Genomic DNA, 71,008 nt, shown 5'->3' with positions numbered 1-71,008 from the left:
ACATGGGAGGATGTTTTGGACGGCAAGGGTTGCTACACATGGGAGGAGATCCTGGCTGGAAAGGATCGCCTCCCATGGGAACAACTGGAGGTAGCTCGGAGAGCAGAGGCAACCGGAGAGAGGAACCGGCGTTATGAGGGGACGCGACTAGCACGGAAGCCTGTGAGTCAAGCCCAAAAATTTCTTGGCGGGGGGCTAAAGGGGAGTGTGGCGAAGTCAGGTAGGAGACCTGCGCCAACTTCCCGGGCTTACCGTGGAGAGCGAGAGTACGGGCAGACACCGTGTTACGCAGTAGAGCGCATGGTGTCTCCTGTACGTGTTCATAGCCCGGTGCGGGTTATTCCACCTCCCCGCACTAGCCGGGCTAGATTGAGCATTGAGCCAAGTGCCATGAAGCCGGCTCTACATATCTGGCCTCCAGTACGTCTCCTCGGGCCGATGTACATGGCACCAGCCTTACGCATGGTGTCCCCGGTTCGCCAACACAGCCCAGTGCGGGTTATTCCACCTCCCCGCACTGGACGGGCTACGGGGAGCATGCAACCAGGTAAGGTTGGGCAGGCTCAGTGCTCAAGGGAGCCAGTACGCCTGCACGGTCCGGTATATCCGGCGCCACCTTCCCGCCCCAGCCCAGTACCACCAGTGCCTACACCACGCACCAGGCTTCCTGTGCGTCTCCAGAGCCCTGTTCCTCCTCCACGCACTCTCCCTATGGTGCGTGTCTCCAGCCCGGTACCACCAGTTCCGGCATCACGCATCAAGCCTCCTGTGCGTCTCCAGAGCCCTGTACGCACTGTTCCTTCTCCCCGCACTCGCCCTAAGGTGCGTGCCCTCAGCCCGGTACCACCAGTGCCGGTACCACGCACTAGGCCTATAGTGCGCATCGAGAGTCCAGTGTGCCCTGTTCCTGCTCCCCGCACTAGCCTTGAGGTGCGTGTCTCCAGTCTGGTACCACCTGTTCCGGCACCACGCACCAGGCCTACTGTGCGCCTCAGCAGGTCAGAGCCATCCGTCTGCCCAGCACCGTCTGAGCCATCTGTCTGCCCAGCGCCGTCTGAGTCATCCGTCTGTCCAGCGCCGTCTGAGCCATCCGTCTGTCCAGCGCCGTCTGAGCCATCCGTCTGCCCAGCGCCGTCTGAGCCATCCGTCTGCCCAGCGCCTTCTGAGCCATCCGTCTGCCACGAGCCATTAGAGCCGTCCGTCTGTCCCGAGCCATTAGAGCCGTCCGTCAGTCAGGAGCCGCTAGAGCCGTCCGTCAGTCAGGAGCTGCCAGAGCCGCCAGCCAGTCAGGAGCTGCCAGAGCCGCCAGCCAGTCAGGAGCTGCCAGAGCCGCCAGCCAGTCAGGAGCTGCCAGAGCCGCCAGCCAGTCAGGAGCTGCCAGAGCCGCCAGCCAGTCAGGAGCTGCCCTCCAGTCATGAGCTGCCCTCCAGTCATGAGCTGCCTTCCAGTCATGAGCTGCCTTCCAGTCATGAGCTGCCTTCCAGTCATGAGCTGCCCTACAGTCATGAGCTGCCCTACAGTCATGAGCTGCCCTACAGTCATGAGCTGCCCGCCCTACAGTCATGAGCTGCCCGCCCTACAGTCATGAGCTGCCCTACAGTCATGAGCTGCCACTCAGTCCGGAGCTGCCACTCAGTCCGGAGCTGCCACTCAGTCCGGAGCTGCCACTCAGTCCGGAGCTGCCAGTAGTCCAGAGTTGTCCCTCTGTCCTAAGCTACCTCTCTGTCCGGAGCGATCTCTCTGTCCTGAGCTACCTCTGTGTCCTGAGCTACCTCTGTGTCCTGAGCTACCTCTCTGTCCTGAGTTGTCTCCTCTATTTAGGAGGGGCGTTGGTGAAGGTTCCTGGACCATGGTCGGGGGCGAGGGTCGCCACTCAAGGGACGCTAAGGAGGGGGACAAAGACAGTGGTGGAGTGGTGTCCTCGTCCACCGCCGGAGCCGCCACCGCGGACAGATGCCCACCCAGACCCTCCCCTTGAGTTTTAGGGGTGCGCCCGGAGTTCGCACCTTGAGGGGGGGGTTCTGTCACGTTCCTGACCTGTTTTCTGTTGTTTTGTATGTGTTTAGTTGGTCAGGGCGTGAGTTGGGGTGGGTAGTCTATGTTATGTGTTTTCTATGTTGGGTTAATGTGTGGCCTGGTATGGTTCTCAATTAGAGGCAGGTGTTTGACGTTTCCTCTGATTGAGAACCATATTAAGGTAGGTTGTTCTCACTGTTTGTTTGTGGGTGATTGTTCCTGTGTCTGTGTATACCACACGGGACTGTTTCGTTTGTTCGTTCGTTTTAGGTAGTCTGTTCCTGTTCGTGCGTTCTTTGTGTCTATTGTAAGTTCGTAAGTTCAGGTCTGTCTACGTCGTTTTGTTGTTTTGTATTTTCCTAGTGTTTTGTCAGTGTTTCGTCTGTTAAATAAATTCAGTATGTATTCATCACCCGCTGCGCCTTGGTCCGTTCATTCACCACAAGACGAACGTTACAGGTATTGGCGGAGAGTCACGTCATTGGCGGAGAGTCAGACGGTATTGTCGGAGAGTCACGCATTGAAGAGGGCGAGGAACAAGAGAGTCACAATCCATGCACACCTGTGAGCTCTGGAACTCCACCTCCTGTTTGTGGACTCTGCAAACAACGTCCTTGATGAAAATACCTGTCTATTTGTGGAAAAATCACCCTGATTAACTCTTTAGACATATCACAGTTTATCTATTTGCTTATGGTTTTGCCTACACCCAGCAACCTGTTTAAATTACATTAGCAAAAAATATTCAATTATATTTGGAATGGCAAGCCAGACAATATTAAAAGGGCCTGTTGTCTCACCCCATGTTCAAGAATGGTCTTTTCCCTTTATTCAGATGACAACCGCTCACTTTTGGTTATTTGAAAACAAAATCTCCAAAATATCGCTGATCTATCGATAGTCTAACCTGTGGCACAAATTGAGTATCTGTTCATAAATTAATGGAGCTGTTTCAGTCTGATAGTCTTTAATAAATAAATGTTTTGACCAAGTTAATCTGCTCATGTTGTGTGTGTTCAATTATTTGTGACCTGGTTACAATGAAGAATGTAAACAAAATAAATCCTATTCATTTTGAACGCGTGTTGCAAGTTTATTTTTCCTTATTTATTTTTTTACTCATTTATTTTGTCTCCTGTGCCCAAACTGCACCATTTGGTTTCTCGCCATCGCCCACACGCACTTTAAACATTTGGATAATAAAGCATTTAAAGGCTGACATTGGTTGATTTTAATACTTCGGACAGCCAAAACTGTCAAAAGACTTAAAACATTCCCAGAAGGCATGGATTATTATAACCTACTACAGGCCTAAAACCTATGGGTGCAACCAACGTTTCCATGATGGGCTATTAGCAGGACAATAGGATCTTCAATCTTTACAAAAGGATAGCTCGGGTAGGTGTGAAAAAAAATGTATTAAGTACTCTAAAGTTTTACATTTCTAACTCCAAACTTCATGCAATAGCAAAATGTTGGATAAAGCATACAGTAAACTGTAGAGTATTTCTTCATCAACATCTTTATGCTTTCGTTAATAAAATAATGATACAAATACTCTTTCAAAATGCAGATGTTTATTTCAACTATCAGCAGGACAATAGCCTCTTGCCGAGTTTAGGGACTTTAAATATATTAAATGATCCATAACGAATTACTATGGGAAAAAATATCACTGAATGACATAGCATGGGGACTGGTCTTGATAAATCAATCAGATTTTTATTTGTAAATGTTAAGATTAGTTTTGCTCTTCACTATCACAATATTAAAAACGTTCAAAGGATTCATGAATTAAATCGCTTTTGCCTACATGTTGCGGTTCACTTGATGAAGGTGCACATGGGCCCACATTTCTTCAACTGTCTTCTGACTGTCAACTGTGATTAGAGCGATGTTGATTGCCTCTGCTGATCGCTCATCATTTTCACCCATCAGTGAGTCGATGGCTTGAATCTTCTCGCTGGAAATGGAATACAATGTAAAAATGTGCAGCATACAGTAAAGACCAGCAGTCGATTTATTTAAGCATTATTTTTTAGCATTATTAGGCCTGGAGTTCTTTTAAGAATACAAAAGAAGCCATGCACCCTTGATGGGCTATCAGCAGGACAATAGACTCTTACCAAGTCCACCAAATGCATTGTTTTCTAACCACATCTGGATGGATCCATAACGAATTACTATGGGAATAAATATCACTGAATGACAGAAATATTGGAATAATGTAGGCTAATGAAGGCAACGAATTGTTGCTTACTGGAACACCCAAAGTCATCCAATTGTTATAGGATTTGAAGCAATAGCCTACCCGCATGTGGTCAACTATTTCAGCACCGTTTCGCGCAGCTCCATTTGGGTATTGTTTAGCCTACAATTAGGGTGTGGAAATGTTAGGATTATTTTGCTCTTCACTCGCAGTCACTTAGTAGCCTACTATCTACCAGTCACGTTGTACAGGGCAATATTTTCCTAACGGAAACCATGAGTTGTTCTTTTTTTCTTGGAATAAAAACACCATAATATTAATCAAATGAATCAATCCCATATACTATGTTCTTACAAAAAAGGTTTTAAATTCTCTAGTACAGCCAATATTAAAAACAGTCAAACGCTTCTCAAAGATGCCCTCTGGTGGTCAAACTAGCACTAACTAGCATTAATGGCAACAACAGCTGACACTTACATTTTTTATTTCGTTTTTTTATTTCACCTATATTTAACCAGGTAGGCTAGTTGAGAACAAGTTCTCATTTGCAACTGCGACCTGGCCAAGATAAAGCAAAGCAGTGTGACACAGACAACAACAGAGTTACACATGGAGTAAAACAATAAACAAGCCAATAACACAATAAACAAGTCAATGACACAGTAGAGAAAAGAAAGTCTATATACAGTGTGTGCAAAAGGCATGAGGAGGTAGGCAATAAATAGGCCATAGGAGCGAATAATTACAATTTAGCAGATTAACACTTGAGTGATAAATGAGCAGATGATGATGTGCAAGTAGAGATACTGGTGTGCAAAAGAGCAGAAAAGTAAATAAAATAAAAACAGTATGGGGATGAGGTAGGTAGATTGGGTGGTCTATTTACAGATGGACTATGTACAGATGCAGCGAGCGGTTAGCTGCTCAGATAGTTGATGTTTAAAGTTGGTGAGGGAAATAAAAGTCTCCAACTTCAGCAATTTTTGCAATTTGTTCCAGTCACTGGCAGCAGAGAACTGGAAGGAAAGGCGGCCAAATGAGGTGTTGGCTTTGGGGATGATCAGTGAGATATACCTGTTGGAACGTGTGCTACGGGTGGGTGTTGTTATCGTGACCAGTGAGCTGAGATAAGGTGGAGCTTTACCTAGCATAGACTTATAGATGACCTGGAGCCAGTGGGTCTGGCGACGAATATGTAGCGAGGGCCAGCCGACTAGAGCATACAGGTCGCAGTGGTGGGTGGTATAAGGTGATTTGGTAACAAAAGAACATGCCATAGAATTCTGCGGCAGCCCGCAAGCTGTGCTACAGTACGACGTAACTTTTAAAGGAAGAACCACTGTACATAAGACCATTCAAGATCCTGAGACGCATCAACCCGGTCATCTATCGTTTCCAGCTTCCCAGGTGTATGAGGGTCTGTCCATCCTTCAATGTCTCCCGTCTCAAGCTGGTAAGGACCAGTCCCTTCTCTCCCCTATACCTGCCCCTCCGCCCCCTCGACTTGTTGATGGTCGCCCAGCCTACACTGTCCGGCATCTGTTGGAGGCTCGTCGGGTCCAAGGAACCCTGCACTACCTGATGGACTGGGAGGGCTACGGTCCCAAAGAGCGGGCGTGGGTGTCTGCCCGAGACATCCTGGATCCGGAACTTGTTCGGGACTTCAACCAACTACGTGGTGGTCGCCCTGGCTCCGCGGCTGGAGCCGCTCCTAGAAGGGGGGGTACTGTCAAGAGAGAGAGAGAGGCAGAAAGAGTAAACAGGAGGAGAGAAGAAGCGGGAGTAAACAGGAGGAGAGAAGAAGAAACAGCGATAGTGTGAAAGATACAGATTGTAGACTGTGAAGACAATGGGAGAGAGAGAAAGAAGATATCAAGAGAAGATGAACACAGATACTGATATAGATCGAAAGACAGAGTGTGTGTGTGTGTAGAGACCTGTCTGCAGTCGTTGCCCACTTTAAAGATGGCTGCCTGCCAGCAGATACTCTAGACCTCCTCCTCACCGTCAGCCTCACTGTCCAGGGAGTCTGACCTACGCTGCAGACCTGGGTGAGGGAGAGAGGGAGAAAAGGGGAGGAGTGAGAGGGGGAACAGGGGAGAGGAAATTAGATTAGTATTTTTTTAAATCTTTGTTGAGGATATTTCTAGTAGCATTACTACCAACAAAACTATGAAATGCCTTCCCTTCTTTCATTAACACTTATGAGTGAAAGGACTGGATAGGTTTACACAGTATAGCTTCCATCTGTCATGTTCTTTTCAGATCAGTGGTAGAAAAAGGTAAGGAAAAAATAGGACATTAGTTGAGACTATTCAATTTAATGAGAAAGTACCTTCTTTCTCCAACTCACTGACTCCATACCTATTGACTTTGGCCAGGTCCGGAGCTTTGGCAGCACTAAAGAGACAAACAGGGATCAACACAATATTGGGGTGGAATATGAATTATTTAAAATAACTAAGTATGAATTGATTATAGAAGTTTCATTATTAATTGTTAATTCATGGTAAAAGTCTAGGCCTGCAGCTCTCTCGTATCCTGGTCAGATCTGTTTCTGCTTTTACACATGTTTGGCATGACAATTCCATAAGGAGTTGGCATGAGAGCAAAAACATACTGGCATCCAGGCTAGCTCTCTCATTCCAGGGTTGAAGAATGGTGGCTTAGGCCTACCTCTGCATTGGAGTCCCAGACGTGTAGTCTATGTCCAGTACTATGGCCTCTGCATTACTGGGTAGGTAACAGCCTGGCTGGACCTGGATGTCCGACAGAGCCCTCAGACAGGCTCTCTTCCTCTCGTCTCCCTTAGGGATGGGCCTGACAAACAACAACATCGTAAACAAGCACAGACTGAACTCTGTACCTGTAGCTCTGCTGGTTGTTCTACGTCTATGGCTGTGTCCCAACTGGCACCCTATTCCTCACATATTGCACTACTTTTGACCAGAGCCCTATGGGACCTATATATAATAGGGTGCCATTTGGGATGCAACCCCTGTATGTGATGGTCCCTCAATGTGCTAGGGTAGTCCCTCAGGTGAAGGGAGCAAAGGAAGGAGGGGAGAACAGGAAGGGAAATAGTGAAGGGAGGGAGATATGTTTTCCCCCAGCTTGTTATAATTAGCTCTCATTATCAGCCCTAATGAGGAGAGAGGAGAGCGTTCTGAATCCCTCGTAGGGGGTTTAAATGCTCCCTCTCTAATTCGACCTGTTCCTTTCATCGTGTGTAAACACTCCATCCGTAATCCAGCACTTATGGGCTGTCAGGACGCCATTTGACCTATGGGCCAAACGGCGTCCTATGGGCCCTGGTAAGAAGTAGTACACTTATATTTAGGTAATAGGGGGCCATTTGGGATGCAGACTTAGATAGCCTACACTCAGATAGTCAATTAATACACAGATGGGCAGGTAACTAAGGAGCTAATGGGACATAATGCTCCATGACACCAGTGTCATTCCAGATGGCTAAATAATCACATAGGCACAGTGGATAATAATGGTTGAACAGCAGCATTCAGGGGCCACTAGACCATAACAGCAGTGGAACGTGCCTATGGGAACCGGCCTGACAATAAACATCTAGGCCAATAGAGGAACTCATTAGCATTGTGGTTTAGGATGGTGTATGTGTATAGGAGGTGTGTTTGTCGGGGCCTACTTGATGATGGCAGATACGTTGGTGATCTTATTGAAGAAGTCAAACTCTCTCTGGTAAAAATCTTTAGCGGGACCGGTTAGAGCACCAGTGAGAGCACCGGTTAGAGCACCTCGACCATCTGTTAGAATTATTCCCCTTTGTCAGCTACAAAGAGAGAGATAAAGACAGGAGAGATGTTGTAAAAGTGTCTGTGTGTGTGTTTTGTGGCTGAACCACACTGAGAACCTGTCATCTTCTCGACCATCTATGTCAGCTACACAAAGGACAGCTTATTTACATTGTAACAAAGTGGGTCTTCCTTTTCATTCAGCCCAATCCTCCAGGTATTCTCCTTTGTCATACCCTCTTGTGTGTGTGTGTGTGTGTGTGTGTGTGTGTGTGTGTGTGTGTGTGTGTGTGTGTGTGTGTGTGTGTGTGTGTGTGTGTGTGTGTGTGTGTGTGTGTGTGTGTGTGTGAGGGTCTCACGGTCTTTCTGGTGTCCCTCCTCGTCTAGGTAGATGTTGGTCTTCATGTTCCAGATTAACTGGTGACAAAGCCGCTGAGACTTTGAGCCGCCCACAGGATGTACTCCCTCACATAGCCCATCTAGAACACACACGTAACGCACCTGGAACTACACACACGAGCACAAGCACACACACATACACGTGCGCACAAGCACAAACATGCACACACGCAAATTATGTGTTTACCTTGTGATAGCGGAGGGCTTGAACTATTTGAGGAGTGAAGAACAAGATGGCATCCTGAGGGTACTTGCTTCCTTTCAGCCACAGGAGCATTAGTGAGGTCGAGCACTGATGTTGGGCGATTAGGCCTGGCTCGCAGTTGGAGTTCCAATTCATCCCAAAGGTGTTCGATGAAGTTCAGGTCAGGGCTCTGTGCAGGCCAGTCAAGTTCTTCCACACTGATCTCAACAAACCATTTATGTATTGACCTCACTTTTGGCACGGGGGCATTGTCATGCTGAAACAGGAAAGGGCCTTCCCCAATCTTTTGCCACGAAGTTGGAAGCACAGAATCGTGTGGTGTAGCGTTAAGATTTCCCTTCACTGTGATGGGTTCTAAACTTGAAATATGATATATCCTTGTTACTGAGGAGGGGAATGCAGAACGTTTACATTCTGTCAGAACATATTATTGTTAGACATTAGGTATCCTATGGAAAGGAAAAGGGCCACAGTCTGGTACAGGACAGCTGTGAGTTGGGGAGTAGTGAGGAATGTGGGCCGAGGTCAGGTCAGATGAAGTGAGAAATAACAGGCATCATTAAAGTCCTGTCTAGCAACAAAGATGTATTGGCTGTCCAGATGTGTAAGGAGGAGACTCAGTATAGGAGGAAGGTTTAAATACCAATGCTTTTGTAAATATGTCTTTGTCTATGCAGCTGCGTGACCCAGTGGCTGAATAAACTTGGTAGAGCTTTACTAGTCGTCCATGAGTTTATTATGTTTATTTAGAACCTAACAATTGGAACAAAGGGGCCTAGCCTGAATCATGAAAAACAGCCCCTGACCATTATTCCTCCTCAGTTGGCACTGTCACGTCTGCTCCCCCCCCCCCCCCCCCCAGGCTGCCCTGCATCACGCACTCCTATCATCCATTACACACACCTGCCTTCCCGCGCATCAACGATATTGGACTCACTCATCACCTGTTATTACCTCCCCTATATTTGTCAGTTCCTCGCTTCTGCATTGAGAGTTTTTTGTCTTTGTTTTCTTGTATGCTGTTCCTGACTCCCCGTACCGGCTTTGTCTCTCCAGCGTCAACTCATGTGACAGGCACTATGCATACAGTTGGAACTATGCATTCACGCAGGTAGCGTTCTCCTGGCATCCACCATGCCCAGATTAGTCCGTCGGACAGCCAGATGGTGAAACGTGATCCATCACTCCAGAGAATGCGTTTCCACTGCTCCAGAGTCCAATGGTGGCAAGCTTTACACCACTCCAGCCGACGCTTGGCATTGCGCATGGTGATCTTAGGCTTGTGTGCAGCTGCTCGGCCATGGAAACCCATTTTATGAAGCTCCCGACGAACAGTTCTTGTTCTGACATTGCTTCCAGAGGCAGTTTGGAACTCGTTAGTGAGTGCTGCAACCGAGGACAGATAATTTTTTACGCACTACGCGCTTCAGCACTAGGTGGTCCCATTCTGTGAGCTTGTTGTTGCTCCTAGACGTGTCCACTTCACAATAACAGCACTTGCAGTTGACAGGGGCAGCTTTAACAGGGCAGAAATTTGACAAAGTGACTTGTTGGAAAGGTGGCATCCCATGACAGTATCATGTTGAAAGTCACTAAGCTCTTCAGAAATGCCATTCTACTGCCAATGTTTATCTATGGAGATTGCATGGTTGTGTGATCGATTTTATACACCTGTCAGCAACGGGTGTGGCCGTCTCAGCCTCCAGTATTTATGCTGCAGTAGTTTGTGTCGGGGGACTAGGGTCAGTTTGTTATATCTGGAGTACTTCTCCTGTCTTATCTGGTGTCCTGTGTGAATTTAAGTATGCTCTCTCTAATTCTCTCTTTCTCTCTTTCTTTCTCTCGGAGGACCTGAGCCCTAGGACCATGCCTCAGGACTACCTGGCATGATGACTCCTTGCTGTCCCCAGTCCACCTGGCCGTGCTGCTGCTCCAGTTTCAACTGTTCTGCCTCTGGCTATGGAACCTTGACCTGTTCAACCGGACGTGCTACCTGTCCCAGACCTGCTGTTTTCAACTCTCTAGAGACTGCAGGAGCGGTAGAGATACTCTTAATGATCGGCTATGAAAAGCCAACTGACATTTACTCCTGAGGTGCTGACTTGCTGCACCCTCGACAACTACTGTGATTATTATTATTTGACCATGCTGGTCATTTATGAATCTTGGCCATGTTCTGTTATAATCTCCACCCGGCACAGCCAGAAGAGGACTGGCCACCCCTCGTAGCCTGGTTCCTCTCTAGGTTTCTTCCTAGGTTTTGGCCTTTCTAGGGAGTTTTTCTTAGCCACTGTGCTTCTACACCTGCATTGCTTGCTGTTTGGGGTTTTAGGCTGGGTTTCTGTACAGCACTTTGAGATATCAGCTGATGTAAGAAGGGCTATATAAATAAATTTGATTTGATTTGAAACAGCCGGATCCACAAATTTGAAAGGGTGTCCACATACTTTTGTACATATAGTGTATCTTGTAGTTTACTATTTAGCTATTTGCATGTTTTAATGTCATTGTTATGTCCTAAAAAACACAGGCACTCATTAATAATCATAATGGACCACTTTACCAAATAAACTCCCAATAATGAGATCTTGAGATGCGGTTTTACAACAGGATCCAGTTGATGAATGGGTAAGTACATTTTTATTTTACCTTTATTTAACTATGCAAGTCAGTTTAGAACAAATTCTTATTTTCAATGACGGCCTAGGAACAGTGGGTTAACTGCCTTGCTCAGGGGCAGAATGACAGAATTTTACCTTGTCAACTCGGGGATTCGATCCTGCAACCTTCCGGTTGCTAGTTGAATGCTCTAACCACTAGGCTACCTGCCGCCCCAAATCCTGTTGTAAAACCGCCTCTCAAGCTCTCATTATTGGGAGTTAATTTCGTAAAGTGGTTCCTTGCACCGTACAACAACCTTTTCTGTCACCTTTTTGGCCCATGTTACAGATCAGTCCTACTTGGTATGCGTGTGTTCGTGCATGCGTACCGGGGGGAAAGGAGAGTAGTACTTTTACCCCGTACTGAGCAGTGAGGGGGTGCGGGGGGTACATGGAGGAGAAGTAGGAGGATAAGAGACATTACTGTGCAGCCGTATTCATCGACCTGGCCAAGGCTTTCGGCTCTGTCAATCACTACATTCTTATCGGCAGACTCAACAGCCTTGGTTTCTCAAATGACTGCCTCGCCTGGTTCACCAACTACTTCTCTGATAGAGTTGAGTGTGTCAAATCGGAGGGCCTGTTGTCCGGACCTCTGGCAGTCTCTATGGGGGTGCCACAGGGTGCAATTCTCAGGCCGACTCTCTTCTCTGTATACATCAATGATATCGCTCTTGCTGCTGGTGATTCTCTGATCCACCTCTACGCAGACGACACCATTCTGTATACTTCTGGCCCTTCTTTGGACACTGTGCTAACAAACCTCCAGACGAGCTTCAATGCCATACAACTCTCCTTCCGTGGCCTCCAACTGCTCTTAAATGCAAGTAAAACTAAATGCATGCTCTTCTACTGATCGCTGCCCGCACCTGCCCGCCCGTCCAGCATCACTACTCTGGACGGTTCTGACCTAGTATATGTGGACAGCTACAAATACCTAGGTGTCTGGATAGACTGCAAACTCTCCTTCCAGACTCACATTAAGCATCTCCAATCCAAAATTAAGTCTAGAATCGGCTTCCTATTTCGCAACAAAGCATCCTTCACTCATGCTGCCAAACATACCCTCGTAAAACTGACTATCCTACCGATCCTTGACTTCGGCGATGTCATTTACAAAATAGCCTCCAACACTCTACTCAACAAATTGGATGCAGTCCATCACAGTTCCATCCGTTTTGTCACCAAAGCCCCATATACTACCCACAACTGCGACCTGTATGCTCTCGTTGGCTGGCCCTCGCTTCATACTCGTCGCCAAACCCACTGGCTCCAGGTCATCTATAGTTCTTTGCTAGGTAAAACCCCGCCTTATCGCAGTTCACTGGTCACCATGGCAGTACCCACCATGAATTTACACATAAGATAGATCACGTTTAAGGATAGGCTTGGTTTAACCCCATTCTATTTCTCAGATATTTTACCTTCTCATGAGCCAGGATGCAGCCTGAGATCATCTAGCACTGTTGACCATTCCAAATTCTAGGTTGAAAACAAAAGACTGGGAATTTTCCATTTTTTTAAATTTAAATTTTACATTTATTTAACTAGGCAAGTCAGTTGAGAACAAATTCTTATTTTCAATGACAGGCTAGGAACAGTGGGTTAACGACAGATTTGTACCTTGTCAGCTCGGGGATTCAAACTTGCAACCTTTCGCTCTAACCACTAGGTTAGCCTGCCACCCCATTAGGGACCCTAGACTTTGGAATGGTTTGCCAGAGGAGATCAGGCTTGCAGGTGCAGTGCCTCTTTTTATATCCCTGCTGAAGACATACTTTTATAAAGATGTTTTTAATGTATGATTTCAATGTATGATTTGAATAGCTATCTTTTTTTCCCCTTGTTTTTGTTTCTTTGTTAGTACCTTTATTTTATTATTTTATGATGTGAAGCACTTTGTGACTTGTTTTGAAAATAGTTATTATTATTATACACATTTTGGGGGCTGGTTTTGCAGACACAGATTAAGACTAATCCTGTACTAAAAAGCATGCACAATTGAGAATGTCCATTAAAATAGCTTTTTAGTCCAGGTCTCAGAAGGGGTGATCTGGGTCTGGAGAAGTGAATAAGTAGGTTACTACTGTAAATCCACATATTTAACCTCTATGCATTATCCTATGCTTGCTGTGTCACCCGTACAACTTCTTGGTTATCATAAATTGAAAGTGATATTATTGCACCATTGTTTTGCCCGAACAAATTTCAAAAGGCACAAAGTTGCCCAATCCCCCTGGCTGTGGTGGTGCTAATGAGCCTCCGCCTCCAGAGGATCACTCACGAAGGAAGTTTCCCCTAGGTACAGATCTCGGATCAGCTTCACCTCCCGCAATTCTAACCTTAACTGTTAGTGGGGGAAAAGTTAAACTGACCCTAGATAAGCATCTAGGGACAACTTCACCACACACCCCAGAGGACCAGTGAGGAGAAGGGGACAGGAACAAACAGCCATGGCCTGTCAGAGAGCATCACCTCTCCACTAACTGACTGGCCAACTAAGGGAATAGTAGAGCTGTTATGAACGGTAGTCCAGAGACGAGCCCTACCCCTTCAGAGCATCACCCCTCCCTCCTGACGGGGGGGGGCTCATTAGGCAGTTTACTAGGAAGGCTTATCCATGCAGAACTAAGTCACCAGAACAGACTGAACACGAGAACTGACTTCAACAGCAACAATGACTCTACAAAACAACCCATTGACCAATGTTTTCCCAATCGCGGTCCTACGGACCTTTAGGGGTGCACATTTTGGTGTTTGACCTAGAACTAAGACACTTGATTCAACTAATGAACTAATTATCGAGCCTGTAGCTCAATCAGGTTTGTTAGGATTTTTTGTGCCCTACACCCTAGCCTTACTCCCGACCTTGGCTTCTACTTCTTCACTGTTTGCAGATCTGAAGGGAGAAGATTATGTGTAAGTGCCAGTCTAGAGAGATGAGCACATGTCCGAGTGTACACGTCATAGAAACATTCAAAACTGAGGAGACTATGTGCAAATAAATCAACTGATCCAAGTGTAGTAAGTGCAGCCTGAGAGGGGCTATTGGATGGTCTCAGGCACGAGGTCTCTCTCTCTCACCTTGACGTCCTCAGGTACGTCACACACAGCTGCTAGGTCCAAACACACCAGACAAGTCACCTCCGCTACAATGGCCTCAGTGTTCTTAAACCTGATGGATCCATAGATAGATTACATTTGAACATCTAAAAATACATACAGCCATATCACGACATACCCACATCCAGGATAAAATATGAGAAAAATGAGAAAGAATAAACTATAGAGAGTAGAATATATTTCAGTGTGTGTGTTTTCATTTTGGAGGTGTGTGTTTGAGCAAACGTACATGCATGCCTGTATGTGTGTGTGTGTGTGTGTGTGTGTGTGTGTGTGTGTGTGTGTGTGTGTGTGTGTGTGTGTGTGTGTGTGTGTGTGTGTGTGTGTGTGTGTGTGTGTGTGTGTGTGTGTGTGCGTGTGTACCTTACAGGCAGCTTCAGGGCCAAATAAGGAGCTATACTCCAGGCCAGGTTGATATGGTCTTTCCATTGTTTCTGACTCAGGCTGATGTACTTGGACCTCCAGTTGGCGATGCTGGTCTCTACGGACTGTTCTGTAGTGATGGCCAACTCCGGCGTGGACAGTGGGCTGTACCATGTAGTCAACCGTTCAATCTCACAGGCCTAGAGAGAGAGGGAGTGAAAGAAAGGCACCATATTGGCAGTACTTTTTTTATACAAAATGAAAGTGTGGTGGGAAGTTAAGCTTAAAGAAGTGCTACCACATTTACATTTAGGTCATTTATCCAGAGTGACCTACAGTCAATACATTCAACTAAGCTAGGTAAGGCAAGAACATCAAATCAAATTTTGTTTGTCACAAACACATTTAGCAGATGTTGTTGCCGGTGTAGCGAAATGCTTGTGTTTCTAGCTCCAACAGTGCAGTAATATCTAACAATTCACAACAATACACAATCTAAAAGCAAAATAATGGAATGAAGGAACATATAAATATTAGGATGAGCAATGTCAGAGTGGCATAGACTAAAACACAGTATATACATACAGTTGAAGTCAGAAGTTTACATACACTTAGGTTGGAGTCGTTAAAACTTGTTTTTCAACCACTCCACAAATTTCTTGTTAACAAACTATAGTTTTAGCAAGTCGGTTAGGACATCTACTTTGTGCATCACACAAGTAATTTTTCCAACAATTGTTTACAGACAGATTATTTCCCTTATAATTCACTGTACCACAATTCCAGTGGGTCAGAAGTTTACAAAGCCCAGACCTCAATCCTATTCATCAGACCAGAGGACATTTCCCCAAACCATAGTCTGGCATTTTTATGGCGGTTTTGGAGCAGTGGCTTCTTCTTTGCTGAGCAGCCTTTCAGGTTATGTCGATATAGGACTCATTTTACTGTGGATGTGGATACTTTTGTACCTGTTTCCTTAAGCATCTTCACAAGGTCCTTTGCTGTTGTTCTGGGATTGATTTGCACTTTTCACACCAAAGTAAGTTAATCTCTAGGAGACGGAACGTATCTCCTTCCTGAGTGGTATGACGGCTGCGTGGTCCCATAGTGTTTATACTTGCGTACTATTGTTTGTACAGATGAACGTGGTACCTTCAGGTGTTTGGAAATTGCTCCCTAGGATGAACCAGACTTGTGGTCTACAATTCTTTTTCTGAGGTCTTGGCTGATTTATTTTGATTTTCCCATGATGTCAAGCAAAGAGGCACTGAGTTTGAAGGTAGGCCTTGAAATACATCCACAAATACACCTCCAATTGTGAAATATAAATAAAATAATCTGTCTGTGAACAATTGTTGGAAAAATGACTTGTGTCATGCACAAAGTAGATGTCCTAACCGACTTGCCAAAACTATAGTTTGTTTACAAGAAATTTGTGCAGTTGTTGAAAAACAAGTTTTAATGACTTCAACCTAAGTGTATGTAAACTTCCGACTTACAGTTTTGACTTAAATCTGCTTGAAAATCTCTGGCAAGACTTAAAAATTGCTGTCTAGCCATGATCCCCCAAAACCTTGACAGAGTTTATAATTTTTTTTAAAGAAAATTGGATGTTGGACAATACAGGTGTGCAAAGCTGTTGTGAGACTTACCCAAGAAGACTCACAGCTGTAATCGCTGCCAAAGGTGTTTCTAACATGTATTGACTAAGGAGAATGAATACTTTTCTAATCAAGGTATATTAGTGTTTTCTTTTTCATAAATGTTATTTTTTTTAACTTTAACATTACAAAGTGTTTTGTGAAGATCGTTGACAAAAAAAGGACAATTAAATCTATTTTAATCCCACTTTGTAATACAATAAAATGTGAATTAATCCAAGTGGGTGTTAACTTTCTAAAGTTGACATTCTGTACTGTCGCCTCTTATGAAACATTTGATATCAAATCCAAAATACTGGCGTATAGAGCCAAATTAAGAGTTTTAGCTTCACTGTCCAAATAAATACGTAGGGGACTGTATATGTGAGAAGTTAAGTGAGCCCTACTTACATTTCAGCCAATCCAGAGAGGTATTTATCGGCCACTCGGCGGATCCTCTTGTGGGTGTGGTTAAAGTTGACCAATAGGAACTGGGTGTGGGGTTCCAACTTCTCCTCATGTTCTTTTGTCTTGGACTGAGAGAGTTTTGCATATTAAATTGCAATTCAATGAAAATGTAGTTTCTTTGAGATTCATTGACACAAGCGTAGGTTTGTACCATTTGGTACGTGTTACCAATGGTGTTGAATTATTTGAGGTAAGTACCAGAAAGTATCAATTGTTAGCACATAATTTCTTAGTAAATACCATGTAAATACCACTTTAAACATGGAGGTAAAATAAAGCATAACCAAAGCAACATGTGTGATTAAGAGCACACCTACCTTCTCAGCCATCATTTGGAGGAAGACATCGAAGATTTTATCACTGACACAGATCACACACTGCATCATACATGATGAAACGTTGAATCAGAAACAAAAAAATACATAAATACAACCAATATTACAACGCAGATACAACATTACGCCCACCAGATTTGTCCTTCTGGATGGTTTTGTCTTCAAAGTAGCGGAACATCACCTGGAAAATGTCTGCGTCGTTAGAACGCAACATCCTGAGACAGAACCAGAGAGAAAGAGACTAATATGAGTCCCCTAATGTTGGGGAATATAAACCAGGAGAGGATAAATAGGGTCTGCTCCAACCTCATGTGATCTGAGGCTGTATGTATAAAGCGTCTCACTGTGAGAGTGCTGATCTAGGCTCAAGTCCTTGCTTTTCCATACAATCAATGTGTATAATGATCCAAAAGCCCAAACTGATCCCATATCAGCACTCCTATTCTGAGACGCTTGATACATATGGGCCCTGGTCTGTATACAGACAGTATGTAGGTGGACATGGGTAATAGAGCAGCAGCAGCAGATATAGATCTATAGCGGGTAGCACACCTCATGTACTCCAGCCTGTAGACAGACAGTAGGTATGTCGAGATGGCAAAGTCTAGTTTGTTGATGAGAGCAGATTCTTCAGGGGAGGGGTCCAACAGATTGATGATGGTGGATCGCAGATCAGTCTGCACGACAGACAGGTAGTAATACTTACAGGAAGAGGGACAACTAAGTAAATGATGGGGACAGGTAGAGTTCCAATAAAGATACAGGTGGCATTATTTAGGTTAGTTGACTTGACCACCTGACGGTGTTGTTCTTTGTGTGTGTGTCTGTTTTGTGTGTACCGGTGTGACTATCGTTCTTCAGGGCAGAGTTTTACTGTAGTTCAGAGCTGAGTGGTTCACCGCAGGGAAAAGTCAGGAGAGGAGACTTGGTGGCGATCTCACACACTTCTCTGGCCATAGACCCGAGCCCTCCACGTCAGAGCCCATGACCACATAGGACAGCCAGAAGTCCCTGAAAAGCTTTTGAATGCGGGTCTTAGCCTCAATGAATGGCGGAAGCCGTCTGGTCAGCTGTAAAGGTAAAGAAAAGGGAGAGGGATAGAGGTATTTTTGAAATTGTACACTTTATTCAGACACCTGGAAACAGAGGGGGGAGATGAAAGTGGGAGCACAGTAGGAAGGGTGGAAGATGCAAATATAATGTGACTTGCTGAGAGCGTTACCACTAACCTATAGGCTTTGCACAAAAGACGACTGAGAGAGAGACAGAGATTGAAAGTCACTGAGGGGAACTCAGTGGTCCACGGTGCCATGGCAGACATTTGATAAAACCATCAAGGCTAGTGAATTTAGATTGCAATGGAATTGTAAAATATAAAATAACAACGTATGGGCATGTCATAACCTTGTCAAAAAAACTATTCAACAAAATAGCCCATGCTTTCAAAATTGATGATCTATGACGTAAAAATGTGTAACCACCAATTATCTAAACATGGCAGTGAAACACCCTTTGATGTTGGCTTCCTTGTTATTGATATCAATTGGTTAAATGGGCAAACAAGTTTAAAAAATACAGATACAGTGGGGACTTTGTCCTGGGTTATTTGTTCAAGGGAAGAGGACATCAAAGTTCAGTTTGGTCTTTCTGCTCTTTCTTCACAGTGTTGCAAACAGACCACACACACACACACACACAAGTTCCCGCCACCACAGAGAAAGCACAGGTAAGCCATTTTAGTCCCCTACTGTCGTCAAACCTACCAAGATATTGACTACTGTTGTGTTCATGCTTAACAAACTATTAATTAACTGAAAACGTATTCTGAAATTGAGCAGAAAAGTTTGTAAGATTTGAACTGCTGAAAAAAATTAGATAGGAAAGGGTTGTAATAAAGTGTTAATTCAAGTCTAATAACACGTTTGGATGTTCTTTGGTGTATGGGGAAACTGTCTTAGGTATCCCACCAAAAGAAGGCTAAACATATTGATATTGACCATGGTTATTTGTGCTTGATAAATGCCTTAGGTCAGTGTTTCCCAAATGGTGGGTTCCTGATTCCTGCTGTGTTGTGGCTTAAGACGCAGTCCTGACTAGAAGCACTGGTGGCTTCTAGTCAGGTGTTTTGTTCTAGATTAATAAATGCCTTCTGTGTCATGTAAGGATGTGGGTCGTCACGATCATCGCTGTGTCCTGTCTCTTTGTCGGAACGTCTCTGGCTGGGGTCAAGGACCTGGGCTCTCACTTCAGATTCTATGACCAAAGTCCGACCCCAAACACTGAGCCAGACCCACGAGGCCTTAGTCAGGGTGGAGCTCTGGACATGGAGAACATTCCTCTGGAGTTCCACAAAGAGAACACTGTGACCAACGATCTGCCCCTGGAAGGCTTTGAGGACGAAGACTACATTGACTTTGACAAGATCCTGGCTGAGGGGGGGGATGACTACAGGTAGGTGATATACATTGTTAGAGGATGAGTACAGTCGTGGCCAAAAGTTTTGAGAATGACACAAATATTAACTTTCAAAGTCTGCTGCCTCAGTTTGTATGTGTTGCGAAACTGTACTTGAGGATAGTAAAGGCAGTCAAGCGCAGGAGAGCAGAAATATTCAAGGTAGCGTCTTTAGTAGGCACGTCCAAATAGGTACAGGTACAATACCGCACAAACGCCCAAGACATCTAAACACACAGTCACTCACGGAAGGAGGAAAAAACAACGCTCCTTTTACCACAATACGGTATACACGTGAATAAACTGAGGACAACCTCCAAGAGCAACATGAAAATAATCCCGCACAAACCTAAGCGGGAAAACAGGGGTAAATATACACACAGAAATTAAAGCAAATGAAAACCAGGTGTGAAAACGAACGAACAGAAAAGGAAAAATGGATCGGTGATAGCTAGTAGGCCGGTGACGCCGACTGCCGAGCATCGCCCGAACAAGGAGAGGAACCACCTTCGGTGGAAGTCGTGACAGTATGATGGCAATTTGCATTTACTCCAGAATGTTATGAAGAGTGAACAGATGAATTGCAATTAATTGCAAAGTCCCTCTTTGCCATGCAAATGAACTGAATCGCCAAAAAACATTTCCACTGCATTTCAGCCCTGCCACAAAATGACCAGCTGACATCATGTCAGTGATTCTCTCGTTAACACGTGTGAGTGTTGACGAGGAAAAGGCTGGAGATCACTCTGTCATGCTGATTGAGTTCGAATAACAGACTAGAAGCTTCAAAAGGAGGGTGGTGCTTGGAATCATTGTTCTTCCCATGTCAAGCATGGTTACCTGCAAGGAAACATGTGCCGTCATCATTGCTTTGCACAAAACAGGCTTCACGGGCAAGGATATTGCTGCCAGTAAGATTGCACCTAAATCAACCATTTATCGGATCATCAAGAACTTCAAGGAGAGCGGTTCAATTGTTGTGAAGAAGGCTTCATGGCGCCCAAGAATGTCCAGCAAGCGCCAGGACCGTCTCCTAAAGTTGATTCAGCTGCGGGATCGGGGCACCACCAGTACAGAGCTTGCTCAGGAATGGCAGCAGGCAGGTGTGAGTGCATCTGCACGCACAGTGAGGCGAAGACTTTTGGAGGATGGCCTGGTGTCAAGAAGGGCAGCAAGAAGCCATTTCTCTCCAGGAAAAACAACAAGGACAGACTGATATTCTGCAAAAGGTACAGGGATTGGACTGCTGAGGACTGGGTTAAAGTAATTTTCTCTGATGAATCTCCTTTCCGATTGGTTGGGGCATCTGGAAAAAAAACTTGTCCGGAGAAGACAAGGTGAGCGCTACCATCAATCCTGTGTCATGTCAACAGTAAAGCATCCTGAGACAATTAATGTGTGGGGTTGCTTCTCAGCCAAGGGAGTGGGCTCACTCACAATTTTGCCTAAGAACACAGCCATGAATAAAGAATGGTACGAACACATCCTCCGAGAGCAACTTCTCCCAACTATCCAGGAATAGCTTGGTGACGAACAAAGCCTTTTCTAGCATGATGGAGCATCTTGCCATTAGGCAAAAGTGATAACTAAGTGGCTCGGGGAACAAAACATCGATATTTTGGGTCCATGGCCAGGAACCTCCCCAGACCTTAATCCCATTGAGAACTTGTGGTCAATCCTCAAGAGGCGGGTGGACAAACAAAAACCCACAAATTCTGACAAATTCCAAGCATTGATTATGCAAGAATGGGCTGCTATCAATCAGGATGTGGCCCAGAAGATAATTGACAACATGCCAGGGCAGATTGCAGAGGTCTTGAAAAAAAAGGGTCAACACTGCAAATATTGACTCTTTGCATATCAACTTCATGTAATTGTCAATAAAAGCCTTTGACACTTATGAAATGCTTGTAATTATACTTCAGTATTCCATAGTAACATCTGCCAAAAATATCTAAAGACACTGAAGCAGCAAACTTTGTGAAAATTAATATTTGTGTCATTCTCAAAACTTTTGGCCACGACTGTACAATGTTAAGTGATTTGAGCACTGGGATGCTCTGTAGACATATTTTTGATTGAAGTGGCACAGTTGCCTGGAGCATGGTGCATGCTTGTGGGTTAGCTATTTTCATAATATTTATATTATTACAGTGAAGGGGATGAGATTGATGAGATCGCAACTCCCGCACCAGATATCAACATCTTCGCTGAACCCTCGGACCCAAAGACGAGGCGGGCCAGACTCCTACGCCTATTCCATGGTCACTCACGCCTCCAACGAATCAATTTGGTCAATGCCCAATTTGGCTTTAAACTCTACCGTAGCCTTCGGAACGAAGTCAACCAGACCGACAACATTTTGCTGGCGCCCACCGGAATCTCCATTGCCATGGGAATGATGTCACTTGGAGCGGGGCCCGGAACACATGCGCAACTTTACCAGACCCTGGGATTTGCCGATTTTGTCAATGCAAGCCATCACTATGACAACGCTACTGTACACAAGCTGTTCCGGAAGCTTACGCACAGACTCTTCCGACGGAACTTCGGATACACATTGCGATCCGTTAATGACCTGTACGTAAAAAAAGAGGTGGCGGTGGAACCGAGTTTCCGGGCAAATACCAAGTCATACTATTTTGCGGAGCCCCAGTCAGTGGACTTCGAAGACAAGGCGTTTCTGGACAAGGCCAACTGGCGCATCTCGAAGCTGACCAAAGGACTGATTAGAGAACCACTGAAGAGTGTGGACCCCAGTATGGTGCTGATGCTACTCAACTACCTCTATTTTAAAGGTATGGACAACATCAGAGCAATAAGCCTCAACTATGCCGTTTCTATTGACCAAGGTTCAAGTATCTTTCTATCTAGCATTAAATTACATTTTTTCAACAACAACAAAAATATTTTAAAGTTGATATATTATGGGCTGTATTACATTTCCATTACATTTTAACGACTAGATTCAAATCCTCTCTTTGTAAGTTAGTTGTGAAATATCTTATTGACACAAACCAGTCGATCTCACCCACACAAACAGGTACATGGCAGCAGAAATTCCCAAAAGAGAGGACTCACTACCGGAACTTTCGTGTGAATGAAAAGACGAATGTTCGAGTGCCAATGATGCAGAACAAAGGGAACTACCTGGTGGCTGCAGACCATGAACTGCAGTGTGACATCTTACAGGTGGGTGGTAGACATTTAGTTGGGGGAAGTGGGGTCGAAAAGAAAGAAGATTAAGTGCACTGTGATATAGTCCTACGGTATGCTTCCATGTCAGATGGCCCTAAAAGGTTCAAAAGTGAAACCATGTTCTAGCATTTTCCAATGTAAAGAGATTTGAGAACTGGAAAAGCACGATTGTAGTCTACATGAGGTGAAAAAGGTGATTTAAAAAAAAATCAAACCATGATTATTGCTATTCTAGCTACCCTATGCAGGGAACATCAGCATGCTCATCGCCCTGCCCAGGAAGATCTCTGGCATGAGGAACCTGGAGAAAGAGATCTCCCCCACCGTGGTCAACAAGTGGCTCAGTAACATGACCAACAGGTAAGACCATATTATTGCCACACCTGGTCACAGCTGAACAACAGGTCATAACATAATGACCACACCTGGTCACACCTGAACTACAGATCAGAACATTATGACTACCTGTCCAAGAGGTAAGAAAACATGATTGACTGACAGGCAGACGTGATAAAAGACATGACCACACAAGACAATAGGTGACCACTCCTGACAATACTTGACCGGCAAGTGAGCAGACCTGGGCCCCAGGTAAGAACAACTGACTACACACGGTGAACAGAAAAGAACACCAGACCCAGTAAGAAGACCACTAGGTTAGAGTATAACAAATGATGGGAGTTATGGATAAGATATATGGGTCTAAAAGATTATATTCTGTATTGGTTTCTCCCCCAGGACGCGTGAGGTGGTGTTTCCCAAGTTTAAGCTGGAGCAGAGTTATGACCTGATAGACAACCTGAAGGAGATGGGCCTCACAGACCTGTTTGAGGAGAAGGGTGACTTCACTGGGATGACTTCCGAGAAGATCGCTATTAACTGGGTAAACCTAGCTTCTAGATTTGAGTCCCACCTGAAAAACACCCCAATTTTCACTTTAATTTACTCTATTCTAATAACGTCAATACACTGTCAAAGCCAAATAAGTTTTGTCTATCTAATAATGTTTAAATATGTCTAGGTCAAGACTAGGTTCTGTACAATGTTCCCTTTCTGTTTCTCCCCTCCCCACCAGTTGAAGCACCAGGGGACGATCACTGTGAACGAGGAGGGGACAGAGGCTGCGGCTCTAACCCAAGTGGGCTTCATGCCCCTCTCCTCCCAGATCCACTTTATCATCGACCATCCCTTCCTCTTCCTCATCTATGAGCACCGCACAGACTGCCTTGTGTTCATTGGCCGCGTGGTCGACCCCTTACAGAGCTAAAAGCTTGGTAATGCTGTATCTTATAGGGATAGTTCACCCAAATTGCACATTTACATATTGGTTTCTATGGACAGAAATCCATGCTTTGGTTTTGTTTACCTGACCACTACTTAGGGTGAACTATCCCTTTAATGTCATTTTCCAGCTAGCATCTACCCAAAGTAGGAAGACATTTCAAGAATATTTGCCTTTTAACCAATCCTGCTGTTCCTACAATTGGACTACTAACCGGTGTCTGAGGGAGAGGTCAGTTAGGAGTGTTTGTTATTTGCTGTCTGTTAATGTTCCATCTCTCCCTACATTTACAGTGGAGGCTGTTCGACTAGAAACCCTGATAATGTATCGCCGTGACGACATTAATGCAATGTTGTGACTGCTTTGGGTATTCAAGAAACATTTTAGAGAAAATAAATGTGTCAATTTGACCATGACTTAAAAAGGTTGGATATTTTGTCAATTTTTTAAATGTATTTAGTCGGTTTAGATGTTCTGAAGAATATGTGAAGTTTTGTCGAGAAGTTTAGCTAAAATATATGCAAAAGCATAAGAGACATTTGAAATTACTTTTGTGTCGTATGACATACATTAAAAGGGCTTTACAAGTAAAAATTCCAGCGCAAAACATGTTTTCTGTGTGTGTCACGCTGTGTCTGTTCGTGGACCACTATTTTTCAGCAATATACATATACATTTTTTTATCTGCTTACCACCAAAAATGGGGGGGCACACTGCCTGCCCTGCCCTCCAGGACATCTACAGCACCCGGTGTCACAATAAGGCCAAGAAGATCATCAAGGACCTCTAAACTAGGGCTGTTGCGGTAACAGTATTTCCACCACACCGGCAGTCATGAGTCATGACCACAGTAAAATTCCACGTGACTGTTGAGTCACTCCCATGCACTCTGGACATACTTTGGTAGTATCCAACTTGCTAAGACCTTCAGGTCCTAATAGCCTGGTACTCAGGGCTCTACTGTCCCTCTAACCACTCTGACATAAATGCAAATTAAATAAAAAAATCACATCAAACACTTATGAAAACAGTATAGTGCTTTTAAAACTCACCTCACTGTGATGATCAATTTGAAGAAAGAAGTTCAACAGCAGGTTGAAACTGAGTGTAAAACATGGTCAATGTGGATGTTGTTTCAAAGCCCAACCATGAAATAGACAGCGCTTTCTAAGGTGATTGATTAATTCAAAACACCTATACACATATTAGAGCTTTTGCATAGACTTATGAGCCCAAACCCGAAGAAAAAAAAAGAATAAAAATTATGATTGTGCCCTTATACAATACATAGCCTACTGCATATTACGTATTGGGGGAAAAAACTGATTTAAGATGACTTTGGTAAATAATTGGTGTAGCCTATACTCCAAAATTAAACAGAGTAATTGCCTTTGAGTGTGGACTGTATTATTATTCATACTGAATGGACTGGTTACCTTAAACTACACTTCAAAATGTCTACCATGAGTCTGGGAGAGAACGTATAGCCCGATGGCGATGCTGTTGGTTCACTGATTGTGCATGGCGGCTTACAGAGTTAGCCTACAATTACAGTGAATTTGTATTTTTTATACACTGCTCAAAAAATAAAGGGAACACTTAAACAACACAATGTAACTCCAAGTCAATCACACTTCTGTGAAATCAAACTGTCCACTTAGGAAGCAACACTGATTGACAATAAATTTCACATGCTGTTGTGCAAATGGAATAGACAAAAGGTGGAAATTATAGGCAATTAGCAAGACACCCCCAATAAAGGAGTGGTTCTGCAGGTGGTGACCACAGACCACTTCTCAGTTCCTATGCTTCCTGGCTGATGTTTTGGTCACTTTTGAATGCTGGCGGTGCTTTCACTCTAGTGGTAGCATGAGACGGAGTCTACAACCCACACAAGTGGCTCAGGTAGTGCAGCTCATCCAGGATGGCACATCAATGCGAGCTGTGGCAAGAAGGTTTGCTGTGTTTGTCAGCGTAGTGTCCAGAGCATGGAGGCGCTACCAGGAGACAGGCCAGTACATCAGGAGACGTGGAGGAGGCCGTAAGAGGGCAACAACCCAGCAGCAGGACCCCTACCTCCGCCTTTGTGCAAGGAGGAGCACTGCCAGAGCCCTGCAAAATGACCTCCAGCAGGCCACAAATGTGCATGGATTATGTCACATCTGCTCCTGCTCTTCCCCCCCTGGCGCTTGAAGGTCGCCAGGCTGCCCTGCATCACGCACTCCTATCATCCATTACGCACACCTGCCTTCCCTCGTCACGCGCATCAGTGATATTGGACTCACCTGGACTCATTCATCACCTGTTTATTTCCTCCCCTATATTTGTCAGTTCCCTTGCTCTGTTCCTTGCTGCTGCATTAACTATTATTTGTCTGTTTTACTTGTTTTCTGACGCTGTTCCTGTCTTGTTCCATGTCCGTTCCATATTAAATGTTTGACTTCCCGTACCTGCTTTGCCTCTCCAGCGTCATCCCATGTGACAGAATGCAGAAGCCATCACATGAAGTATCGGGGAGTACTGGCGTTCCGGTTGGTATGGTGGCATCGGCTCTGGGTCGCCACCGATGGAACCGGGGGTGCCTAGTCAGCTCGTTGGGCTTCCATGCCCTAGCTAGCTCGAGAGGTTTCCTTGCCCCGATTGGCTCGAATGGCGCCCATTCCACGTCGAGCCTCAGCCAGATCGCCAGGTCTTGTTTGCCCAGACGGTCCAGGAGTTTTTTTTGTTTGTTTTTTTGTTTTGCTGGTGATGTCGGGGTGGATTCCGCCGCCGTTGGAATCGGGGGTGCCTAAGCCAGCCCGTCGGTCTTTCACGCACTGGCTGCCTCGAGAGGTTTCTTTGCCTCTGTTGGCTCGGCGGCTTCCCATCCCACACCACACTCCACCGGATCTCCGGGCTCCCTCTCTGCAGCGGGATCGACAGGCGTCTTGCCTCAGCCGGATCGTCGGGCTTCCATGCCTCAGCCGGCTCGCCAGGCTCTCACGCTCCTTCAGGTTCGTTGGGCTTCCAAGCCCCAACCGGCTTGCCCAGCGCCCATGTCTCGGCCGGTTCGCCCAAGTGGGACGCTGGGTGGCATCCCTAGAGGGGGGGGGGGGTACTGTCACATCTGCTCCCGCTCCCCCCCTGGCGCTTGAGGTCGCCAGGCTGCCCTGAATCACGCACTCCTGTCATCCATTACACACACCTGCCTTCCCTCGTCACGCGCATCAGCGAGTCACCTGGACTCATTTATCACCTGTTTATTTCCTCCCCTGTATTTGTCGGTTCCCTTGCTCTGTTCCCTGCTGCTGCATTAATTGTTATTCGTCTGTATTACTTGTTTTCTGACGCTGTTCCATGTTAAATGTTTGACTCCCCGTACCTGCTTCGCCTCTCCAGCGACATCCCATGTGACAGGTAATTACCATAATTTCTAATCTACAATGTTTGTTTGGCCACACTAATTTCTGTTAACACATACTGAAAGGAGATAGAGAATAATTTAAATAGGCATATTCCTACATATTACACCCACTTTAGGATAACCTTATAGAAATTGGAGAACACATTACACGCAGAATATCTAAATAAAAAAACGGAGCACCATGGCAGTCAGAATGAGGAGATAGGAGCAATAAAGCTTGTACAAGACTAGGTTGGATTTAGCCAAGGAGATAATACGGTCAAGAAAAATGGGCAAAAAGAAGGGGAAGAAGAAAAGTACCCTTGCATCAGAAACTGAGATGGGAATGATGATGCTGGAAGGACAGATCTTCATGAACAAGGCTACCGTGACGAAACTAAAGCAGGAGAAAACAATAAAAAAGTGCGGGAGGAAAGAAATGAGTCAGGACAGAGGCAGAACAGGAGTACTCCCCACTGCCCTGCAGCCGTATGAAAATCAACCCAAAAGACCCCCGGGTGGCTATACACAGATCTCCCTCTCATACCACTGACTGAAGAAAATGGAGAAGCAACCACAACTTTCCTCAAGGGGACTCTAATGAAGGAGGTGGATGACACAACAGCAGCAACAAGTGGCATGAGAACAATAGAATTGCATGAAAAAAGTTCCACAGTTCCTGGAGAGAGTTTCCCTCGACACCCCAACTCACTCCACAAAAAGGAACAGACTGGAAGACCCTAGATATATGGCCACCTGTAGAAATCAAACTAACTACTAAAGAATTAAAAGAAAAGTACAACGTGTTACCATCCATGGGTGACCTATGCAGGGACCAGAGAGAAAGGGAAAAAGAAAGAAGAAAGACTGGGAAATGATAGGTTGTATACATTATGAAAAGAGAAAGTTAATAGAAGATCTGCAGGTGCTAATTGCTGATAAGATTAAAGAGACAATGGACACAGATGATGTGGACGAAAGTAAAAAGCTAAAAGAGGAGGTCAGACCAGCCACAGATATGGTAAACCAATACCAGAAGGAGATAGAAGAGTGTGAAAGGAGGACTAGACACTGCACTGAAGAAGGTCCAACTTGCACAGATCGAGAAAGGAAGTGGTGATTTTACTCACAATATGATGGCTGCTCAAGTTGTTTCTACAGGCTCACCACAGCCTGCAGCTCCCCCACAGTCACATCAGTCACACCCGTGAACCTGGTGCCTGCAGGGTATGTGCTTTTCACCACTCAGCATTATGGTGACCCACAAACATGGACAAGAAGAGGAGAGAGACCCTCGTGACTGGAACAACACTCAATGCTGGACCTGTGGGCAGTTGGGACATGTGAGGTCGCAGTGTGGGGGGAAATGAAAGAGGAAGAGGTTACAACAGGGGCAGAGGAAACTTTGGGCCTGGCAGAGGACAAGGAAACTTTAAATGACAGAGGACAGCCATGGTCAATGTGAAATCAGAACATCAACAGTTCTTATTACCCTCAGAATCAACAATGAAGGCGCCTGACTCCCCTGCTCCAGTGTCCCCAGTATGAATTCAATGATGGAAGAGAAGAGCCAATGGTTACTCTTAATGTTAATGGACATGACCTACCATTTATCATAGACACTAGAGCTCACTGTTCCTGTTTAGGCAAATCTAGACAAGTTGTTGGGGTTTCCCTGAGCAAATCACTAGTTGCTGACCTAACATAATGATATGTTCTGCTTTCGCCGAAAAGCCTTTTTGAAATCAGACACTGTGGTTAGATTAACGAGAATTTGATCTTTAAAATGGTGTCCTTGTATGTTTGAGAAATTTGAATGAGATTTCTGTTGATTGAATTTGGCGTCCTGCAATTTCATTGGCTGTTGGTGAAGGGTTCCGCTAGCGAGAAAAGTTCTCACTGAGAGTCAAAGAGGACACGGAGAGATTTGGACTGGTTTTTCCACAGCAGAATGACATGAAAAGGGGTAAGGGAAGCAGGAAAGTTCTCCATATGGCCTACCAGAGTACTCATTCCTACCGGTGAACCTGGTCTTTTACCGGGAAAGAGGACACAAAATGACCAAAAGTCCCGCAATACTGACAGCTCCTTGTGTTGATCCTGTGTTGCTGTTCCGCTGGTGACAGCCCAGCTCTGCCTAGTTGCATAGGCTCTGGAAACAGTGCCTCAGCCATCTTCGGTGACTCTCGAGGAAGGTCGGGAAACCTCGGGTGCTGTCGGCAACAGGAATGTCTGGGACTTCCGGGATGACTCGGAGGCGAGGTGGAATCGAATTTCCTCTCCATCTGTGGTTCCCGCAATCGCCCATCGATGCAGATGGTCAAAGCGATGAGGGAGTCAAGGTCTGTGGATAACTTCCAAGCAGCAAGCTGGTCCTTAACCTCCTCCGAGACGTCGTGCAGGAACATGTCGAACAGTGCCTCCTGGTTCCACGCACTCTCCGCTGCCAACGTGCGGAAATCCACCGCATAGTCGGCCACCCTGCGGGCGTCCTGCCGGAGCTGGTCTAGCTTCCGGGCAGCTTCTCTCCCAAAGAACGGGGCATCAAAAACCTTCATCAGCTCTCCCACGAACCCCTCCAGACTCACGCACATGGCCTGCTGTTGTTCCCATACGGCGGTAGCCCAGGTGAGAGCCCTCACAGACATCAGTGTGATGAGGTAGGCAATCTTGGAGCGATCCGAGGGGAATGAGGAGGACTGAAGCTCAAAAATGAGGGAACACTGAGCTAAAAACGCCCGATGGGTGCTTGGCTCTCCATTAAAGCGTTCCGGGGGAGGTAAACAGGGCTCCCGGGAAGGTGGAGTGACCAGTGGGGCGGCGCTGCTAACTGCCGAGTTACTGAGAGGCGGTGGGGTTACCACCGTGGCAGGCTGCCCCCCAGACAACCTGCGGAATTGCTGCGGAGGCTCCTTGGGAAGAGATGGCGTTGCGCAGCTAGCCCGGGGCTGCTGGGTCAGTCATGGCCAGTTCGTACTATCAGGTATGAATGTAAGACCCAGATGCAGACAATGTCAAATTAACAATGGTTTAATAATCCAACAGGGGCAGGCAATAGACAGGTCAAGGCAGGCAGGGGTTAGTAAACCAGAGGTGGGGCAACGGTACCGGACGGCAGGCAGGCTTAGGGTCAGTGTAGGCAGAGGTCAATAATACAGAGGTGGGGCAAAGGTACCGGTTGGCAGACAGGGTCAGGGGCAGGCAGAGTGGTCAGGCAGGCGGGCTTAGAGTCAGGACAGGCAAGGGTCAAAACCAGGAGGGCGAGAAAAAGAGAGACAGGGAAAAGCAGGAGCTGAGACAAAAACGCTGGTTGACTTGACAAACAAGACGGACTGGCAACAGACAAACTGAGAACAAAGATATATATACACAGGGGATAATGAGGAAGCTGGGCAACACCTGGATGAGGTGGAGACAATCACAAATACAGGTGAAACAGATCAGGGTGTGACACCTTCTTCGTAGTTGTCCAGTATACAGTGATTTGTCGCATATTCCTGAACAGAACTAGAGTTGATTTTCCTTCCATTCGCTCTTGAAGATGCTTCTTTGAAGATAGGCTAGCCAGTCGTATCGATGGTTCTCCAGTGGGGTGATGAGAGTCGTGTAACACGATGGTTTGAGCATAGTAAAAGGAAGGTCCCAATGAAATATGCTTTCGAAGATACTTTACTTAGGACAGCTAATCAGCCGTACCAGTAATTGTCCGGGAGGTGAGTTTGTCGTCTCCATCTCGTGTTGAGATTCAAAGTTCAAACCACTTTAAACGCGCAGCTGCACGCTTTTTTGGTCTAATGTGTTTTTTTCTTAACCCTTCACTTACACACTTTGCTTGAAAGGGCCGGTTCCGGCCGGCTGACACGCTCTCTGACCTCACTTCGGGGCGGTGACTACTCCCGGTGCAAAGTTATGAAAACAATTATCTCTTAAAGCTTCTCAAATCACATCCCTCTCTTAAAAACACTTTCATAATTTTTCATGTTACATGCACGCATAGTATGGAAACTTCATATATGTAGTGGGTATACTTTCCAAGTTACAGTATTTCCTTTATAACATTTTTAATAACAAACAAAATTACATTAGTGTTCTATAGATCGCCTCTGACCATTCCCCATGTTCCACATTAGAAATATTGTTCCAGTATTCGCTTTTGAACGTGTTCAAGCAGGAAAAAGGTATGTTGAGACAAAGCACATTCCTTTAGTGTATTTGGAGAGAGCAAGCCTGGATCTTCTCCCTTGATTTACAACAGAACGTGAGTTGTTAATCCCCACTAGTTCTTTCCTTCCCCTTCTATGGGTGAGAGGGGATCTGTTTGAAGTTATTCATTGCAAACCTGATCTGACCTATTTGGATTCTTGTGCACAGTCATGACAACAACTTTGTCACGCATGAATGTTGTCTTTTGTCTAAATCAATGTTGTTACACACCATCAAATTACAAGTTCTATGATTCTGTTTAATATACAGTACCAGTCATAAGTTTAAGCACACCTACTCATTCCAGAGTTTCTTTATTTTTACTATTTTCTACATTGTAGAATAATAGTGAAGACATCACAACTATGAAATAACACATATGGAATCATGTAGTAACCAAAAAAGTGTTAAACAAATCAAAATATATTGTATATTTGAGATTCTTCAAAGTAGCCACCCTTTGCCTTGATGACAGCTTTGCACACGCTTGGCATTCTCTCAACCAGCTTCATGAGGTAGTCACCTGGAATGTATTTCAATTAACAGGTGTGCCTTGTTAAAAGTTAATTTGTGGAATTTCTTTCCCACTTAATGCGTTTGAGCCAATCAGTTCTGTTGTGACAAGGTAGATGTGGTATACAGAAGATGGCCCTATCTGGTAAAAGACCAAGTCCATATTATGGCAAGAACAGCTCAAATAAGCAAAGAGAAACGACAGTCCATTATTACTTTAAGACATGAAGTTTCTTCAAGTGCAGTCGCAAAAACCATCAAGCGCTATGATGAAACTGGCTCACTTCAGGACCGCCACAGGAATGGAAGACAGAGTTACCTCTGCTGCAGAGGATAAGTTCATTAGAGTTACCAGCCTCAGATTGCAGCCCAAATAAATGCTTCATAGAGTTCAAGTAACAGACACATCTCAATATCAACTGTTCAGAGGAGACTGCGTGGATCAGGCCTTCATTGTCGAATTGCTGAAAAGAAACCACTACTAAAGGACACCAATAATAAGAAGAGACATGCTTGGGCCAAGAAACACGAGCATGAGTATGAGTATGAGACAAGTATGAGACAAGTATGAGACAATGATGTGTCCCAATCCAAAGGCAGCTTCCTGCTGCCTACCTGCCTCCAAAGACACCTACATTAGGGGCTCCCGAGTGGCGCAGCGGTCTAAGGCACTAGATCACAGTGCTAGAGTGCATCACTACAGACACCCTGGTTCAAATCCAGGATGTATCCCAACCGGATGTGACTGGAGTCCCAAAGGGCAGCGCACAATTGGCCAAGCGTCGTCCAGGTTTGGCCGGTATAGGCTGTCATTTTAAATAAGAATTTGTTCATTAACTGACTTGCCTAGTTAAATGAAAAATAAAATAAAAGCACTTTTCCAGTAGGTAACTGCCATTTGGGAGGGGATAACGAAGGCAGCATCACGTGACTTAGCATTCAACCGAGTGCGAGACGTTTGTTTACATTTTACATTGTAGCAGCGTGAGCAATTAGTGCTAGCAAATCAGTGAACAACTATCCCAATATCTGACACGAACAACAAGTAACTGCATGAGGTAAGCTTCTAACTCACACCCTCAAATACACCCTCAAACACGTAGATCCCCGGAGCACAGCTCACTCTCCAGATCCCAATCACCTGAATTCTAATCACCTGTTCAGACACCTGTATGTCATTATCACACACTATTTAGTTCAGTTCTTTGCACCCCATCACTGTGAGGTATTATTTGTTTTGTGACACACGTCCTTCGGAGCACTGGGTTTTCCGTGATTTACTCCTCCCGTGTATGATAGTTTTTGCCTGCCTCACTAATGACGCCTTTTGCCTATTCCCTACCTGTACTTTAGCTTATCGGATTTCCTGTTATCTACCTATTGCCTGATCTCCTGGACTATGTTACTAGCCTTTTCCATGCCTGTACTGTTGCCCGTTTGGACCCCTTGTGTATGATCTTCTGCCTGCCCCTGGACCCAGCTACCTGCCTCCTCCTGTGGTCCTTTACAATAAACACCTGCTGCGCCCTGTGCTTGAAACCAGCTCTCTGACTCCCCTCGTGTTTATTACAGTAACAGAATCAACCGGTGTCATTAGAACGCATATTTAGAACGTCCAGTTTGATTGACGCAACAGTCAGCGTTTGAGCTGGCGACACTATGTTTTTAAAAACATTTTGCACAAACAATGTCCTTACAATGTTATGTTCTGAATGTGAACAGACATTCACAGAAGTGGCGACAGCATAACAAAAGCATCCAAACCGGAAAATTAACCTGTTTGGGCTGCAGGGGCAGTATTGAGTAGCCAGATAAAAGGTGCCCATTTCAAACGGCCTCGTACTCAATTCTTGCTCGTACAATATGCATATTATTATTACTATTGGATAGAAAACACTCTCTAGTTTCTAAAACTGTTTGAATTATATCTGTGACTAAAAAACAGAACTCATTTGGCACAAACTTCCTGACCAGGAAGTGGAAAGTCTGAAATCGAGGCTCTGTTCTAGGTCCTGCCTATAAATGGGCATGATACGTATTAGTATACATGCACGTCATACACCTTCCCCTAGATGTCAAGAGGCAGTGAGAGAAGAAATGGAGTGTTTATCTTGGTCTGAAGTGGAATAAATCCTCTTGGAATGACGTGTCACCCATTTCCTGTTTTCAGGAAGGCGCAAGAAGGAACCGGGGATTGCCTTCTGAAAAGCTGTCGTTATAGGCGACTACTATCTCCGGCTTTGATTTTATTTGATACATGTGACAATATCATCGTAAAGTATGTTTTTTCAATATAGTTTAATCAGATTATTGAAATTTTTTCGGGAGTTTTGCCGTGTTCCGTTCTCTTCCGTTTGTTGACATGGAGAGATTCGCGCCACTTGGCAAGTGTGCTTGCTAAATCGAGAGGGAAAAAGGCCGTTCTAAATCCAAACAACGATTGTTCCCGACAAAGGATCCCTTGTACAACATTCTGATGAAAGATCAGCAAAAGTAGGACCCATTTTATGATGCTATTTCATATATCTGTCGAACATGTTGTGCTAGTTGTTTGCGCCAAGCTTTTGGGTACTCTCTCGCTATACCTAAGCTGGATGTCGTAATGAAGTTATTTTTAGAATTCTAACACGGCGATTGCATTAAGAACTAGTGTATCTATCATTTCCTATACAACATGTCTTTTTTAGTTATGTTTATGAATAGCTATTTGGTCAGAATATGTGTGTCAGAAAAAGTGTCAGAAAAATATCCGGACGTTGTGGGAAAAAGATGCTACATTAGCACAATGTATAACCACTGATTTCAGCTCTAAATATGCACATTTTCGAACAAAACATAAGTGTATGTATAACCTGATGTTATAGGACTGTCATCTGATGAAGCATATCAAGGTTAGTCAAAAATTATATATCTTTTGCTGGTTTGTTACGATCGCTAACCTTTGCTACTGGGGAATGGCTTGTGTTTCTGGCTATTGTGGTAAGCTAATATAACGCTATATTGTGTTTTCGCTGTAAAACACTTAAAAAATCGGAAATATTGGCTGGATTCACAAGATGTTTGTCTTTAATTTGCTATACTCCATCGATTTTTCAGAAATGTTTTATGATGAGTATTTAGGTATTTGACGTTGGTGTCTGTAATTACTCTGGCTGCTTCGGTCCTATTTGTGACGGTAGCTGTGATGGTAGCCGCAATGTAAAACTGATTTATACCTCAAATATGCAAATTTTTCGAACAAAACATAGATTTATTGTATAACATGTTATAAGACTGTCATCTGATGAAGTTGTTTCTTGGTTAGTTTGGTTGGTTCTTGGTTAGTTAGGTTGGCTTTGTGCATGCTACCTGTGCTGTGAAAAATGTCTGTCCTTTTTTGTATTTGGTGGTGAGCTAACATAAATATATGTGGTGTTTTCGCTGTAAAACATTTTAAAAATCGGACATGTTGACTGGATTCACAAGATGTGTATCTTTCATTTGCTGTATTGGACTTGTTAATGTGTGAAAGTTAAATATTTCAAAAAAATATATTTTGAATTTCGCGCTCTGCCTTTTCAGTGGAATGTGGGAGGAGTTCGGTTAAGCGGATAGTTGGGGGCCGGAAAATAATTACAAATAATTTGTAGACTGAAAATTGACCGCAAGAAGCCCGAACAGGTATAATGTATGACAAAAATGTAATAACTCAAACCTTTCTTACATTTGTATAAGATCAGGTACCTCTATTATGCATAGGAATACTTGAACAGATTTCTTAAATAAAAATCACTTAGAGCTGATTTCCTGGTGTTTTTCCAGTCTTTTATGTCCAACAAGAAAAATAATTTAATTTAAAAAAAAATGTTTTGGCACACAAAAATAGGGGGCAAATAGAACCACCCATGGGCCAAATTCGGCCTGCGAGTTGGGGGAACCCTGCTTTGTCCTCACTGTCTTTCAGAAACTAATTCCAATGTCCGCCTGGTAATGGTTCTCTTCAAACCGATTATCAAATAACTTTGGTTCCAACACCTGGTTCTAGCGCTTTTGAGATGTAACAATGTAGTACTGTAGAGAGTACATTAATTCATGTAAACGCTGTTCGTCTGTGCTCATCATCCATGCTCTAGCTGTTTCTAGCTCTTCAAGTAAACAAATATGTGCCCTCTCAGATGTGCGGTCCTGAATGATTAGCTAGCTAACCTAGCTAGCTACTCTTTGCTATTTTTCTGGCACATGCAGAATCTGATTTATTGCTCTACAATAACGTAAACTCACGTAAACTCGTACATCGCCTTGGTCCGTACAATTGCCCTTATTTTAGCGCCCCAAAACGTAATACTTCCACATCAACTGTAATGTCAATACCATTGTAAAGCACAATTTCTCCCCTTTCCAACAGAATAAATCACATGACCTAAACGCTGCCGGTTTCTACATAATTCAAGCAGGCAATGAGCTCCTTCAGGTATTTTTAAAAATGGCGGGTGGGGAAGCGAAACTAATGCGTGAGAGTGAGAAGGAGAGATATTGTGTGGGATTTTTTTTTTTTTTCACTCGATCTGTCCAACGTATCACCTTAACGCCTCTAAAATGTAAATAAAACACTATAAAGAGTTTATATAATGTGTCATTACATACCTATTTGAAGGTTTGTGTCGAATTTCAATCGGGTTTTTAGGGAGGTGCTAAAGTGATCTTAGAAGTAAACAGCGGCTTTGAGAATGATGATCGCATGCAATGAAGACGCAAAAAATGACTAGGTATCCCCCCCTTACCCCCGTCACTGTCCATTTCTTGTTTTTAAAGGATGAGAGAAGTGCTACACCTGGTGGAGAGAGATTGTAAGACAGAAATAGTTGCTTTATGCGTGCTGTACGTTACGACATGACACGTCTAGATGTAACGGAGGATCCGTTTTTTCAACTTTTCTCCAACACTATAGAGCCATTACCATCAACGCTTGAATAGAAACCTAGTTCACACCCCCGATTTTGAAGTCAACACAGTCGCTACAGTCCCATTAGTTTTCTTTGTAGCCTCGTTTGAATGTTGCGGTTGCGCACATTTGTACAGAATGGGGTGAGTTTACGTTAGCTAGCTAACTTTAGCAAGCTAATCACCATTTCGCAAAGAAATATAAAATATACTGTATATACCGAGCTAGCTAGTATTTCTCTTCTTGCCCATGTGAAATTATAAAAATGTATTAAGAGAAAAGTAATGGGTTACCTATAGTTAATAACCTCATTCAATTATATTTTACCCATAGACTCCCGTATTGATTCGCAAACTAATGCATTGTTTGTTAGCATCCTTGTTATTTACGAAGTTTTTGGAACAGATTCCTGTTGGACCTTTCCACAAATTATACCCACCCAATGGTAACTAGCTGACTAACATTAGAAAACTTAGTTTCTTGCATGTTCTGTGTTTTAGCTTCATACAAACAGTTAACGCCCACTACAACACATTTTAATATCTAATTTCTATAAAATGTATAACATTGAACTAAATATTTGTAACTTGCTTTCCTATCTTGGTAGTGGTTTATAAATGTCTTCAACAACAAATAGTTACTTAACGTTAGCTACATCAAATCAAGTGTTTAAGTCCCTCTTCTCCAAATCTCCAGTCCAACGTCTGCATCTCATTTGAACTTAATTTGAATATGATGACGATTTATTTTACTTATGTCACTAAGCCATCTGACTGACATCTAATTGACCAATAAACGCGACTTTGAAAAACCCATCTCCACACCTGATCCCACCTACTCAGCTCACTTGCCCTCCCATTGGAAACGACAGGATGTGGGGATAGGCCAATGAGTGACATATGCTCAGTAAGGATGGCTTCTTAGTGTTCATAGCAATGGTTATCAACTGTACCGCAGAAATTGAACATAAATCACAGAAAATATATGTTGTGGTGGCAGCTGCAGAGAAGAATTTTGGTATACGAGATTTGACTTCAGAAGAGTTACAGGGTGTGTGGAGTGGTGGTGTCCCGTCCTCCCAGGCTGCTGGCATGGTGCAGGAGCAGATTTTTAATGAGTGTAGGGTTAGTTGTAAGGGTGTTGTGTGTGTGTGTGTGTGTGTGTGTGTGTGTGTGTGTGTGTGTGTGTGTGTGTGTGTGTGTGTGTGTGTGTGTGTGTGTGTGTGTGTGTGTGTGTGTGTGTGTGTATATATATATTCCTCACCAGTCAAAAGTTTGGACACACCTACTCATTCAAGGGTTTTTCTTTATTTTTAATATTTTCTACATTGTAGAATAATAGTGAAGACATCAAAACTATGAAAAAACACATATGGAAACATGTAGAAACCCAAAAAATGTTAAACAAATCAAAATATATTTTATATTGGAGATTCTTCAAAATAGCCACTCTTTTCCTTGATGACAGCTTTGCACACTCTTGGCATTCTCTCAACCAGCTTCATGAGGTAGTCACCAGGAATGCATTTCAATTAACAGGTGTGTCTTGTTAAAAGTTAATTTGTGGAATTTAATGCTTAATGCTTTGAGACAATCAGTTGTGTTGTGACAAGGTAGATGTGGTATACAGAAGATAGCCCTATTTGGTTAAAGACCAAGTCCATATTATGGCAAGAACAGCTCAAATAAGCAAAGAAAAACAACAGTCATCATTACTGTAAGACATGAAGGTCAGTCAATCTAGAAAATGTCAAGAACTTTGAACGTTTATTCAACTGCAGTCGCAAAAAACATCAAGCGCTATGATGAAACTGGTTCTCATGAGGACCGCCACAGGAAAGGAAGACATGCTGTTAGCTCTGCTGCAGAGTATAAGTTCATTAGAGTTACCAGCCCAAATAAATGCTTCACAGAGTTCAAGTAACAGACATCTCAATATCAACTGTTCAGAGGAGACTGCATGAATCAGGCCTTCATGGTTGAATTGGTGCAAAGAAACCACTACTAAAGGACACCAATAATAATAAGAGACTTGCATGGGCCAAGAAACACCAGCAATGGACATTAGACTGGTGGAAATGTGTTTTTCAACAGGACAATGACCCAACACACCTCCAGGTTGTGTAAGGGCTATTTGACCTAGGATAGTGATTGAGTGCTGCAACAGATGACCTGGCCTCCACAATCACCCGACCTCAAACCAATTGAGATGGTTTGTGATGAGTTGGACCGCAGAGTGGAGGAAAAGCAGCCAACAAGTGCTCAGCATATGTGTGAATTCCTTCATACTGTTGGAAAAGCATTCCAGGTGGAGCTGGTTGAGAGAATGCCAAGAGTGTGCAAAGCTGTCATCAATGCAAAGGGTGGCTACATTGAAGAATCTAAAATATATTTTGATTAACACTTTTTGGGTGTCTACGTGTGCTATTTCATAGTTTTGATGTTTTCAGTGTTATTCTACAATGTAGAAAACAGTACAAATAAAGAAAAACCCTTGTGTCCAAACTTTTGACTGGTATATGTATATATATATATATATATCAGCGGTCTAAGGCACTGCATCTCAGTGCAAGCGGCGTCACTACAGTCTCTGGTTCGAATTCAGGCTGTATCACATCTGGCCGTGATTTGAAGTCCCATAGGGCAGCGCACAATTGGCCCAGCAATGTCTGGGTTTAGCCGGGGTAGGCCGTCATTGTGAATAAGAATTTGTTCTTAAATGAATTGCCTAGTTAAGTAAAGGTTCAATGAAAATATATAATAAAAAATGTTGTGTAACAAAGTAGAATGGATTTATATTATAGTCCAGCTGGGGGCGGTAATGAAACATATTGGATGCCAACTGCCGTTAAACTCCAAAGAAGAAGAAGACAACGGAAACCGACTTTTTTGCTGGTAATCAGCTGATATAACAACATTTCACCAGGCCACCGTCAAAAGGTTGTGTGGATCGTCAAAGTAAGTGGTTTAAACTTATTTTTATTTGGCTGTCGTTTATTGTTATAAGGAGAAGAGTGCTGTGCGTATATTTAACTAGCTATGAATGGTTAGGTAAGTCATCAGGGGCGTATGAAATACGTCGATTATGTTGAAAACGTTTCTTAAACGGAAGCAAACTGAACGAAATGTGGAGGGACCTACCTGAATTTGTCCAATAGAACGTCGTTTTAGTTGCAAACGTTGCGTTTTCAACTCTTTTGTCTAACTAATAATTACACCCCTGTGTAACGTTAGTTATAAACTACACTAGCTAACACGTTAGCCAGCTAACTAACGGTAGTTACCTGTTTTAAACGTTGTCATGCTGAAATGTAATTTACCATTTTGATTTAATCACCAACTCAGAACGAAAGCAAAAGATTCAGTCACACCAACTTGTTGATAGCTGGTAACTAATACCAAAAAAACACTTTTACCCATGGAAGATAAACCATTGAAGCTACCATTGAAGCTATGACCCGTATTACTATTTTACATTAAATAACGTGTTCATCGTACTACTAACATTTTGTTTGGTATGGTCTTCGGGTCAACAGCCCAAGTAGTAGGCTGGACAATAGAACGAGTCAAAATTCACCCTAGGCTGAAAAACGGCTTAAGAACGTTGGCAAAGCTGGAACGCTAGCGCGAGCCCATAGCATATTAATTGGAACGTTCGCGTAGCCTGTTTTGACTAGTGTGATGCTTAGAATTCCATTTCGCCTAAATGGAACAAATGTATCCCTTTTTATTTTACCACTAATCTATTCCTCGGACAACTCGTGTAGAAAGTAAACAACCATAGTTGGTGTCAACTATGCCTACGTCTGCGTAATGAGAAATTAGGGAGGGGGGGGGGGGACTTCTGACTTTCTGGTCTAGTGATCGTTGACAACCGAATTTACATAATTACAAAGATGAGATTCTCCTGATTTAATAAAATCTAAAAATACACAATGAGATATTTGACGAAATAGAAATAGACCGGCATTCATATCCATAGGAAAACAATGGGGGGAGCTCAGCGTTCCAAGGGCAAAACAAGTATTTAGGGGCTAGCATTTGATGACTACCGAGCTCGCTGCCCAGACTTACATAACTCACAATAAAAATGGTGTCCGACTTGAAAAAAATCTAAATATACACATTGCGAGAGATTTTTTTACATTTACCTACCAACAATGGCAAAGCAGGCGGTGTGACTTAGAGCAATAAACTGGGAATAGAACGTTCGTAAGGCGAGTTGGTGCCACGGTGCTCAATAGCACTAATAGGAGCTGGCAGGGTGAAAATGCCCTAAAATAAGGCTCTTTTTTTCCCATGTTTACTTCAAAACGACGGCAAGCAGCTTGGAAATATGGTCATATTATGAAACGGGGCTCCACAACGGATGCAATGGACTAGTTTTTATCAGAAAAAACCTTAAATGTCTGGACATGATGGACACAACATTTTTACCGTTTTTTTTTGTTGTTGATAAAAATGTGTTCATTGCATCGGCTATGGAGCCCAGTTTCATAACATTATCGTATGTCCCAGCTGTTTTCCGTAGTTATGAAGTAATCATGAAAACAAACTGGCATTATTTTATGGCATTTTTCACCCCGCCAGCTCCTACTGGGCTCTATGCTAACCTTTTTCCCAAGGAGTACATGCGCTCCTAAATGAAAAAATGTAGGAGCGCACAAAGAAATTTAGGAGCACAGTGAAAAATGTAACACAAAGTTTATTAACAAACAATTTATTACATACATATTTATACAGCGTGTGTGTGCGTGTACTAAGGGACACACATCTGTGGAACAGCACATGACACCAAAATCACACATTGACCCATGCCTACTTGACGCAAAGGATATCAGTTGTCCAACTGCTTTTGTATGTTGGCCATCTGGCACGCTTAGAGGTCAGCCAGCGGTCCACGGCAGGAGTGGGCTCGAACAGAAGACCGCTCCAGGCTGATCCTCATCAGGTCTTCGGTGGTGGAGGAGAGCTTCTTGTCGAATTCTTAATCCGGTTCTGCGCAGAGAAGCCTTGCTCACACTGGGTGGCTGAAATGGGCGACACCAGCATAAGCTGCACCAACTCCAGTATGTTCTAGGGAAAAGATTATATCTTCCAATTTCATTTAAACTCTTACCATTAACGTATCAAAACCAACCATAGGATACCATTACATGGACTCAGGACTGTTAGTCTACCTTGTAATCGTGCCTGTAGGGGTCCTTTGTCAACATGGTCTCCCACAGGCCACTGTAGGACTTGTCCTTGAAATTGTGGCTAACCAGAAGTTTCAGCCCCTGCCACTAATCCTGGATTGCAGCCATGTTGCACCCCGATCTACAGGATTGAACAGAGCAAGTGAGTTTGCAAATATGCAAACGTAACATTGTCTCATATGGCAATGCAGTGTCAAATAAATTCTTACCTCTCTAGAGGCTCCTTGAAATGCCTCATCAGGTATGCCACACCATCATCGCCAAAGGTGAGGAGGCTGGCCTGGTCTTCTGGCCATGTGTCAGGGTTTAGCATGCTGGAAGACAGCTCTAGTCTGTGAAAGTCAGAACAGAATCTTCCAAACAATTCACCGTCTCCTTCCCCCCCATGTCTCTTGTGCAACATAAAACAATAATTCTGTGGTATCTACCATTCCAGCACTTAGCGCACTAAATACTAAACTAAATAAAAGTATCTCTTATGAATAAACTTTACACAAGAATAAAACCTATGAAGAGGAACAACTCACCAATGGCATGAGTGCTCAAGGGTCTGTTGTCCGACCAATAGATTGACTGGCTTCCCATCCTCCAACAAACGTACGTAGATTGGACTGCGTCCTCACAGAAAACTCTGTGGTTGGGGCATGCTTGTGGGACTTGTAGTTTTTAAACAATTAGCAGCGGGGGAAAAATAGATTACGGTAGGTTGTAATCTTTAATCGCACACTGTGCTCGTAAATATTTTTCGGTTCGCACATTTATTTTTAGGGGCAAATGCGAGTGAAATACTTGCATTGTAGAGCCCTGTTCTATTGAGCACCATAGCACAAACTAGTCTTCGAACGTTCTATTCCCAGCTCATTGTTTTGCGCAATAATGCTATCTTCTTTAATGTTAGCAATGAGATCTACCTGCATAAACCTTATGGGGTTACCTCAGGAAACTTGACATTAATGCAACCGCTGTGTCAGATTTCAAGAAAACTTTACGGAAAAAGCACACCACGCTATAATCTGAGTACAGCGCTCAGAGCCCAAACAAGCCATACAGATATCCGCCATGTTGTGGAGTCAACAGAAGCCAGAAATAGTATTATAAATATTCACTTACCTTTGATGATCTTCATCAGAATGCACTCCCAGGAATCCCAGTTCCACAATAAATGTTTGTTTTGTTCGATAACGTCCATAATTTATGTCCAAATACCTCCTTTTTGTTCGCGTTTAGTACAGTAATCCAAAAAAAATCCATTACAGTTCGTAGAAACATGTCAAACAATGTATAGAATCAATCTTTAGGATGTTTTTAACATAAATCTTCAATAATGTTCCACCCGGAGAATTCCTTTGTCTTCAGAAATGCAATGGAACGCAAGCTAACTCTCACGTGAACGCGCATGGTCAGCTCATGGCAGACCTTACTCAATCCCCTCTCATTCGGCCCCCCTTCACAGTAGAAGCGTCAAACAAGGTTCTAAATAGGTTCTAACAAGGTTCTAAAGACTGACATCTAGTGGAAGGAAGTGCAACATGACCAATATCCCACTATCTTCAATAGGGAATTCGTTGAAAAACGACCAACCTCAGATTTCCCACTTCCTGGTTGGATTTTTCTCAGGTTTTTGCCTGCCATATGAGTTCTGTTATACTCAAGGACATCATTCAAACAGTTTTCGAAACTTCAGAGTGTTTTCTATCCAAATATACTACCAATATGCATATTCTAGCTTTTATGGCTGAATGGCAGGCAGTTTACTCTGGGCATGCTTTTCATCCGGACGTGAAAATACTGCCCCCTACCCCAAAGAAGTTAAGGCAGGTTTCAGAGCTCTACGTGATTTCTGTGATTTTCTGAAATCACACACACACACACACACACAGTCAATGTGGAGTGACAGTGTGAGGATAATAGACACACAGAGCCTGTAATAGTTACCTGCGTTTGAACTATCAATGAACCGTCAGACCTAGAGCTCTGAAACTTGATATACGTGTTCTAGAGTTCAAGTCGATAGTGCACGTGGCTCTAGAAGGTTCTCAGGCCGAGAAACAGCCTTGTACATTTGCAACGACTTCAATTCATTTGACCATCGTGAAAATGACGACATTTAGAAAAGTCCCAGAGTCACAAGACTAGGTGCACTGAAACCGCATCGGCCCATAGACGGACCCTGAAGTTTCTGTCCGATAGCTTCAGGGACCCCGTAGCAACGTCCGGAAAAATGTTCTGCGCTAATTAAGGTCGCTGCTTGGGCTCTGAATGACCTATCCAGCTGAAATTCGGGGTCGCTTTAGCTAGGCCTATACATAATGTCGGAACTGGACCCGCAGCTAGAACGTAACTACGTTTTTATTGTGGTTTAAATAAGCATGCCCCTTTCAAAAAATGTAGACCTAAGAACAGATATAGACCTTGGTTCACTCCAGACCTGACTGCCCTTGACCAGCACAAAAACATCCTGTGGCGGACTGCAATAGCATCGAATAGTATCCGCGATATGCAACTGTTCAGGGAAGTCAGGAACCAATACACACAGTCAGTCAGGAAAGCAAAGGCTAGCTTTTTCAAACAGAAATTTGCATCCTGTAGCTCTAACTCCCAAAAGTTTTGGGACACTTTAAAGTCTATGGAGAACAAGAGCACCTCCTCCCAGCTGCCCACTGCACTGAGGCTAGGTGACATGGTCACCACCGATAAATCCACGATAATCGAAAATTTCAATAAGCATTTCTCTACGGCTGGCCATGATTTCCTCCTGGCTTCCCCAACCCCGGCCAACAGCTCCGCACCCCTCGCAGCTACTTGCCTGTGCATCCCCAGCTTCTCCTTCACCCAGATCGCAGATGTTCTGAAAGAGCTGCAAAACCTGGACCCATGCAAATCAGCTGGGCTAGACAATCTGGACCCTCTCTTTCTAAAATTATCCGCCGCCATTGTTGCAACCCCTATTACCAGTCTGTTCAACCTCTCTTTCATTTCATCCGAGATCCCTAAAGATTGGAAATCTGCCGCGGTCATCCCCCTCTTCAAAGGGGGTGACACTCTAGACCCAAACTGTTTCAGATCTATATCCATCCTGCCCTGCCTTTCTAAAGTCTTTGCAAGCCAAGTAAATAAACAGATCACTGACCATTTCGAATCCCACCGTACCTTCTCTGCTGTGCAATCCGGTTTCCGAGCTGGTCACGGGTGCACCTCGGCCACGCTCAAGGTACTAAACGATATCATAACCGCCATCAATAAAAGACAGTACTGTGCAGCTGTCTTCATCGACCTGGCCAAGGCTTTCGACTCTGTCAACCACCATATTCTTATCGGCAGACTAAATAGCCTTGGTTTCTCAAATGACTGCCTCGCCTGGTTCACCAACTACTTCGCAGACAGAGTTCAGTGTGTAAAATCGTAGGGCCTGTTGTCCGGACCTTTGGCAGTCTCTATGGGGGTACCACAGGGTTCAATTCTCTGGCTGACTCTTTTCTCTGTATATATCAACGATGTCGCTCTTTCTGCGGGTGATTCTCTGATCCACCTCTACGCAGATGACACCATTCTGTATACTTCTGGCCCTTCTTTGGAAACTGTGTTAACTAACCTCCAAACGAGCTACAATGCCATACAACACTCCTTCCGTGGCCTCCACCTGCTCTTAAACGCTAGCAAAACCTAATGCATGCTTTTCAACCATTCGCTGCCTGCCCGACTAGCATCACTACTCTGGACGGTTCTGACCTAGAATATGTGGACAACTACAAATACCTAGGTGTCTGGCTTGACTGTAAACTCTCCTTCCAGACTCATATCAAACATCTCCAATCCAAAATCAAATCTAGAATCGGCTTTCTATTTCGCAACAAAGCCTCCTTCACTCACGCCGCCAAATCTGCTAAATTGTAATTACTTTGCTACTATAGCCTATTTATTGCCATACCACCACATGCCATTTGCACACACACTGTATATAGACTTTCTTTTTTTCTATTGTGTTGACTGTACGCTTGTTTATTCCATGTGTAACTCTGTTGTTTTTGTCGCACAGCTTTGCTTTATCTTGGCCAGGTCGCAGTTGTAAATGAGAACTTGTTCTCAACTAGCGTACCTGGTTAAATAAAGGGGAAATAAAAAATAAAAAAAGGCGCTGTGAATTTTGGGCCTGCTCTGAAATATGTGATAGTTGGCTTCTAAAAGAGTTGGGTTTGGTGTCAGAATGATATCTTATTGACTGATGGGCACTGACTTGATGGCTGACTTTTGTCCGTTTGCAATAATTTTAAAAGTGAGGAACCATCACCAAATTGACATGCAGAAATCAACACGAACGAGCGATCGAAAGGAACCACTATCACTGCCCTGCCACCCCGAGTTCAACGGGCCAGTCAATTGGGCATATCTGCAGTATTTTAGAGCATGCCAAATTCGTGATGGTAATTGCCCATTGAAAGACATTACAAATGGACAGCCGTGCACCTGGTGATCGGAACGGGTTTCCAAGAGCACATTTTTAAAATGGTTTTTAATGCCTTTAGGGGGGGGGGGTGCAAGGGGTCCACGGCTGTGTAGGGAGCACCCCACCCATGCCCATCCAATAGGGAGCGCCCCTGGTAATGTTGGACGTTTTTCTAAAAATCTTTCAAAAAACATGACAAATAGACCTAGGTTGATTCAGGGCTTAATATACACTGCTCAAAAAAATAAAGGGAACACTAAAATAACACATCCTAGATCTGAATGAATGAAATATTCTTATTAAATACTTTTTTCTTTACATAGTTGAATGTGCTGACAACAAAATCACACAAATTATCAATGGAAATCAAATTTATCAACCCATGGAGGTCTGGATTTGGAGTCACACTCAAAATTAAAGTGGAAAACCACACTACAGGCTGATCCAACTTTGATGTAATGTCTTTAAAACAAGTCAAAATGAGGCTCAGTAGTGTGTGTGGCCTCCACGTGCCTGTATGACCTCCCTACAACGCCTGGGCATGCTCCTGATGAGGTGGCGGATGGTCTCCTGAGGGATCTCCTCCCAGACCTGGACTAAAGCATCCGCCAACTCCTGGACAGTCTGTGGTGCAACGTGGCGTTGGTGGATGGAGCGAGACATGATGTGCTCAATTGGATTCAGGTCTGGGGAACGGGCGGGCCAGTCCATAGCATCAATGTCTTCCTCTTGCAGGAACTGCTGACACACTCCAGCCACATGAGGTCTAGCATTGTCTTGCACCCAGGGCCAACCGCACCAGCATATGGTCTCACAAGGGGTCTGAGGATCTCATCTCGGTACCTAATGGCAGTCAGGCTACCTCTGGCGAGCACATGGAGGGCTGTGTGGCCCCACAAAGAAATGCCACCCCACACCATGACTGACCCACCGCCAAACCGGTCATGCTGGAGGATGTTGCAGGCAGCAGAACGTTCTCCACGGTGTCTCCAGACTCTTGTCACGTCTGTCACATGTGCGTGTGAACCTGCTTTCATCTGTGAAGAGCACAGGGCGCCAGTGGCGAATTTGCCAATCTTGGTGTTCTCTGGCAAATGCCAAACGTCCTGCACGGTGTTGGGCTGTAAGCACAACCCCCACCTGTGGACGTCGGGCCCTCATACCACCCTCATGGAGTCTGTTTCTGACCGTTTGAGCAGACACATGCACATTTGTGGCCTGCTGGAGGTCATTTTGCAGGGCTCTGGCAGTGCACCTCCTTGCACAAAGGTGGAGGTAGCGGTCCTGCTGCTGGGTTGTTGCCCTCCTACGGCCTCCTCCACGTCTCCTGATGTACTGGCCTGTCTCCTGGTAGCGCCTCCATGCTCTGGACACTACGCTGACAGACACAGCAAACCTTTTTGCCACAGCTCGCATTGATGTGCCATCTTGGATGAACTGCACTACCTGAGCCACTTGTGTGGGTTGTAGACTCCGTCTCATGCTACCACTAGAGTGGAAGCACCGCCAGCATTCAAAAGTGACCAAAACATCAGCCAGGAAGCATAGGAACTGAGAAGTGGTCTGTGGTCACCACCTGCAGAATCACTCCTTTTTTGGGGGTGTCTTGCTAATTGCCTATAATTTCCACCTTTTGTCTATTCCATTTGCATAACAGCATGTGAAATTTATTGTCAATCAGTGTTGCTTCCTAAGTGGACAGTTTGATTTCACAGAAGTGTGATTGACTTGGAGTTACATTGTATTGTTTAAGTGTTCCCTTTATTTTTTTGAGCAGTGTATTTATATTTGCAATATATATATATATATATATATATATATATATATCAGTATCATTTGGTCAGTATAAATGCCATTTGGACATGAATCACTGACTTTTGGGTTCAGAAGCCACCTTCCTATGATCATATATGGACATAAAATCCTGATTTGGTATTTTCAATACTTATGTATGGCATTTGGCCATGGTTCACTGACTTGACTTCCTATGGTCATATATTGCAAATGGACAAAACATAGGCCTTGTGGATAAAGAAGACATAGGTATGTTCATATGGTTGTTATATATGTATTATTGACAAAAAATTGAAACCATTTCTAAAAACGGTCCAGAACGCACTTTTTTAGGAGTTGTGTTTTTGGAGAGAAAAAAAAACATTTTCAAAATTTGACCCTTGGAGCTTGACTTTATGTCCGTTTGCAATATGAACATTTACAGTGGAGCGTGCTCGCCATCTTTGGGATTTTTACTGTATGACATTAGGCATATGCCAGTTGCCATAAGCTTAGAATGAACTGCCGTCCATTTGAGTGGTATTTGCGATCGTGTGTATGTTTCGCCCAATGGCAATATGTTGCCATTAATTTTTGTCCATTTCATGGGGGTCTTCCCTTACCATGGGACACCTCTCTGAAATGCCATGTTACATGCTTAAATCCTCGCCCGAACGGCACTGTTGAGGCTAGGTAAACGTTGGTTCTATTTCGATATTGAGATGAAGTGGATGTTCCTGGCATTTGGATGCTCCTCTCGTATGCTCCTCAGTACTGGGTCAAGGTGAGCCCATGTGTCTGTGGTGTCGTGTTGAAGACAGGCTGACAGTGACGCAAATGACTCCACCATGCCCCCACCGATATAACTCCAGTATGGAGGGTTACCTGCTGGTTGCCACCTCAAATTTGTTTTTTTTATTTCCCTGGTGTATTTACAAGTGTAGTTCTGACTAGTCTGTGAACCACTACATCATTCCGGGTCAGGGTCTCAATCTCCTCAGTCTTTCAAACTGGTGCTTGATGTTATAAATGTGTCTGGAGAAGTTTGAGAGGTGGTCCTGTGTGAGGTCCACCAGCTTTCCAATGGAGGTATGCCTCTTCTCAAGAAACCCATTCCTCACTTCCTTCTCTTCAGTGGGCCCATCTTTGCATTTCTTTGTTATTGGTACAGATTTAGTGACCCACTCCTCCCATACGATGATGTTTGCTTTCGTTGAAGGATCCAGTGCTGTGTAAAATCTTATGCTTGCAATTGCTGCATGTCCTGTACATGCAGGACATGTCATCGTCACTACACACAATGGCCTGTACAGTGTCCCTTGGGGATGATGTTTCTATGACCCCAAGCTGGTGCAGCTTCTTTATCTTCAAGCCAAAGTTTTCATGCGTTTTGCAAGCACATGTTTCTCTGTCTGATTCTTTGCTGGCCAATCCAAAATGGCTTAAGTTTAAAGAATTGAGCCTTGGATTCTCAGACAAATCTTTTATGAAAATTTGCCATAGTGTGCATTTTTTTAAGGCTCTCTTATGGAATATCTGGCCCTTTTTCTGAATTTCTCCTGTTTTCCCATTTATTACAGTGGAGACTTCATATTGATGAAGGAAGCGGCTAAGAAGTGTGCGCATTAGTTTTCACTTGATGTTATTGGGTAATGTTCTCTGACCTCTTTGTAGTTTTCTTCTGGACCTCTCTGCCTTCTATGTTGACTATTACCTGCTTCCTCTTGGTCATCTCAAGTCTTTTCTTTAGGTTGACCTTCTCTTTGGTCCTCTCCAGAAGTAGCGCAACTTTGACCTCAATTTTGATAGTGTTTTCTTTCTTCTGTTCCTCTTTTTGGGTGATTCCTTTGGGGTAGATGTCTTCATTGGTCCTGGTGTCTGTAGATATGTTTATTCTTTTAGGAGTTGAGTTGATGGCAGGGGCATTTACCTGCTGAGGTGAGAATGGCTGTTCTCTTGGGGAGGCTGTGTCTTCTAGAAGATTTTGAATGACTTAATTTTGCTTCTTGAACGTGTTGAAGTGTATAATCTTGCTCGCTTGATGGTGTTATGTCCAATACAGCTATTAGCGATTTCTTTTTTTCTGTAATATCTTTTGAGTTCCCCTGCCACTTTTCTTCTTTATGTTGCTTCTTTGTCAGATCTTTTTTTATTGATTTTACAATTTTGCTTTCGTTTTTGAAATCTGGAAATGGAAAGGAAGCATGACATGAAATGAGCATGTCTGAAAACATAGGGAAAATCTTACTGTTATGGACACATCATCCTATAGTAAAGACTGAATGGCTTACAGACTGGAATCCTATAGTACAAACTAGATGGCTTATTGATTGTGTGTGATGGACATGTGTGCTTGCATATGTAGACTTCCTAACACTGTAGGGTATTGACTTCCTATAGACACTGTATGAGGGTGTAGGCTTCCTATAGATTATACAGTTGAAGTCAGAAGTTTACATAGACCTTAGCCAAATACATTTAAACTCAGTTTTTCACAATATCTGACATTTTAATCCGAGTAAAAATTCCCTGTCTTAGATCAGTTAGGATCACCACTTTTTTAAGAATGTGAAATGTTAGAATAATAGTAGAGAATTATTTATTTCAGCGTTTATCACATTCCCTGTGGGTCAGAAGTTTACATACTCAGTTTACATACTCAATTAGTATTTGGTAGCATTGCCTTTAAATTGTTTAACCTAGGTCAAATGTTTCGGGTAGCCTTCCCAAGCTTCCCACAATAAGTTGGGTGAATTTTGGCCCATTCCTCCTGACAGAGCTGGAGTAACTGACTCAGGTTTGTAGGCCTCCTTGCTTGCACACGCTTTTTCAGTTCTGCCCACAAATTCTCTATAGGATTGAGGTCAGGGCTTTGTGATGGCCACTCCAATACCTTGACTTTGTTGTCCTTAAGCCATTTTGCCACAACTTTGGAAGTCTGCTTGGGTTCATTGTCCATTTGGACGACCCATTTGCCATCAATCTTTAACTTCCTGACTGATGTCTTGATGTTGCTTCAATATATCCACATAATTTCCCCTCATGATGCCATCTATTTTGTGAAGTGCACCAGTCCCTCCTGCAGCAAAGCACCCCCACAACATGATGCTGCCACCCCCATGCTTCACGGTTGGGATGGTGTTCTTCGGCTTGCAAGCGTCCCCCTTTTTCCTCCAAACATAACAATGGTCATTATGGCCAAACAGTTCTATTTTTGTTTCATCAGACCAGAGGACATTTCTCCAAAAAGTATGGTCTTTGTCACCATGTGCAGTTGCAAACCGTAGTCTGGCTTTTTTTATGGCGATTTTGGAGCAGTGGCTTCTTCCTTGCTGAGCGGCCTTTCAGGTTATGTCGATATAGGACTCGTTTTACTGTGGATATAGATACTTTTGTACCTGTTTCCTCCAGCATCTTCACAAGGTCCTTTGCTGTTTTTCTGGGATTGATTTGCGCTTTTCGCACCAAAGTACGTTAATCTCTAGGAGACAGAACGTGTCTTCTTCCTGAGTGGTATGACGGCTTGGCTGATTTGATTTTTCCATGATGTCAAGGAAAGAGGCACTGAGTTTGAAGGTAGGCCTTGAAATACATCCACAGGTACACCTCCAATTGACTCGAAATTTTGTCAATTAGCCTATCAGAAGCTTCTAAAGCCATGATGACATTTTCTGGAATTTTCCAAGCTGTTTAAAGGCACAGTCAACTTAGTGTATATAAACTTCTGACCCACTGGAATTGTGATGCAGTGCCTGCTGTGTCCACTCCACTGTCATAACTCTGCTGTTCTGTTGAAAAGATGGCGTACCCCAGAACCCACAACCCATTTGCAGATGATGAGGAGGAGGAGCAGTGCCGGTCAAGTGGGGGATTTGATGACCCCCAAGAGAGGGGAATGAGTGAGGCAGAGAGCAAGCAGAGATGCCTCCAACAGGAAGTGATGCGTACGGCCAAGTCGGCGGTGGACAGCAGCCACCGCTCCCTGGGGCTCATCTATGAGTCGGAGAAGATCGGCGCTGAGACTGCAGAGGTAAGCCTATGCATTCAGAAAGTATTCAGATCCCCTGACTTTTTCCACATTTTGTTACGTTACAGCCTTATTCTATTTCAAGTTACACACAATACCCCTTTTTTAATAAAAAAAACATGTTTTTAAAAATGTTTGCAAAATGTTTTTATAACTGAAATATCACATTTACCTAAGTATTCAGACCCTTTACTCTGTACTTTGCTGCTGAAAAACATCCCAACATCGTGATGCTGCAACCACCATGCTTCACCGTAGGGATGGTGCCTTGTTTCCTCCAGACGTGACACTCGGCTGCAGGCCAAAGAGTTGGTTTCATCAGACCAGAAAATCTTGTTTCTCATGGTCAGACTCCTTTAGGTGCTCTTTGGAAAACTCCAAGTGGGCTATCGTGTGCCTTTTTACTGAGGAATGGCTTCCATCTGGCCACTTTACCTTAAAGGCCTGATTTTGGTAGAGTTCTGCGGAGATGGTTGTCCTTCTGGAAGGTTCTCACACCTCCACAGAGGAACTCTGGAGCTCTGTCAGAGTGACCATTAGGTTCTTGGTCATGTCCCTGACCAGGCCCTTCTCCCCCTATTGCTCAGTTTGGCCGGGTGGCCAGCTCTAGGACGCTGATCTGTACCTTGGGGAAAGTTCACCCTGGAGCATCTGTATTATCAAAGTCCAGCATTGTTAGATGTATTTCTCCATGTTTTTGGCCAACTGTAAAGAGTGATACAGCCGAGTGCATTTGATAACATTTATTTCCTCTCTGTGTCCATCCGTAGGAGCTGATGCGTCAGGGGGAGGCTCTGAAGAGGTCCGAGAGGATGGTGGACAACATGGGCCAAGACCTGAAAACCAGCCAGAAACACATCAACAGCATTAAGAGTGTGTGGGGAGGCCTTGTCACGTACTTTACGGCCAAGCCTGAGACCACCAAGCCCCTGCCAGAAGAGCCTGTTGCCTACCAAGCCAGCAGCAAGTAATGCCCAGTCCCTCCCTGCTTATTCCTATACCTCTATCTCTCTATCTCTTTACTCTGGCATGTGCTGTTGCTATATACATTGCTAGTGAAAAACTTTTCATGGGGTATCCCAAACATTCCACCATCAGTAGCCCTGCCATGTTGCCCATACAGGTCCTGTGTGAAGAATGAAGAGGTGTAAGATGGCGGTAGAGGGCTCACACTTACACTGCCGGTCTTTACTTTTTCTGTGTTCAAGTCTCTGATTAAACTGTGAAGTGTGTAATGTCTTTAGTATTTGGTCAAAGATCATCCTGACTTGAGTCTCTGACTGTGTGTGTGTGTGTTAGATTGCAGAATGCCATGTCTCACAGTCAGGAGCATGAAGGCAAGTACCAGGCCAGTCACCCCAACCTGAGGAAGTTGGACATTGGAGGTAAGGCCACAAACCTCAGCCACAGAATAATATCTCCTTTGTCATCCCTTGTTCCCTTTCAGTTGGTCAACTTGGTACAACACAGCTATGAGGAGTTTGTGTGCTAGAGTCCTCTACTGAAGAATATTATAATTACGCTTGACAAGGCCAGTGAACACCATGCCTCACTGGGAGCTCTGCCTTCCACAGGTGATAAACCCGAGGCATGGATTAATTCCTTCAATTCTTCCGCTCTTCACCTTGAGCTGAGCAGAACAATTTACGAATTTTAAGGATCATTTTGCGTTCCAATGTTATTTATCAGGCTTTACGCCAACTTAACTGTCTTATGTAAGGAGGGCGTGCTCATCCTTCTGGACATTGTGTTAAAGTTTGGTAACTAGTTTTGTGAAGTTCCCTACAATTTGTTAGTTATGCTTTGGCCTGTTTAGCCTCGCTAACTGGTTGTTATTAAGATGACCAGCACGAACAAGTCGACAAAGGCTGGTTTGAGTTCACGGTCTTGCCCACAGTCAATGTCTTTGAATGATACTCATGAGTGTTGTATGTCTCGGCTGGGTACATGCTCAGGCTGCCCTGGATCGAACCAGCCCATGTATATTCATTATGTATCTTATTTATCACATGCGCAGAGCATACAGATAGAAGCTTTGAGTGAAAAATCTGTCCGACACCTCTGTTATAAGCCCAATCAATACGTAAGAATTCTTAATATAATCGTTTTTTGGCCAAGATTCAAAAGAGCTGTTTTTATTTCTCAATTGGTAACTGAATGCAGGCTTCATCAACACGTCACACACCACTTTGCAATGAGCTGGAGGCAGTATGCATTTTGAAAACACATACATACACTATATATACAAAAGTATGTGGACACCCCTTCAAATTAGTGCAAATTGGTTTCAAAGAAAAAGCCATCTCAGACTGATCAATAAAAAAGATTAAGATGGGCAAAAGAACAGAACAGACACTGGACATCGCTTCTTCACTGTTGACATTGAGACTGGTGTTTTGTGGGTACTATTTAATGAAGCTGCCAGTTGAGGACTTGTGAGGTGTATGTTTCTCAAACTAGACACACTAATGTACTTGTCCTCTTGCTCAGCTTTGCACCGGGGCCTCCCACTCTTTCTATTCTGGTTAGAGCCAGTTTGCGCTGTTCTGTGAAAGGAGTCGTACACAGCGTTGTACGAGATCTTCAGTTTCTTGGCAATTTCTCGCATGGAATAGACTGATTTTTTTGCCTGTAATGGAACCCACAAATGCTGATGCTACAGATACTCAACTAGTCTAAAGAAGGCCCGTTTTATTGCTTCTTTAATCAGGACAACAGTTTTCAGCTGTGCTAACATTTTTGCAAAAGGGTTTTCAAATGATCAATTAGCTAATCCAAGTTTAGCATTTTAAAAGGCTAACAACATGCCATTGGAACACAGGAGTTATGGTTGCTGATAATGGGCCTCTGTAGATATTCCATAAAAAATCTGCTGTTTCCAGCTACGATAGTCATTTACAAAATTAACAATGTCTACACTGTATTTCGGATCAATTTGATGTTATTTTAATGGACAAAAACAAACTTTTGTTTGTGCGTATGTGTGCTAGCTCGCAGATTTTGCTGTTTTGGTACTGCCCATATGTAGATTGGTTGGGAATGGCAAAAAAGAAATACGTTTACTTAAGAGTTAACTCTGCAAATGGCTGGGTGATTTTGATTAGTCAATTGATCAATAATATAATACTCTTAGCAAAGGTGTTTATCTTTAATTTACAATCTGTAGAAACTATGAGAATATAAATATTTTGTGAAACAGCACAGTGGATAAATATATGGCAGCTCTTCAGGGATAAATTGGAGGGGTTGAGGGTTGCTGAAGGCTGGGACTAAAAACAAACAAAACCTGGCTCTACCAGAATAAACATTAGTTATGTCTGAAATGTATGTATAAGCTGGAAGTAAAAGCCTAAGTGTTGTTGTCCATTCGTTTACTCAATTTAGGGGGGAGTAATAAACATTTATATATTTAATTAGTTTACTCCAATTAGGGGTAATAGGGTTAGGGAAAATATTAAAGGCAGAAAAAAATATAAATAAAAGTCCCTTTTTCAGGACCCTGTCTTTCAAAGATAATTTGTAAAAATCAAAATAACTTCAGATCTTCATTGTAAAGTGTTTAAACATTGTTTCCCATGCTTGTTCAATAAACCATAAACAATTAAGGAACATGCACCTGTGGAATGGTTGTTAATTGCCTGCTGTCTGTAAGCTGTTAGTGTCATAAGGTCACAGGTATGAAAACGTAGGACACTAAAGAGGCCTTTTTACCGACTCTGAAAATCACCAAAAGTAAGATGCCCAGGGTCCCTGCTCATCTGCGTGAATGTGCCTTAGGCATGCTGCAAGGAGGCATGAGGGCTGCAGATGTGGCCAGGGCAATAAATTGTAATGTCCGTACTGTGAGATGCCTAAGACAGTGATGCAGGACGGACAGCTGATCGTCCTCGCAGTGGCAGACAACACCTGCACAGGATCGGTACATCCGAACATCACACCTGTGGGACAGGTACAGGATGGCAACAACCACTCCCCGAGTTACACCAGGAATGCACAATTCCACCATCAGTGCTCAGGCTGTCTGCAATAGGCTGAGAGAGGCTGGACTGAGGGCTTGTAGGCCTGTTGTAAGGCAGGTCCTCACCAGACATCACCAGCAACAACGTCGCTTGACCAGACAGAACTGGCAAAAAGTGCTCTTCACTGACGAGTTGAGGTTTTGTCTCACAAGGGGTGATGATAAACGCGAATCCGACCGTCTAAGGAATGAGCGTTACACCAAGGCCTGTACTCTGGAGCGGGATCGATTTGGAGGTGGAGGGTCGTGGTCTGGGGCGGTGTGTCACAGCATCATCGGACTGAGCTTGTCATTGCAGGCAATCTCAACGCTGTGCGTTATAGGGAAGACATTCTCCTCCCTCATGTGGTACCCTTCCTGCAGGCTCATCCTGACATGACCCTCCAGCATGACAATGCCACCAGCCATACTGCTCTTCCTGTGCGTGATTTCCTGCACGACAGGAATGTCAGTGTTCTGCCATAGCCAGTGAAGAGCCCGGATCTCAATCCCATTGAGCACGTCTGGGACCTGTTGGATCGGAGGGTGAGGGCCAAGGCCACCCCCCCCCCCCCCCCCCAGAAATGTCCGGGAACTTGCAGGTGCCTTGGTGGAAGAGTGGGGTAACATCTCACAACAAGAACTGGCAAATCTGGTGCAGTCCACGAGTAGGAGATGCACTGCAGTACTTAATGCAGCTGGTGGCTACACCAGATACTGACTTACTTTTGATTTTGACCCCCCCCCCTTTGTTCAGGGACACATTATTCAATTTATGTTAGTCACATGTCTGTGGAACTTGTTCAGTTTGTCTGTTGTTGAATCTTATGTTCATACACATGTTAAGTTTGCTGATAACAAACGCAGTTGACAGTGAGGGGACGTTTCATTTTTGCTGAGTGGTATGTATTTATATAAAAATGGGACTCGACACCTGGATGTCTCTTATGTAGCTAAATTGTGTTTTTTACATTTGATAAAAGTAGAGAAAATGGGATATCATACACTGCATTTTTGAGGAACAATGGGAAAGTAATTATGCTTGAAAGTTGATATTTTGCCGGTTTTGGTATCTAGTGAAGAGCTCTTTGTCTACACCCATTCAGCATCGTTCACACCCTCTTAAGCTTTAGCCTCACCCATCTTGTTTTGCTCTCGGAGCGTTCAAAGCGTACGCTTGACACTGGCCGCTGATTTGTTTACCTCTGGATAACATGAAACAGCCTAACCAGCTCTGCTGGCAACAATTTCATTACGCTTTTTTGTCGACGTTTACTGACACCGGCCATATTCAACAGGTGTTGTACACTTTAGCTTAAGACATGTAGCTAGCTAGCTAAACAATGAACCTAGCTAGGTAAACAACGTCATGTAACGTTAGCTAATGAGCCAGCCAGCTAGTTGAACAACAATGAACATAGTGCCAAATCATGTTATTACTACCCTGCATGAATCTGCTGGGAACTAACCAACCAGGTTCAATGTTGGCTATCTAACATTAGGCTCTAACTAGCAAAGCAAATGGCTCTGGGATACAAATAATAACATCATACATGTAATGTTAGCTAGGGAGCCAGCCATCTAACGTTAGCTAACAGTACACTTTGAAATTAAACCACTTTCTGTCAAAATTAGAAACGTGTAATATCTGAAAATGTAGCTAGCTAGACTATCTTACCCGTATACATCATCATGCATAATGGATGCGTCTCCCTGTCACGGATGCCATGCCACGGTTGCCCTTAGTTTGAAGTTGTAATCCGGAGACACGTGTTTTCTCCATTTCTTTAGCTATCATACTCTAATTCCACTTATTTCAAAACTCGATCCTCCAGAAAGTGGAGAGCAACACTTATGCAGCTCCACTACATGATACATTTTTTAAATGACCAACAAAGACTGACCAGCTGAAATAGACAGTTGTGAAATTGTTAGATTACTTGTTAGATATTACTGCATGGTCAGAACTAGAAGCACAAGCATTTCGCTGCACTCTCATTAACATGTGTATGTGACAAATAAAATGGTATTTTATTTGAAGCCTTCTATATGGCAGAACAATCCGAATTCCTCTCTCGGCATGTCCAGCCCACTCATTATCTCAGCCAATCATGGCTAGTGGGAAGGTTGCTGACTTTTCTGTGGCTTAACCAACAAGGCTCATAATTTAACAATTTTATATTTACAGAAGGCATTTCGATTATTTTTTTCTTCAAATGGCTCTCCTGTTGAGTCGTGTCTTGCGACATGCGCCTAGTTTTCTGAAACGGGTCACGTGTGAGTGTGATCCTGTTTATACACACGCACGTTATGACAATAACTGCTGTTCCCTGAAGGAGGGAACCTTGATAGAAGCCACAATCTGTAATATTACATTTTATGTATGCTGCCAGTCAAATGTCCAGTGCCACATTTTCAGAACGGAAACCCTGTTACGAGCCCACTCCACCAGGTGTGTTTTAAATGGTTGCCTGTAGGAGATAATTGTGCTGCGGCAAGTTTGGCATCACCATGCTTGGATGGCACTGCCCACAGTGTGCTTACGGCAGGGGCAGGAGAGGGTCATTAGGCATTGCGCAACAGGTTTTCCTGTTGCGTTGGATCTCTCGGTCTGCCGTGGGCCATTTTAATTTGGTGTTTGCTTGGTGTGATTTCATGTCCTCATCGTTGTGTACTACCGAGTTGACTGACTGAAAGAGAACATACAGTTATGGCTATCTACTGTTCCCTGAAGGAGGGAAACGATGTTCGGCCCTCTGGTTTATCACCTGTGGAAAGGTGGGGCTTATTAGCCATGTCAGCCGTGATTCGACTGTAGTTCAGGAGAGGGCGCTTGCGTTCACTACTCCCCATAGCTGTGTTGTACCTCGTTTCCCTCCTTCAAGGAACAGTAGTTATGACTATAACTTGAGTGTGTTGCACACAATTATTTTTAAATGTATTTTGTTAACCCATACCCAAATGTTATTGATTCATCCTTTAATTGTAGTTGTGGCCAACACAAAGTAAACCAAAAACACCCCATCTCAAACATACGTTTTCAAAATGATAAACGCAACAATTTCAAAGATTTTACTGAGTTACAATACAGTTCATATAAGGAAATCAGTCAATTGAAATAAATTAGGCCCTAATCTATGGATTTCAAATGACTGAGAATACAGATTTGGATCTGTTGGTCATAGATACCTTAAGAAAAATAAGGGTGTGGATTAGAAAACCAGTCAGTATATGGTGTGACCACCATTTGCCTCATGCAGCGTATAGAGTTGATCAGGCTGTTGATTGTGGCCTGTGCAATGTTGTCCCAAGTTGCTGGATATTGGCAGGAACTGGAATAAGCTCAATAGGTGACATGTCTGGTGAGTATGCAGGTTATAGGAGAACTGGGACATTTGTAGCTTCAAGGAATTGTGTACAGATCCTAGTGACATGGGGCTGTGCATTATCATGCTGAAACATGAGGTGATGGCGGCGGATGAAACCACAATGGGCCTCAGGATCTTGTTGCGGTATCTCAGTGCATTCGAATTGACAATCAATAAAATGCAATTGTGTTCGTTGTCCGTAGCTTATGCCTTCCCATACGATAACCTCACCGCCACCATGGGGCACTGTTCAACTTTGGCATCAGCAAATAAGCTTTTTGTGCAGAACAATCCAAAATAAGCTTCTTGTGCATATATAAAATGTCTGGGATCTTTAATTTCAGCTCATGAAACATGAGTCCAACACTTTGTTGCGTTTATATATTTTTGTTCAGTGTATTTCCTGATTGTGACCTCACATACTTTGGCCGAGACAGGCCCTTCTGATTTGTTGATCACTTTTATGCAAATGCAAACATCTTTATTTAGCTAATTTCATAAATCTGGAACACTTGTCAGCTACTTTAAGAAAAAGGATAATTTTCTGTCAATGACATCTCCTCCTGTGTGTGGTGTAGGGTTCGGCGCATTTGCATCAGATGACAGCTCATCCAGTCAAAATGGCTACCCTGCAAACAGACAGCTTAGAGCCGCCCACCAGACATTGGACAACAACTTAGGTAAGAGCCTTCCAGGACCTATGGGGAAATAACAATTACATTTGTCTAAATTTTATTCATGACTTGATGGCGATCAACAAGATTCCAAGTCCTTATCAGCAGTAACATCTGTTTTTGTGTGAAGCCGAAGGCAAATTTCCACGTTTTGTGGAGAATTAAGTTTTTGTTTTTTTATTCTAATGAACCCCTGTTTTCTTGAACTGCTCCAGATGAGATGTCCCTGGGCCTGGGAAGGTTAAAGAACCTAGGACTGGGCCTCCAGTCTGAAATTGAGAATCAGGATACTTCTCTGGACAATCTGCTGGGCAAAGTGGACAAGCTGGACCTCAAGATCAACAACACCAACCACCAGATCAAAAACCTCAAATAATAAGTCCCAAACATTCTGACTCACCTGTCAGACACCGGTCAACTCAACTCCCCTTACCTGGGTTTCGCTACACAGCAGCTCTCTGTGCACCAAGATGTCTTATTCCTCTGATAGAGTACCAATGTTATTGATACTCTAATGAATGATATTCAGTTCTTCAAACAGCTCCACATAAATGCATAGACCACCCTGTTCTTGACGATTTATGATTTATCTTGTGATTTTTAGAAAGGAAGGATCTCTGAGTAGGACCTGTGTAGTAGGTTTAAAGGGTAGTTGAGAAGTGTTAATGGTCTGTTATTGTTGCCCTCAGTTTGCATTGTGGTAAATTGCATTTTAATTCAGTTTGGTAAGTAAATTAATTAAATTTCAACTCCGTGAGGGATCCTCTTTGAGAACAAAGGGCCACTTGCATTCATGAATTGAATTTAAGAGTCTGCTGACTTGACATGCTATTGGCCCCAACCTTGATCGCTGTGTCCAGAAGCCAGAAAAATAAATTGAGTGGTGCTTGTTTGAAACTGGAATGTCATACTGTGGTATGTATGCTGCCTGTTGATTTAGATGATTCATATCCAATTTGTAACTTTTGAGATGACACACCCACAGAACTCAAATTAATGATTCATTACATTTCTTTACTCACCCACACTCTTGTACAAAACACCCCCCCTTGCTGGACCTGTGCTTGGTTCATGTAGAAATAGACAAAGAACCACACCTGTTCCCCTAGAAGAATCAAGTGCCATCCACTCTTGTCTTACACCAGGTCTTAGGCTCGAATTCAATCTGATGCGCATTATAGAGTGCTGTCGACAATGCAATTTTCCCCCCCCGTTTTGCGGAAGTTGCATTCACGGTAAATGCTTAAATATGTCACGTGCTCCAACGCGTCTCGGATTAAATATCGGCCTTTTATTTGGGGATCTGAAAGAATGTAGCCAAGTGGTTTTAAGAGCGTTGGGCCAGTAACTCGAAAGGTCGCATCTCAGAGAAACATCTGTCGACGTACCCTTCAGCAAGGCACTTAACCCTAATTGCTCCGGATAAGAGCGTCTGCTAAATGACTAAAATGTAAATGGGCAACCATGTTGCTTTAACCTATCCTGTGACTTAACATGTTTGTAAATGAAGAAAGGAAGCCACTCTACGCTATTGAAATGCACCCCCAGTGTCTCACAACACAAGTGGCTTCTTGTATGGGTAGCCTCTTATGTTTCTCATTGTTTTTGCAAGATACCGCTCCAAACTTTGACATCCCTTCAGAAAAGTAGCAATGTGTGGAAATTGCATTGTTAATTCTTCCTTAATTTGCTTTTGTTGTGATAAATCACCTCGTGTATAATCTATTTTGATGTGATTGAGGAGAATATTTAACAGAATGTGACGGCTCTTTGTCTGAAATGTCTTCTGCAAACGGAAGGAACATTTATGCATTCCTGTGTGTGCACAGAAGTATATGAAACATCTGTATTACCTTTTTACAAACGTCAATGTACACATGCTGAGAATATGGTTTAAATACAGACTTTAAATTGAGAGATGTATTCTGTTGTCTTCCTAGAGAAGTAGATGAATATCCCGTACTCTAACTTGTTTGTGAAATGTTGAGGTTACTAAAACAGCTGTAACTTTTGATCTGAATATAATTTCTTGTCCAAACTCCAGATTTGAGTACCAGAGAAGTAGACGAAGCTGGTAAGCCTTTTTCTTTGTGGTTGCAAAGTGGAATTGTTAGCTGATTTGGGTCAAAAGTTGCATGATTTCACAATGGGGAGCCTTAGAATCTTGAGAAATCCCATGTTAGCGGATTTGGGGGGGGGGAAACGGACTAATAGTTTAACATATCAAAAAGTTGTATACAAGCAACTCGATCGAGACCATTCTGCACGTTTTTGAAGTTGGAATGGCATTTCAAGTTTAAACGGTGTAGGAGGAGTAGCGTGCGGAGGAAGAAGAACAACTAAACTTTACAAGTAAAGTTGTGGGGCTAGCTAAAGCTCTTTAAACGTTTGTTTGTGGTAGTGAACGATGTGTAAACATTTCATTTTTAATTCCCATCAAGTCAGTAGTTAGATGTGTGGTTGAGTTATGTAATTGTGTGGTTGTGGATACTAGATGTGGTCAGAAGTTGTGGTTAGTTGTGTGGATGTGGTCAGTAGTTAAATGTGTGATCAGAAGTTGTGTAATTGTGAGAGAATGTCAGTTGGAAGTGATGTCACAATGGGAAGCTTTAGAATCTTAGCCTCTCTCCTTTTAATTTTGGCCTGCAGTGTCAGCAAATATCTCAGTATTGACACAGAGCTATTTTCAGCAAGCGAGGCGTTACTTAATGGTAATCCCAAATTGTTTAGTTTTTCCCCCCGCAGTTGACAAGCAGAGAACTCTCTTTTGGTTTAGTGGTCAAAATGATAGCAAATTCATTACTTTCCAAACAACTAACTTCTGACATGATTTACAGAGGCTTGAAAGACGGGCTCTAGTTAGATTTGTGCGCTTGATTTGAAATCAGACTTCGTATTTGAAAAGCAGATTAGGGGAAGATTTCATACCTTAAATGTCTCTAATTTGTTGCGTTAGTGGTCAAAAACGGCAGCTGTTTGGGAAAAGTTGAAAAAACAGCTGCGCTGTAAGTTACATAGTGAAATATTTAGATTCTGCAAACAGATATGAACAGCAGAGAAGTAGACAAATATCCCATACACTCAATATTTGTGTCTAACTTGCTGCGGTAGCGGTCAAACCGGATGTTTGCAAAAATGTTACAGAAAATGTTGATGCGGTTACTTAAACTGCTGTAACTTTTGATCCAAATATAATTTTTGTCAACGGCAGATTTGAGTAGCAGATGAAGCTGGTATGGCTAAGTGGTTGCAAAGTGGAATTATTCGCTGATTTGCATCAAAAGTTTCATGATTTCAGTTTGAGTTAATGTCACAATGGGGAGCCTTACAAGTCCCATGTTAACGGATGGAGTGTAAGAAGATGACAAAGTGAGTAACGTAAAAGGTTGTATACAAGCAATACGATCGAGACCATTCCTGAGTTTTTGCTGGAACAGCGTTTCTAACTTAAACGCTGTAGGAGGAGTAGCATGCGGAAGAAACCCTTAAAAGATTTAGATGCACTATTGTAAAGTGGCTGTTCCACTGGATGTCATAAGGTGAATGCACCAATTTGTAAGTCGCTCTGGATAAGAGCGTCTGCTAAATGACTTAAATGTAAATGTAAACAGAAGTATGACGAATATCTAAGCTTAGATGATAAATTGTGGGGCTTGCTTAAGCTCTTAAACTTTTTGTTGTTGTAATGAAAAGTTAGTTTTGCATCAAAGCACCTAAAATATAGTAAAAAAAAATATTGGCCTGGTTACTTTGACAGACTATATCAACCTCATTACTTTGGACAGTGCGTGGAAAGTATTGGTACCATGTTTCATGCGCTGAAATAAGTTCCCATTTTCCATATGCACAAAAAGCTTATCCCTCAAATTTTGTGCACAAATGTGTTTGTTTACATCCGTGTTAGTGAGTTTCTCCTTTCCCAAGATAATCCATCCACCTAACAGGTGTAGCATATCAAGAAGTTGATTTAAACAGCATGATAATTACACAGGTGGTCCTTGTGATGGGGACAATAAAAAGCCACTAAAATGTGTTTTGTCACATAACACAGATGTCTCAAGTTGAGGGAGCATGCAACTGGCAAGCTGACTGCAGGAATGTCCACCAGAGATTTGTATTTATCTACCATAAACTGCCTCGAACAAATTTTGGGAGAATTTGGAAGTATGTCCAACCGGCCTCATAATCATAGACCACATGTATGGTGTCGTGTGGGCGAGTGGTTTGCTGATGTCGACATTCTGAACAAAGTGCCCCATGGTGGCGGTGGGGTTATGGTCCCGACAACAAACACAATTGCAATTTGAAAGCACAGAGATACCGTGATGAGATACTGAGGACCATTGTGCCATTTATCTACCGCCATCACCTCATGTTTCAGCATGATAATGCACAGCTCCATGTCACAAGGATCTGTACACAATTTTGGGGAGCTGAAAATGTCCCAGTTCGCCATGGCCTGCATACTCACAGGAGATGTCACCTATTGTGCATGTTTGGGATGCTCTGGATAGACGTGTAAGACAACGTGTTCCAGTTCCCGACAACATCCATCAACTTCGCACAGCCATTGAAGAGTGGGACAACATTCAACAGTCTGATCAACTCTATGCGTTGTGCTGCATGAGAAAAAAGGTGGTCACATTAGATACTGACTGGTTTTCTGATCCAAGCGTCTACCTCTTTTTTTAAGGTATCTGTATTCCCAGTTGTGAAATCCATAGATTAGGGCCTAATTAATTCAAGTCAATTGACTGATTTCCTTATATTAACTAACTCCATGAAATTGTTGGGTGTATTTTTGTTCAGTATAGATCACACAACTACAATTAGATTACTACTACCCTTTTTATACATTTTATCCTACTATAATACCACAGTATATACAAATTGTCATAATATACAGTCGTGGCCAAAAGTTGAGAATGACACACATTAATTTTCACAAAGTCTGCTGCCTCAGTTTGTATGATGGCAATTTGCAAATACTCCAGAATCTTATGAAGAGTGGTCAGATGAATTGCTATTAATTGCAAAGTCCCACTTTGCCATGCAAATGAACTGATTCCCCAAAAACATTTCCATTGCATTTCAGCCCTGCCACAAAAGGACCAGCTGACAGTGATTCTCTCGTTAACACAGGTGTGAGTGTTGACGAGGACAAGGCTGGAGATCACTGTCATGCTGATTGAGATCAAATAACAGACTGGAAGCTTCAAAAGGAGGGTGGTGCTTGGAATCATTGTTCTTCCTCTGTCAAACATGGTTACCTGTAAGGGAACGCGTGCCGTCATCATTGCTTTGCACAAAAAGGGCTTCACAGGCAAGGATATTGCTGCCAGTAAGATTGATGATCTGATAAATGGTTGATTTAGGTGACGGAAATTCAAGGAGAGTTCAATTGTTGTGAAGAAGGCTTCAGGGCGCCCAAGAAAGTCCAGCAAGCGTCTCCTAAAGTTGATTCAGCTGCAGGATTGGGGCACCACCAGTACAGAGCTTGCTCAGGAATGGCAGCAGGCAGGTGTGAGTGCATCTGCACGCACAGTGAGGCGAAGACTTTGAGGATGGCCTGGTGTCAAGAAGGGCAGCAAAGAAGCCACTTCTCTCCAGTAAAAACATCAGAGACATACTGATACTCTGCAAAAGGTACATGGATTGGACTGCTGAAAAGTTATTTTCTCTGATGAATCCCCTTTCCGATTGGGGCATCCGGAAAAAAGCTTGTCCGGAGAAGACAAGGTGAGCGCTATCATCAGTCCTGTGTCATGCCAACAGTAAAGCATCCTGAGACCATGTGTGGGGTTTCTTCTCAGCCAAGGGAGTGGGCTCACTCACAATTTTGCCTAAGAACACAGCCATGAATAAAAAATTGTACGAACACATCCTCCGAGAGCAACTTCTCCCAGCCATCCAGGAACAGTTTGGTGACGAACAATGCCTTTTCCAGCATGATGGAGCACCTTGCCATAAGGCAAAAGTGATAACTAAGTGGCTCGGGGAACAAAACATTGATATTTTGGATCCATGGCAAGGGAACTCCCCAGACCTTAATCCCATTGAGAACTTGTGGTCAATCCTCAAGAGACGGGTGGACAAACAAAAACCTACACATTCTGACAAACTCCAAGCATTGATTATGCAAGAATGGGCTGCCATCAGTCAGGATGTGGCCCAGAAGTTAATTGACAGCATGCCAGGGTGGATTGCAGAGGTCTTGAAAAAGAAGGGTCAACACTGCAGATATTGACTCTCTGCATCAACTTCATGTAATTGTCAATAAAAGCCTTTGACACTTATGAAATGCTTGTAATTATACATCAGTATTCCATAGTAACATCTGACAAAAATATCTAGACACTGAGGCAGCAGACTTTGTGAAAATTTATATTTGTGTCATTCTCAAAACTTTTGCCCACGACTGTAGTACTGAAGACAAGGCATTGTCTTTTAAATAAATACACTATCACACTGTATGGATTACAACAGGGGGGTCATGAAGTCTTCTCTGGGCTGGAGGGTGATCAGTCCGAAGAGGGACCCACTGGCCAGAAGGGGAAATCCCTTCTCTGAGAACCTCTGCCCCCAGGGGGATAAACAAGTCAACAGAGCATAGCATACATTTGAGGTACATTATTTTAAATGTATTTTGTTTTACCATAAACATGAAGACGGTCAACATGTTATTCTGCTTTCTCAACATACTTTGACTTTTGTTTTTGTACACTTACATGAATAGGACTTTAAACTAATGCAAGCAGTGAAATGTCATGAATGTTTTGGTCAAGAGTCATACCTGAGAGATGTCTGAAGTTAAAATGCAGTACGTCTGCAGCACACCTGAATGGAGTCAACTTTGTGGTCAAGAAATGAACACTGCATCCAGCAGGTTATTCTTTTCTGTGGTAGCAGCTTGTATTAGCTGTGCGTACCCTCTCTCATGAAACAATGTTAAGATGGGTTTGATTGACCTGGACAGCAGATCCTCGTTGAAGTCACCATAGACGATGATCGGATGATTTACGGTGGCCAGAGTCCAGGAGGTTCACAAGATTTGGTAAGAACTGGGCATTACAGTAGTTCCGTGGTCTGTAGACAGTGACGATCAATGCATCGACTGTGATCTTGAATTCCAAGTCGGTCACATTCTGTATGTACTGAATGTTGTGCTCTTTAAGGGAGTTTTTTACAAATTGCTCCATGTTTGTTGGACAGATGTGGGTAGTTTGTGTAAGAGACGTGTCTGTTCTGTTAAAACATGAGGTAGTCTCCTAACTGTAAATTGTCAGGAACCAAAGAGCCAAACAGTGTGAAATGATGTCATTGATGTGTGCAGACAATCCCTCCACGTTGTGGTGAATAGCTATGAGTGTTTGGTGTGGAGTCGTGTGTGTGTGGTGTCAGTGAACTCTTGAAAAGTGGCATTGCGTCGTCACGTATCTTTTCTCATGCTATCCATCGAGCTACATTTTTCCAGATCAGAATATATTTTATTCTTGTCAAATTCAGTAATGCGTAATCCACGGAGCGAGTTAGTGCGACTGAGCGCGAAGTATGCCATGCATGGTTCTAAAATACTTGAGTGAAACCACTGCAGATTCCGTCGTGATGCCCTGAACCTTAAGTCTCGTGCAAGCAAAGGCCAGTTTTATGGGGAACTGACGGCGAGCCACTCCCTTACTGTTCAGATTTTCCTCTATGTACACCAGGTTTTCAGGTCCGTAGTGATTCTGGCCTGCAAGTGGATTGTCGAGCTCAAGACCAAGCATGTGTACTGATGTAACGTCGTCCTGCATGCGGGTAACTATCTTCACAATCTTGCCAAACGAGCCATTTACCAGTTCGTCATCCGAACAAATTAACAGTTGGTTAGTTGGTTAGGAGCCCGTAAAACAGCAGCCATCCCCTCCGGCGCCATTCTCGTTGTACTAAGCTCATAAGGCATTTATAAATTATATTCTTCAAGAATGAATTGGTGTAAATAATCAATTGAAATAACCATTGAACAGCTGTAAATATTGTAGAGATATTGCCCCTTTAATGATCAAAAGAAAATAGTTTTGACCTGAATGGGATTGCATGTGACTGTGATTAGTTCAGAGCTCAAAAGGAGGCAATAGACAACGATATATACATAGACTTGATTGAGATCCAAGGGCAATTTCTTTAACCTCACTAGGGTAGGGGGAAGTATTTTCACCTCCGGATGAAAAGCATGCCCAAAGTAAACTGCCTGCTACTCAGGCCCAGAAGCTAAGATATGCATATTATTAGTAGATTTGGATAGAAAACACTCTAAAGTTTCTAAAACTGTTAAAATAATGTATGCGAGTATAACAGAACTGAAATGGCAGGTGAAAACCTGAGGAAAATCCTACCAGGAAGTGTCATTATTTTGAAATGGCTGTTTTTCCCAATGAAAGCCTGTCCACCATTTAAAGGGATAGGACCCAGATTCCGTTCCCTATGGCTTCCACTAGTTGTGAACAGTCTTTAGACATTGTTTCAGGCTTTTATTCTGAAAAATGAGGGAGAATGACAACTTTGAGTCAGTGGATAGTGGGATGTCCGCAGAGCTGTTTCCTTTCTCGTTTTTCTTTTATATTGACGGCGCTATCGTCCGGTTGAAATATTACCGATTATTTAGGCTAAAAACAACCTGAGGATTGATTATAAACATTGTTTGACATGTTTCTACAAACTTTACCGGTACTCTTTGGAATTTTCGTCTGCCTGTTGTGACCGCATTTGGGCCATTGGAATAATGAACAAAATGGAGGTTTTTGGATATAAAGAGGGAACAAAACTAACATTTATTGTGTAACTGGGAGTCTTGTGCGTGCAACCATACAAAGATCAAAGGTAAGTGATTCATTTTATTGCTATTTCTGACTTTCGTGACTAATCTACTTGGCTGGTAACTGTATGTAATGTTTTGTGTGCTGAGCGCTGTCCTCAGATAATCGCATGGTTTGCTTTCGCCGTAAAGCCTTTTTGAAATCTGACACGGCGGCTGGATTAACAATAAATTAAGCTTTATTTTGATGTATTACACTTGTGATTTCATGAAAGTTAAATATTTATAGTAATTTAATTTGAATTTGGCGCTCTGCAATTTCACCGGATGTTGGCCAGGTGGGACGCTACCGTCCCACACCCCCTAGAGACGTTAAAGAAAACAACATAATATGGCCTCACTCACTGTGATTGGAGATACCTTGCAATACTGTGAATGGTATCACTTAATAAAATAGTAACACAAACTGTATATTCTATTCAAACTAAACTAGGCCTACTTTACTGTAACCAAACAGGATTTGTCTGAAATCGTATATTGGGTGACTCATTCAATCTCTCACACACACCCAATGTGTAGATATCTCATCATTAACGACTTGTGAGGATTAGTTTGTGTTAATTTCCTGGGTTCTGCGCTCATGTTTTTGTGTGGGTTGTCCTTGTGGATTTCGTTTTGGAGGCCATTCTTTTCGATGTGGTCCTTGACTTTCCTGGCATCCTCCCAGCTGACTCCTTTAGTTCCACTTCCTCTCTGTTGACTAGTTCTTTGTCCTCGTCCAGTTCGAGTATATGTGGCATCAACAGTGTGGAGCTCTCCTGCTGCAGATGCTCTCTTTCCAAGAGGCTGCCTCGTGGTGGCTCGCTTGCAGTTTGAGGCATGCTCATGTTTGTGTCCTGCTGCCCTGCAGGAAAAGCAAGAGCACATCCACCTCTGCAGGAACATTTTTCTCCAGTCACAACATGCCCATACTCCTGGAGGCTTGGTTGGGACCTTTGGCAGCTTTGGCATGGAGACAGCTTCACCGTGTTCTCCAATCCACAGCTTGAGCCAGAAGGAGGCTGGGTGGCACAGCAGCACGGCCTATGGACAGCGACTGCGGTATTTGGCAATACAGAGTCTGAGTCCAGCTGTTCTGAGACCTGCTGAGTGGCAGTGGAGATACTGTCCTGCTCTGCCTTGTCCTGAGTAGAGACAACAGGATGCATCTTGATTGTGGTAGAGGAGGTACCACAGAGATGTGTGTTGTTCCTAGCCATGTTGCAGTCTTTTGTACAGTCATTATCCATTTGGATAACCACCTTGTATTCTCTCAGGTCAGGGGAGTCCCCCACTGTTCGGCTGCATGTCCTTGTCTTCTCGGTGTCCTCCGCAGCGGAGCTCTTTTGATTCTTCAAGGCTTTGTACTTCTAATACAGAGACATAAGAGGCAAATGTGAGGAATGAAAAGAGAGCAAGCACTTTGTGGAGGCGATATGTGTCAGTGTCTTGTTGTCAAACGGCAGCAATTACTAAGTATGAATGCCATTGGGTCTATGGCGCATACCTGTAAGTTCTGGAAGTGTATGAGGGACTTGCAGTGAAAGTGCCTGG

At 43.6% G+C, this 71,008-nt stretch overlaps 4 protein-coding genes and 1 long non-coding RNA gene across 9 annotated transcripts in view; 2 read left to right on the top strand and 3 right to left on the bottom strand.

Moving 5' to 3' along the window:
- Window positions 1–5,457: 5,457 nt before the first annotated feature.
- LOC120062662 (putative phosphatidylinositol 4-kinase alpha-like protein P2) lies at window positions 5,458–7,301 on the bottom strand. The gene is made up of 4 exons (XM_039012708.1): window positions 6,902–7,301; window positions 6,561–6,625; window positions 6,163–6,272; window positions 5,458–5,951 (listed from the first exon to the last, which is right to left on the bottom strand). Exons 1-3 carry the CDS (start codon window positions 7,060–7,062, stop codon window positions 6,214–6,216), a joined length of 285 nt encoding a protein of 94 aa, XP_038868636.1. The 5' UTR covers window positions 7,063–7,301; the 3' UTR covers window positions 5,458–5,951; window positions 6,163–6,213.
- Window positions 7,302–18,785: 11,484 nt separating this feature from the next.
- On the top strand, window positions 18,786–24,731 carry serpind1 (serpin peptidase inhibitor, clade D (heparin cofactor), member 1). Its single transcript, XM_039013117.1, has 7 exons — window positions 18,786–18,914; window positions 19,352–19,639; window positions 21,797–22,440; window positions 22,686–22,834; window positions 23,076–23,200; window positions 23,579–23,723; window positions 23,916–24,731. The coding sequence occupies exons 2-7, from the start codon at window positions 19,353–19,355 to the stop codon at window positions 24,105–24,107; spliced, it is 1,542 nt and encodes a 513-aa protein (XP_038869045.1). The 5' UTR covers window positions 18,786–18,914; window position 19,352; the 3' UTR covers window positions 24,108–24,731.
- A 15,255-nt stretch (window positions 24,732–39,986) lies between these two features.
- snap29 (synaptosome associated protein 29) lies at window positions 39,987–62,536 on the top strand. Its single transcript, XM_039013115.1, has 6 exons — window positions 39,987–40,098; window positions 52,355–52,585; window positions 53,353–53,549; window positions 53,882–53,967; window positions 60,526–60,627; window positions 60,837–62,536. Exons 2-6 carry the CDS (start codon window positions 52,355–52,357, stop codon window positions 60,995–60,997), a joined length of 777 nt encoding a protein of 258 aa, XP_038869043.1. The 5' UTR covers window positions 39,987–40,098; the 3' UTR covers window positions 60,998–62,536.
- On the bottom strand, window positions 41,891–43,367 carry LOC120063021. 2 transcript variants are annotated; one of them, XR_005478455.1, is made up of 4 exons: window positions 42,866–43,367; window positions 42,548–42,670; window positions 42,321–42,459; window positions 41,891–42,216 (listed from the first exon to the last, which is right to left on the bottom strand). It is a non-coding gene; the product is annotated as an uncharacterized LOC120063021 (long non-coding RNA). The 2 variants fall into 2 exon arrangements; XR_005478454.1 differs by lacking the exon at window positions 42,866–43,367 and having other exon boundaries at window positions 42,548–42,849.
- Window positions 62,537–69,684: 7,148 nt separating the features above from the next.
- Window positions 69,685–71,008, bottom strand: part of ciz1b (cdkn1a interacting zinc finger protein 1b) — a 15,960-nt gene continuing 14,636 nt past the window's right edge. For all 4 annotated transcript variants that reach the window (XM_039013114.1, XM_039013111.1, XM_039013113.1 and 1 more), the window contains 2 exons: window positions 70,962–71,008; window positions 69,685–70,824 (listed from right to left, as the gene is read on the bottom strand). The exon at window positions 70,962–71,008 is cut by the window's right edge and continues 75 nt beyond it. In XM_039013114.1, the coding sequence (XP_038869042.1) occupies window positions 70,054–70,824; window positions 70,962–71,008 (818 nt within the window). In that variant the 3' untranslated portion in view covers window positions 69,685–70,053. The remainder of the gene's footprint in view (window positions 70,825–70,961) is intronic.

Source organism: Salvelinus namaycush, chromosome 18 (assembly GCF_016432855.1).
Source record: "Salvelinus namaycush isolate Seneca chromosome 18, SaNama_1.0, whole genome shotgun sequence".
NCBI lineage: Eukaryota > Metazoa > Chordata > Actinopteri > Salmoniformes > Salmonidae > Salvelinus > Salvelinus namaycush.
Note: the sequence above shows the minus strand (reverse complement) of the source record. Positions and strands in the feature narration are given on the sequence as shown.

What these genes read in the sequence shown, in the direction of transcription:
- LOC120062662 (XM_039012708.1), bottom strand. Translation starts at nt 7,062, where the DNA reads ATGTTGTTGTTTGTCAGGCCCATCCCTAAGGGAGACGAGAGGAAGAGA. An exon ending in TCTGGGACTCCAATGCAGAG is followed by an intron (nt 6,626 to 6,901) that starts GTAGGCCTAAGC and finishes TTGTCTCTTTAG; the next exon opens with TGCTGCCAAAGCTCCGGACC. An exon ending in CAGTGAGTTGGAGAAAGAAG is followed by an intron (nt 6,273 to 6,560) that starts GTACTTTCTCAT and finishes TCCCTCACCCAG; the next exon opens with GTCTGCAGCGTAGGTCAGAC.
- serpind1 (XM_039013117.1), top strand. Translation starts at nt 19,353, where the DNA reads ATGTGGGTCGTCACGATCATCGCTGTGTCCTGTCTCTTTGTCGGAACG. An exon ending in CTCAGTAACATGACCAACAG is followed by an intron (nt 23,201 to 23,578) that starts GTAAGACCATAT and finishes TTTCTCCCCCAG; the next exon opens with GACGCGTGAGGTGGTGTTTC. An exon ending in AGAAGATCGCTATTAACTGG is followed by an intron (nt 23,724 to 23,915) that starts GTAAACCTAGCT and finishes CCTCCCCACCAG; the next exon opens with TTGAAGCACCAGGGGACGAT.
- snap29 (XM_039013115.1), top strand. Translation starts at nt 52,355, where the DNA reads ATGGCGTACCCCAGAACCCACAACCCATTTGCAGATGATGAGGAGGAG. An exon ending in TCGGCGCTGAGACTGCAGAG is followed by an intron (nt 52,586 to 53,352) that starts GTAAGCCTATGC and finishes GTCCATCCGTAG; the next exon opens with GAGCTGATGCGTCAGGGGGA. An exon ending in GCCTACCAAGCCAGCAGCAA is followed by an intron (nt 53,550 to 53,881) that starts GTAATGCCCAGT and finishes TGTGTGTGTTAG; the next exon opens with ATTGCAGAATGCCATGTCTC.